The sequence below is a fragment of the Euphorbia lathyris genome, chromosome 6 (genome assembly GCF_963576675.1).
Source record: "Euphorbia lathyris chromosome 6, ddEupLath1.1, whole genome shotgun sequence".
Lineage (NCBI taxonomy): Eukaryota > Viridiplantae > Streptophyta > Magnoliopsida > Malpighiales > Euphorbiaceae > Euphorbia > Euphorbia lathyris.
Genome location: NC_088915.1, coordinates 64,398,608 through 64,470,696, shown reverse-complemented (window position 1 = coordinate 64,470,696; position 72,089 = coordinate 64,398,608). Strand labels below are relative to the sequence as shown.

The 72,089-nt window shown below is 38.0% G+C and overlaps 1 protein-coding gene, 2 long non-coding RNA genes and 1 other non-coding gene across 9 annotated transcripts; 1 reads left to right on the top strand and 3 right to left on the bottom strand.

Annotated features, from left to right (window-relative positions):
• Positions 1-39,671: 39,671 nt before the first annotated feature.
• On the bottom strand, positions 39,672-39,778 carry LOC136234321 (small nucleolar RNA R71). The gene has a single exon (XR_010691210.1). It is a non-coding gene; the product is annotated as a small nucleolar RNA R71 (small nucleolar RNA).
• Positions 39,779-44,915: 5,137 nt separating this feature from the next.
• LOC136232244 (uncharacterized) lies at positions 44,916-46,451 on the bottom strand. The gene is made up of 4 exons (XM_066021299.1): positions 46,300-46,451; positions 45,762-45,864; positions 45,563-45,682; positions 44,916-45,446 (listed from the first exon to the last, which is right to left on the bottom strand). The coding sequence occupies exons 2-4, from the start codon at positions 45,765-45,767 to the stop codon at positions 45,075-45,077; spliced, it is 498 nt and encodes a 165-aa protein (XP_065877371.1). The 5' UTR covers positions 45,768-45,864; positions 46,300-46,451; the 3' UTR covers positions 44,916-45,074.
• Positions 46,452-46,747: 296 nt separating this feature from the next.
• On the bottom strand, positions 46,748-51,561 carry LOC136232768 (uncharacterized). The gene is made up of 3 exons (XR_010690606.1): positions 51,429-51,561; positions 50,030-50,102; positions 46,748-46,759 (listed from the first exon to the last, which is right to left on the bottom strand). It is a non-coding gene; the product is annotated as an uncharacterized lncRNA (long non-coding RNA).
• Positions 51,562-66,196: 14,635 nt separating this feature from the next.
• Positions 66,197-68,683, top strand: LOC136233168 (uncharacterized). Of its 6 annotated transcripts, XR_010690722.1 has the most exons (5): positions 66,197-66,610; positions 67,237-67,367; positions 67,468-67,563; positions 67,657-67,704; positions 67,790-68,683. It is a non-coding gene; the product is annotated as an uncharacterized lncRNA (long non-coding RNA). The 6 variants fall into 6 exon arrangements; XR_010690721.1 differs by having other exon boundaries at positions 67,468-67,704; positions 67,801-68,683; XR_010690718.1 differs by having other exon boundaries at positions 67,468-67,704.
• The last annotated feature ends 3,406 nt before the right edge of the window (positions 68,684-72,089 follow it).

The following is a 72,089-nucleotide window of genomic DNA, read 5'->3' as shown; positions in this document are numbered from 1 at the left end:
GACAGTGGTTAATAAACTAAGCAGTAAACAATTCAATGTATCTTTGCCAGGTGCTTTATTTAAGCTAGACGGTTGCATTTGTAATGAAAACACCCGCATCAATAGACACCCCATCTCAACTGAAATCACCCCAACACCCATAAACCGATCCAAAATCTATGAAAAAAAAGAAAAACTACAAAAAAAAAGACTATTCCTCTCTCTCATGCTCCATGAAGTCTGGTTCCTCTGCTCCTATGTGGTCCTCTCAAGGGTCCAATTTCGACCAAAGCGTCTCTCCTCCATAGCTACTCCCAACGGCAGTATCCCTAGTTTGGCGCACATCAAATCTCACCTCGAGTTGGCAGGGGCATACGCCCGCATCAACTTCTAACCTACACCAAGACGGTAACTTTAATCGGGGGCACGGCCCTACAATCAGATCAACGTCCATCTCACTCCGGAAGCTTCTCCATTAACGAAGGCTTCGGGCATGAACTCATCGTCAAATGATTAGCATAGAAATGGCCCGTGGATATAAACCCCCTGTGCTATCCGGTATCATTCACAATCAAGAAAGAAAGAAAAGGAGAAGAAAAATTGAACAAAAAGGTTGGATTGAAAACCTCAAAAGAGGCGATCCAAGCAAAAAGAGAGATAGAGAAAATTAGTGAGATATAGAAAAGATGAATTGAAAACCCCTAGGGGCAGTTCATGCAAAAGAAGAGATAGAGAATATCGGAGAGATCCCGTTGAGTTGAAAACCCGAAAAGGGCAGCTCAGGCAAAAATTAGGGAAAAAATGAATACGTCAAACTCCGGTTAAAAGCGAGAGCCCCTTTGACACGAGCTCATCAAGACCAAATCCTCATCCTTACAACCCTTGGTTTCAAACTTAACCTCGCCCTCATCCTCGCACTCCTTGGGGACGGCCCGAAACATCATTTCTCGATCTGAAGCTACGAAAATCCTCCAAGCCTATGAAAAGGGAATCCATCCGAGCATCTCATCCACATGTACATAGTTTGCATTCCCACATGTCCATACATCCATATAAAGCAAAACATATAGGCCACACGTATGCACATTCAAACACACGCACGGTGACCTGCATACGCACATATAAGTGTTTACATGCATCCATAGATTAGGCTACATCCGCCCATCTATATGCATCATTACATACCTCCCCTTGACACAAGATCATCAAAACCAAATCCTCATCCTTACAACCCTTGGTTTCAAACTTATCCTCACCCTCATCCTTGCACACCTTGGGGATGGCCCGAAGCATCATTTCTCGATCTGAAGCTACCGAAATTCTCCAGCCTATGAAAAAGGGAACCCATTCGACCATCTCATCCACACGTACATGGTTTGCATACACATGTGTCCATTCATCCATATAAAGAAAAACGCATAGGCCACACGTATGCACATTCAAACACACGCACGGTCACCTGCATACACACACATAAGTGTTTACACGCATCCATAGGTTAGGCTACATCCACCCATCTACATGTATCACTACACCTCATTATTAAGACTAACAAATATCCTCACAAGGGGCATGATTCGTTCGCCCTATTCAGAAAATCTAGGTTATAGGATAGCGCGCCAATCTCTAATCTGCAGTCCATTTCAGCCTACGCTTCAGGGGACGATCACAGACAACAGTCGAAAGTTTACAGAACAGCGGCACCAGTCAAAATGCAGACGGCAGTCAACAGAAAAATAATTGTTAGTTTGAATCATTCCAAACTAAAAAGACGTTCTTATCGAACCATTCAAACCCCCAAGACACTAGCTCTAGTGAGAAAATACAGACAACGGTGTTTTAAAAGAATTCGGAATTGTTAGAAAGAACCTTTTTGCCCTTGAGCCATCTTACCTATGGTTCACGACCGAGGTAGCTTTTTAGCCATCTTACCTACGGTTCACGACCGAGGTAGCTTTTTAGCCATCTTACCTACGGTCCACGACCGAGGTTGCTTTCGAGCCAATTTTACCCACAGTCAACTCAGGCTAGGGTCCGTAAGAAGAACATCCGCCGGCAGCCGATTCAAAGGCAAGGACGGAAAGAATCGAGAACGACGCCCGAACGCGCAGCGCAAAGGTCAGGTATTCTTCCTCCTACTCTTTATGTGTCTCTTACTTTTATATGTTTTACATTGCATGTGTTGCGATAGCAAAAAACGTTTTCAAAACACACACATCACTGTCAAAATAGGAAAGTAGGGGCAACTGTAGACACCGAGTCGGAGAACCTGTGATGAAAACCTGTAAACGATACGGTCGAAGCGGTTGATTCCAGAAGTTTTAAAACAAAAATATTTAATAAGAAAGGAAAAATTAATGGGAGTCGCGGTAGTGAGTTCGACGGCTCGCGAGTGCTCAGCGACGTGGTGCGAATGCCTAGCGGCAGCCGACGCGTGTCCAACGACAGTTGGACGCACGCCCGGCAGCGCGGGGCGCACGCCCGGCAGCGCGGGGCGCACGCCCGACGTCCGTTGGGCGCGCATGCCCGGCAACACGGTGCGCGCATTCGACGACCGTGGGGCGCGTGCGCCCGACAACGCGTGGCGCACGCCCGATGGCCACTGGGCGGGCACGCCCGGTAGCCGCTGGGCGAGCGCCCAGCGACGTTGGGCGGACGCCCAATGATCGTCGGGCGAACGCCCAACGCTAGTTGGGCGCGCGCCCAACTAAGGTTGGGCGTTCGCCCAACCATGTTGGGCGGACGCCCAACCATGTTGGGCGTTCGCCCAACTAATGTTGGGCGTCCGCCCAACAAAAGTTGGGCATCCGCCCAACATGGTTGGGCGTTCGCCCAACCGGCTTTGGGCGACGCCCAATTTTATTCGGGCGTCGCCCAAAGCTCCGGGATCCGATGCCTATTTAAGGCACGGATCCCAATGCAAAAGGGGAGATTTTTGGAGCCTTTCTCACTCTAGACATTTTTAGAGAGAGAAAGTGATTTTTTTTGAGAAAAATATTTTTTTCTCAAAAATTCTGAATTTCCCAAAAGTTAAATTTTTACTAAAAAACACAAAAAACCGGAAAATCACGACTCGTGGAATCAATCGGCTTCGAATGTCAGATACCGAACTTGAGGTATTATCCGAGGACTAGACTCGTTTTATTTTATTTAATTTATTTCTTTTCCTTTATTTATTTTTATGTTATAATTTTATTTATTTAGTTATTTATTTATGGGTAAATTCCAAAAAAAAACCCTGTGATTTGATGTTGTTCCAAATAAACCCTTGTGGTTTGGTTTTACAAAAAAAAAAGGACCGTGGTTTCGCCGTTACCCGAAAAACGGAAATTGACTTAACACCGTTAAAAATGCTGACGTGGCAAGGGGCAGAGTTGGAAATTCGATTTTTTTTATTTTTTTTTCTTTTTCTTTTTCTTTTCCTTTTTCTTTTTCTTTTCCTTTTTCTTTTTCTTTTTCTTTTTCTTTTCCTCTCCCTTCTTCTTCCTTCTCTCCTTCTTCTTCTTCTTCTTCTTCTTCTTCTTCTTTTTTTTTTTAAATTTCTGAAATTTTATTTTTTTTAATTTTTCTTTTTCTATAATTAAATTAACACAAAATTACAAATTAAGAACAAACACCTCCCTCTCTTAAACCTATACACAACGTCTCTTCTTTCGATATCCCAATCGACCCTACACAAAAGCTCTGGTTCCGTCTCTACATTCCGATAACCACAACTTCCGTTACTCCCTACAGCCTCCCACTCATCGTTTACTTCCACGGCGGAGGTTTCTGTTTTCTCACGGCGGATTCGAAGCAGACCGATCAGTATTGCCGACGACTCGCTCGTGAAATCCCCTCTGCTGTGATCTCCATTAATTACCGCCTCGCACCGGAGAATAAGTATCCGTGTCAATACGAGGATGGATTCGACACGTTGAAATTCATCGATGGAATGAATTTCGATAATTTCTCCGCGAAAGTTGATCTCAAATGGTGTTTTGTCGCCGGTGGATGCGTCGGAGGGAAATTTCCAGATTTCATACGGAAATCTAGAAATTTTCGGAAATCTGGAAATTTCCGAAACTTAAAAAAAATAAAGGAAGAAGAAGAGGTATGAAGAAGAAGAAGAATGGAGGAAGGGAGAAAAAGGAAGAAGAAGAAGAAGAAGAAGAAGAAGAAGAAGAAGAAGGGAAGAAAGAGGAGGAGGAGGAGGAGGAGGAGGAGGAGAAGAAGAAGAAGAAGAAGAAGAAGGAAAGGGAAAAGAAAAAGAAAAAGATAAATTAAAAAAAATTAAATTTCAGAAATTTAAAAAAAAAGAAGAAGAAGAAGAAGAAGAAGAGAGAAGGAAGAAGGAGGAGGAGAGAAGGAAGAAGAAGGGAGAAGGGAAAGAAAAAGAAAAAGAAAAAGGAAAAGAAAAAGAAAAAGAAAAAGGAAAAGAAAAAGAAAAAGAAAAAGAAAAAAATTAAAAAAAAAAAAATCGAATTTCCAACTTTGCCCCTTGCCACGTCAGCATTTTTAACGGTGTTAAGTCAATTTCCATTTTTCGGGTAACGGCGAAACCACGGTCCTTTTTTTTTGTAAAACCAAACCACAAGGGTTTATTTGGAACAACATCAAACCACAGAGGTTTTTTTTGGAATTTACCCTTTATTTATTTATCACGTTTTATTTAATTTTTCGTATTTATTTAATTCCCATCTCGTATTAGATAAACGTTCGGTTTTGTTTTAAAGTAAAAACCTCGTTTTGATATCCCAATACGAACCGTGATCCAATTAAAAGGTAGTTTGGGTATTAAAAACGTTGTAATTATAAGTTTTGAAAAAAGATATTTCCGAATAACGTTTTAAAATAAAAAAAAACGTCGTTTTAGGAAACTCCGTTATAGACTATGATCCATTCTTGGTAGTTCGAAGATCCAAAACGATTGAATTAGATTTAATTTAAAGCTTTTGAACAAATCTGTAAAGTTTAGGACTACTGCTGTAATTCTCCATTTTCTATCACTAACAGCAGATTAGCGACGGATTTTCCGTTGGTAATCCGCTGGAATCCGAAAATCCTACTTTTAACCCTCTTTTCTCTTCTTTTTGACATTTCTACTTGTGTATATATGTATATAACTATGTAATATATTTCTAAAAATTATTTTTGGGCCTTATAACTATTAATTATATATTATATAGCTATTTATTTCATATTTGGAATTTAATTCATTTTAACTTAGTTTTGTAAAGTATTATATATAGTTTTGGTATATTTAAGTTATATTAGCTCTTATTTAGGGTGAAAGTTATGTTCTATATATTTAATACTTAAATCTATTTAGAACTAGATGTTATTCTTTACATTTATGAATTTCTTCATTTTTTGTACATAGTTATAATTAGGATGAAAACGTATTTTGTTTAGTATTTTTGTTTCTTTGTTATATCATATAGTATTTCTTACTCATTTTTATCTATAGATGTATCCTTATTTTAGACAAAACTATATATATATATATATATATATATATATATATATATATATATATCTTTCTATCTTATTTTTGGTATATATGTATATGTTTTAAACACATTTGATTGGGTAAATTTGGCCTTGTTTTGTTAATTGTTGTAATTATATTCAAGTAAAGATTAATTGAGTGAAAAAAGGGAAAAATAAAATCACAAAAAGAGAGTTTAATTTGCTTATTTAAATTTAAAGTTTTCTAGATATTCTTAAAGTGTAAATAGTGTTTTCTTGACCTCTTTAAACCATTTCTTAAAATCATCACGTTTTAAAACCTTAATCCGTTCCAACGACGGATTAAGCGAACCTTGTAATTAAAATCGTTTTCATTATGAATTATAGAATTTTGAATTGTTTTCTTAAATGATTTGTACAAAATAAATTGACTTGTATGCCTAACCACATTTTCTTCTTAAAGGCTTTCATCTTAACATTTTCAAACGCTCGAGTCGTTCCAACGGCGATTCGAGTGAACTTCATTAAACGGGGTTTTGAAACGTACCTAAATCGTTCCAACGGCGATTAAAGTACGAACCATGTAAATAAACTCGTTTTGGGAAGTGAGTTTAGTTTAGAATTAGTGTGTAAATACGAAGCATAAATCACATTGTAAACGAATCGATTCTTTCTTCTCCCCTCTCTCTTTCCTATGTATTTTGAACTGATGTAAATGGGTGATTCTTTACTAAAGTGGCTTTCCAATAATATATGCTCAAAACGGTTTTCAAAACAAGAAAGAAAAGGTTTCAAATGAATTTTAAACTTAAAGAAATATACGATTAGTCCGTTATCGCCTAACATGCTGAGTAGGAGGCCGGTGGTTCATAATCGGGCGATGTCGGGGTGCCTAGTAGCCTTTCTCCGGAAAGGAGCTAGCCTTCTCGGCTCGTACCTAAGTTTCCCGAACCCTCACCGGTCTCCCGCAAGGGATCGGTGTTCATTTTCCCATTCGTGGGTGGCGACTCTTCCATATCTCTGAGCTCCGATCCTGCCGAGCAGCTTGATTCCACGATTGGTTGCTTTCGGTGCCAATCACCGCTTACGTCGCCATGAGGTGTCCACCCCCCGGTCCGCCCGGGAGATTAGGCCGCGGAACCTTGTCTAACACCTCCCGTAAAGGAGACTCACTAAGGGATAAGTGTACCCCGTCGTTATCAAGTAATAAATTTCTGGAAAAGTCCAGGTATCGTCCACAGGATTTATTTCTGCAAGTATCAAATTACTTGATCTCAGGTGTTATCTAGGCTTTGGGGGTTTTGAGTTTGGTTTTTCTTAAGTTATTCTACTCCTATGTTGAATTATACTACTCCTAGCTAAGTTATCTAATTCTAACTAAGTTATTCTACGCCTAATTAAGTTACTCTACCCCTAATTAAGTTAAACTACTCTTAGGTGATCTTTTCCCAATGCAATTATCCGAAGGAACATGAAGGGATACGATGATAATGAAAATAGATTGTTTAAGCAATTGAATTAAAACCTAATCTAAGTCACTTGTGTCCGAGGCGATTAACCCTACCTATCCTTCTGAGGTCCCTAGTTCGTGATTCTCTTGTAAGGCCGAAACTAGCTCTAAGGCTCAGCAATTTGGGCATAATCTTCTATAGGGTCGTCAATCCTATAGGCACTGACTAGGTCAGATTCAGCTCGCAATATGTGCCAACTTAATTTTGGGATTATCGAATGAGTTAAACCAATCAGACAAAGCGTAAGACAAAGATTAAAGCAATAAAACAATTGAATAAACAAAACTATAATATATAACAAAGATGAAAGTATTGTCACGAAGATACAATGAGCCTAGGATTCATAACATGGATCAGAGGCTAGATAGAATATAAAAGAAGAAAAATCCCTTTCAGGGAACCTGTCTACCAATGCAGGCGTCTTCCTAGGACTTAAGGATGGAGCTTGAGCAATCCTCGGTGAGCGGAGCTTCGGAGGTGTCTTCAATGGAGGTTTGAAGGATATAGAGGAGGTGGAGAGGATTTCTCAAGGTGAAAAGCTAAGAAAATTACAAAGATAAAAGATGTCTAATTTACATTGGAAGAATCCTAGTTATAGGCGCGACTCGGGCCCTTTTCCTGACCTATTTCGTGTCCTTATGCAGGTAGGAAGTCGTGGGGTCGGTCGTGGAGTCGTGGGGGCGGAATTGGTCTTTTTGACCAATTCCCGCAAGTCTGCTCGGCGAGCAGGCTCCCTGCTCGCCCGAGCAGGCCTCTGAGGGCCTGCTCGGCGAGCAGGCACAGCCTGCTCGGCGAGCTGGCCTACGAAGGCCTGCTCGGCGAGCTGGCATAGCCAGCTCGGTGAGCTGGCCTAAATAGGCCAGTTCGTCAAGCAGTCTTGCCCGGCACGCCTCTGCGCGGTCGCCGAATGCCAAAAGTGTGTTTTTCGCCCGAACTTATCCCTGTGCATGCACAAAAACTCCAGATAGCATTAGTCCAAAGGCTAAATTGACCCGCCAATCGCTTATTTTGAGCAAACGCTTTGTTTGGTGCGACTTTTGACGTATCAATTAGCTTCAAAAGATAACGGAATTATAATATGCATGCCATTTTGGCCGTATTTGCCTAAATTGATCATAAAACGAGCCTAAACAACGAAAAGTAAATAAAACATTTCCAATTGCTAACTAACTCACACAAAAACATTTAAATGCGAGAATTGCTCGCTTATTAACTAAATAACGCTAAAAACCGTCCTAAAACCGCGCCCAAAGATAGGGTTTTTGACCCCTATCAATCATCCTGGCAGAGAGATGACTTCTACAGATATCTGGAGAATGTTGACGGGATTTTGGAGATTCAATCCACGTCTTGCCTACAACAAATCAATTAATTCTAACTCCATGCTGTTTTTGCCAAAATTTCTCTGTCATAGCAAATTTCAATCCACGTCTCGGATACCGATTTGTATGTGCTAGGTGATATTTTCCAAGGTAACACAGTTAATTCCTCAAAGATTTTGATGGAGGGATTAGTTGCCGCTTCCCGTTCGAAGAATCGGACAATAGGGTTTGGGAATATTATATGTGGAATCATTCTGGGTTCCAAGGGATCAGTTTCTGTTCCTTGGACTGATAAGGAACCATTTCCCATAATGAATTACGAGTTTCTGGAAAATGAGGGACTTGTAAAGAGAGTGTTTCGTTCTGGTCCAAAATTTCTTTCTCCTGCAGAAAGACAAATCTTCATTCAAGTGAAGATTGACAGGGCCATTGTACGTCGTATTCCAATTTATAGGGATACTATTTGAGTTTATATTGTTTGTTTGTAAATAGTGTATATATGATTGTTGTTTTTATGCATAGATGTTTTTCTGTATATATGTAATAAGGTATTTAATGTATTTCTCTTCATTATGGTTAATAAAGTGCATTAATTCTTTCATTCATTTCTTTTAATTAAGGAACAACCTTTGGTTTTCCTTCAATTTAATGTTTCAGATTTGTTTATTTCAGTTTCAGGAATTAATACTTAGCATTAATGTCACTTAATTACAAGAGGAGTTGAATTAATCATGTTGATATTGTCAAAATAAGTCCAATTTTTACCCAGAAATTCCAGAATCTCAGTTGAGATTCTGAAATCTCGGTTGAGACAACAAAAGGAGTAAATTTTCAGCGAATTTCAGCCCCCTGCAAGCTTGCTGTCGCGACTGGTATGGCGGGATTTGGACGGATTTTTGCACTCTTTCCTATTTCTACTCTAATTACTTACCTATTCATATATCCTAATCAATACCTACTTCTTACACCTATTTATATCACCTCTATTTACACCAATCAATCATCTTTTACTCTTCCCAACACAAAGATTCACTCACCTTTCCCATAAATCTTTACCCTATTCATCTTCTTCTTCCCTAAATCACCACCATTATCTTTACTCCACAATTTATCTCTTTCAACTTTCTTCATCTCTTTCACCAAGTTCACACACACACAAAAATGCCTAGACAAAAAACCGTTGCTAACAAAACCAAAGCCACTAAAGTCAATAGATTACGGGTTCAATATGGAGCACCGTTTGATATTGCAACGGATGCCGAAGGACGTAAGTTTCGCCACTTTTCACATACCCAAATAGAGTTCGTCGACATGCTTTTTCTCGATACTGACACGGTAAACGTCCTTTCTCTTACCGAACGTATTGATGAATATTTATCCGTTCTTGGTTGGACAAGATTTGCTAGTATGCGTTTTCCTAGTAATAAATCGCATATTAGGGAATTTTTGGTCACTCTAACTTATGATAAGAAAAGAGGTATTATTTCTTTTCGAAATAATGGAGTTCGTTTTAAAGTCGGGTATGCGGCAATGTGCCATTGGTTTGGTTTTCCTACTAACGATTTTTACTCTAACCCAAAGAAGTTTGATGCACACACGGTTTGGCAATCTTTGACCGATCTAGATGTTTTTCGTCCGAAGAACACATCTAGCAAATTAATTAAGGATAATTGTATCTTTTTCTTTCACAAATTTTTATCCTTCTCTTTATTTGGCCGGGTTGAGAGTTCCAAAGTGCAAATCCGTGACTTGTTTGTGCTAGATTGCATTTTTAAGAATTTGACCATTGATAGTATTGGAATGATATTTACTAATTTGGTCCGAGCTTCCGCTTCACATAATAAGCAAGTGCCGATGGGTAATTTAATTACCGGCATTGTTTTGGGTGCTCGGGGTGAATTAGAGGATTATCAAAATATGCCTCATGTTGGTTTGCCTTCCTTGGATATCACGGCACTTCAAAGAGCCAATTTATTGAAGAAATTGGGACCACCCGCATTTATCTCCTATAAAGATCGTACAAGAGGTGTTTTTGCTACTTTGGGTGGTGAAGCTTCAAGTTCTCAAGGTCTAGGTGCCCAAGATGATGATGAAGAAGATAATGAGGAATTTGATGACGAAGAGGAGGAGGAGAATGTTGATGCCAATGCACAAGAGCAAGCAAATGTAGAACCAAATGTTGAACCAAATGTTGACGAACAAGTTGGATGGCAACATGTTTTGACATAAATGAACGAGCATAACCGTCACATGAATTTGCGGTTAGATGAAGTCGTTGCCAACAATACCGAAATGCTTCGAGGATAAACACGGTGGATGCCAATATCACTACTTTGAGACGTGAGCACAAATCTACTCGTCGCCGGTTGCTATCTTTCTTCCGCCGCCAAGGAGTTGAGACTACGCCTTCCCCACCGAGTTCACCTTGATAAGTTTTATCCTTTCTATCTTTCAATCATTTCCGTTATTATGTTTTGTTAAGTTTGTTACAATATTTCTATTTATGTTTGGTACAATTATATTTATTATTATGTTTGAATGTTCTCGTCCCATATTTTTAATTCAAATTCGTATGATTTAATTTCGTACTATTTTTCGTGTTTTATCGCTTTTTGCACCAATGAGGACATGGTCCAAATTAAGTGTGGGGGGAGATATTTCATATTCATTTTAATTTTAAGTACGAATGAATGCAACGAATGAGAATGAATGCTATATATTTAAGTATAAATGCATGTTGTTATTAATGTTTAAGTAAAGTATATAATGCAACATTTTCAAAAAAAGAAATGCAACATTTTTTTTATAAAGTGCAACATTTTGCAAAAATAATGACAATTTTGCATAAACATATATTTTTTTTAAGTATATATATTTCATATGTTTCAAACACTTTAACTTTCAAAATAATGTTAAGTATATTTTAAGGTTATCATTATCGTTAGAAATAATATTTCTATACGGGCCATATTTTTACAAATATTTTTACAAATCTCCGATACGATTTTCTCAAAAACGTCTCGAGTAAATGTATATAAGTAAAATTTCTATAGTTTCAAATCTCTATTTTATATCATGAATTCATGATAAATATAAATCTTATTTTCAATTTTCAATTAGGTTTATAGGCATAAATCAAACTAACAACTTTAGCTTTTTAGCTCGGTATGATTTTCGTCTTACATTAAAAACCAATTGAAGTTTTTAAGGAAACTTTAGCCATAATACATGTTGAATTTCAAGTCAATATAGGATGAATGTGCTATTTTTCTTTTCCCAATTTATAATTTTCATTTTTATAACTCATGTTAATTAAATTAAGTAGTCGTATTCTTAACTTTTGGCCACGATTGAGACCACCCTTATCACAATTGAGGTATGAAAGGGAAGAACATTAAGTACCGTTTACTTTTGGCCACGATTGCGACCATCCTTATCGCGGTCGAGGTATGAAAGAAACGTTAGAAATTAAAGCAAAATTAAACGTGTTTAAAGTTTTAAGTAACGATTGCGTCCACCCATGGCATGGTCGGTACCTCTTAAACGAACACAAAAGCAAATTAATTCATATAAAGTCACGGACGAGACCACCCTTATCACGGGCGTGACTAAGTAAATATATTAAACCTAAGTCCTTAATAAATCTACATTTGTAATAATTTAGGTTTGGGAAAGGAAATTTTGTGCTTTAAATGCCTTGAGACGAAAGATTCAAAAACATGCGTGCTTACACCGTCCCGAATGCTTCAATATAAAAATTGAGATACAAGACGAATGATATACCTCTTTTACACTAGCTAGTTTGATACTTTGCGTATAAATTTACCATGGAAGTTTTTCTTTCGGTTTAACTAATTTGAAAAGGAATATATGGATATATGTTCTATTTATAAAGAGATTGAGTAAAGAATAAATTCAGTGAAATTTTGCTCGGGACTAGCAAAAGCTTAAGTGTGGGAGTTTGTTAAGCCCAAAATATACCTAAAATATCATATATAAATACATTAAATTTACATTGAAATCGTGCTATTATATTCATTTAGAGTACTTTTACGTCTTTATTTACTTCTTTGATGCAAGGTACCTAATTATTTGGTTAAATCCAAATAGGAGCTAAAACGAGGGAAAAACCTAAGTTACGTGCCAAAAATACGTATTAATCAGAGGACCGACTCAAGGAGACGAGAAGCAGCCGAAAGACGGGGAAGATTGCCCATATCGCGACTGAGATTTTTAGAATCTCAGTCGTGACACGCTGATACCAGTCACCGAGAAATCGAAATTTTCAGCCTTCCTCCATGCCCCCTGTCGCGACTGAGATTCTCGGAATCTCATATGAGACAACGAAGAATTCTGCACAGTTTTCACATGTTTAAATCCAAAAAACTCGTCTGTTCGTTTGGATAAAAGTGACCTTTCACCAGCGGACACGACCCTTCAATTACAACCCTTCACCAACTATAAATAAGTGATCCATTTCAGAAATCAATGTTGGCTAAGTTAGAAAAGTTAGAGAAATCATAGAGTTATTATGTTGAGTTTCTGATTCAGAAAGAGTCAGAAAGTTAGATTTCATTTCTGTATAAACAAACTTGATGTACACAAGTTGTTATTAGATTAGTTATAAACACAGTAGTATTAGTTTAGTTTTAAAGGTTGATCAGAGACAAGTTTTCATTATGGTAGAGGACCGACCGGTCTCTATTCCGAAGATTCAGCGAGAAGAACTAACGGCTAAAGCGCAAAAGGGTCTGACAAACCTACGGAGTTTGAGGGAAAGATTGACAAATCGGATCTCAAAGATTTCGTCAAAATGCTATCCATGTTTCTTCCTCTCTGTTAACTTGTGAAGATTAACAATTCACTAATAATATATTTATTTTATTCAATACATTCTTCCTGTTGTTATTTTGATATTGTTCTGACTAAATGATTTTCAAAATGATAAATTGGTGTTTTTATTAAAATGTTTTATACAATCATATTTACAAAGAAACTTTGTTGAACACTTGAAAGAATTAGTTTTACGGATGATATGATCGTGACCGCGGCTTATCGGATATAAAATACTAATTTGATTAAGGTAGGAATCTGCTCCGACCCAGAGAGATTTCTACGGTTCAAAGCAATTTAATTGCATAAATTCTTATGTTATTTCATATTCATAATCTTACCAAAGTTATAGTTGCTTTCTTTGCTTAATGAAAATAAGTTTTATACCTTTGATTTATTCCAAATACGAAAGCATCTGTCTTGTAATCAAAATCTCAAGACATAATTGTTCTCTAAGTTCAATATAATATTCTCATCTAATCCTAATTAATCCAAACCAATACAATCAATTAAACGATTTTCTTAAGTTAAACCTAAAAACGTGAATAAAACTGGATTAAAACAAGTTTTAGTTAAAAAGCGTTCCTTGTGGGTTCGATATCTTTTATTACTACAAGTGTATACCGTGCACTTGCGGAAATCGCTCAACAATGGGCTTAATACACGCCTTCCGGAATCAAATTTCTCGCTTCCCCAGCAGAGTCGCCACTTGTAGGTGTCGCAGCCTCGTCTAGGCGGATCGGGGGGTGGACACCGTTGACGACAGATGCTGTGATTGGCGCCGAAAGCAACCAATCGCGGAATCAAGCTGCTCGGCAGGGCCGGAGCTCGGAGTATGGAAGAGTCGCCAGCCACGAATGGGAAATGAACACCGATCCCTTACGAGAGACCGGTGAGGGTTCAGGAAACTTAGGTACGACCCGAGAAGGCTAGCTCCTTTTCAGAGAAAGTCTACTAGGCACCCCGACATCGCCCGGTTATGAACCACCGGCCTCCTACTTAGCATGTTAGGCGCTAACAGACTAATCGCATATTTCTTTAAGTTTAAAATTCATTTGAAACCTTTTCTTTCTCGTTTTGAAAACCGTTTTGAGCATATATTATTGAAAGCCATATTAGTAAAGAATCACCCATTTACATGAATTTAGAGTATATGGAAGAAAGAGGGAGATAGAAGAAAGAATTAGTTTATTCACAACGTGAATCGTGTCTTAAGCCATACATTCAATCTAAACTAATCTCACTCCCCGAAAAGAAAGTTTATTTACACGGTTTGTACCTTAATCGCCGTTGGAACGATTTAGATACGTTTCAAAACCCCGTGGATTTACATGATGTTCACTCGAATCGTCATTGGAACGATTAGAGCGTTTGAAAACGCGAAATAAGAAGTTTTAACTCGAAAACGTGATTAAGCATACAAGTCAATTTATTTTGTACAAAACCATTTAGATAGAAAAACAATTCAAAACTCTATTATTTAAAAAGAAAACAATTTTAATTACAAGGTTCGCTTAATCCATCGTTGGAACGGATCAAGGTTTTAAAACGTGGGATTTTAGAAAGTCATTTGAAAGGGAAAAGAACTAAAAACCTTTTATTTACATTAAGCACCTCTAGAAACCTTTAGTTTAAATAAGCAAATTGAACTCTCTTTTTTGTGGTCTATTTTCCCTTTTTCACTCAATTAGCCTTTATTTGAATATGATTACAATAATTAATGAATTAAACCCAAATTCACCCAACCAAACACTTTTAAAACATATATATATATATAGGAAATTCAAATGGAGAATAAATATAAATATACATTATGGTGAAAATAATAATAATACTTATAAATCAAAGAAAATAAGATAAGAAAAAAATAATAATATATATACAAGTGTTATTAATAAGTACAAATGGTGATAAATATACTACTAGATATAATATACTTATATTCTAACTTGAAAACATGTAAATATAATGGACAAAGCCCATAAATAAGGAAATTATATTTAACCCCCAAAATAACTTTTATACATAATAAATATTTAGGAAATAACCCCCAAAACAATAATTGATAAGAAATATATATATATATATATATATATATATATATATATAAATAGCTTTACAAAACCAAATTAATGTAAATTATGCCCAAATGTACAAAATAAGTAAATACATAAATAATTATTAGTTAGATACCCCCAAAAATAATTTTAATAAATATACTACATAGTTATATATGTATCTACAAGTCCAAATGTCAAAAAGATGAGAAAAAGGTTTGAAAAAGAGATTTTTTAAGTTCCAGCAGCTTTACCGACGGAAAATCCATCGGTAAACCGCCTTTAGTGACAGAAAACGGCAAATTACAGAATCAGTCCAACAGTTTCCAGATTTATTAAAATACTTTAAATCTAATCTATTCTATCATTTTGGGTCTCCGAACTACCCAAATCGGATCATAGTCTATAACGGAGACTCCTAAAACGATCATTTTAAAACGTTATTTGGAAATATTTTTAAAATCTATATTTACAACTTTTTAATCCTGAACTACCCTTAAATTGGGTCACGGTTTGTGTTGGGACTTTAAAACGAGGTTTTTATTTCAAAACAAAACAAAACGTTTATTTAATACAAGACGGGAATTAAATAAATACGAAAAAATAAATAAAAATATGATACATAAATAACTAAATAAATAAATGAAACTAAAAATAAAATAAATAGACGAAATAAATAAAACGAGTCTAGTCCTCGGATAATACCTCAAGATCGGTATTGACGGCTTGATGTCAGTTGATTCCACGAGTTATGATTTTTGGTGTTTTTTCGTGTTTTGGTAAAATATTCAACTTTTAGGAATTTTCAATTTTTTAGGAATAAAAATGTTTTTCCCAAAAAAAAATCACTTTCTCTCTCTAAAAAATGTTTTAGAGTGAGAAGCTCTAGAAAATCCCCTCCCCCCCTCAAATGCATGGGGATTAGTGCCTTTTATAGGCACGGATCCCAAAGTTGGGCGTGCGCCCAACGGGTGTTGGGCGGACGCCCAACATCAAGTTGGGCGGACACCCAATACACAGTTGGGCGGACGCCAGGGGCGGAACTAGGGGGGTTGGCCGAGGCTCGAGCCCCGGCTCGCCGCCCGAGAATTGAGAAAAAAAAATTTAGTAACGGTGTCTTGTAATATTTTGGAGAGAATTATATTGACTCTATGTAGTATTATTTCAATATATAAAGGTAGATGAAATGGTTAAGTATGCTTGCTTTTATTTAAGAGGTTCTGTGTTTGATTCCCTTCAGTTTTATTTTTTTAAAATTTTTTTTATTTATTTAAATTTTATTTTTCAATAATTATAAAAACATGTTACCATTATTAATTTAAATGAACTCTTTATTTTTATTTTTATTTTCATAACACTTTTGAATTCATTTTTAATATGTCTTAAAAAAAATAAATATATTTAATATTCATTTTTATTATGTCATTACCATTAAAAAAAAGGAAACATATTTAATTTTTTATTAATTCAATGCTAGTTTCTAAAAAAATGATAACATTTTTACAATTTTAATGTGTTGGAGGCTAAAAAATTTTTGTCGAGCCCTAACTGACTGGACTTTAACAATTTACCGTCAATTGCACAGTTAATTTTGATTTTTTTTACGTTTTGAAATTTTTTTTATTGATATGTTTGAGCCCCGGGTCATCCGGGGTTGTAGACACCGAGTCGGAGGACCTGTGACGAAAACCTGTAACAAGACGGTTGAAGCGGTTGGTTCCGGAAGTTTTTAAAGCAAAAATATATAATAAAAAGGGAAGAAGTTAGTGGGAGTCGCGGTCGTCAAGTGGACGGCTTGCAAGTGCTCAGCGACGTGGTGCGAGCGCCTAGCGGCAGCCGACGCGTGTCCGACGACAGTTGGACGCATGCCCAGCAGCGCGGGACGCACGCTCGACGTCCGCTGGACGCGAACGCCCGACAGCGCAGAGCGCGCGCTCGACAACCGATGGGCGTGCGCGCCCGACAGCGCGGGACGCACGCCCGGCGGCCGCTGGGCGAGTGCGCCCGGCAGCCGCTGGGCGAGCGCCCATCGACGTTGGGCAGACGCCCAACGCTCGTTGGGCGCGCGCCCAACCGAGGTTGGGCGTTCGCCCAACTAATGTTGGGCGTTCGCCCAACGAAAGTTGGGCATTCGCCCAACATAAGTTGGGCGTTCGCCCAACTAGGTTGGGCGTTCGCCCAACCGGCTTTGGGCGACGCCCAATTTTATTTGGGCGTCGCCCAAAGACTTCCGGGACCCGTTGCCTATTTAAGGCACGGATCCCCATGCAAGAAAAGAAGGGGGATTTGGGGAGAGCTTTCTCACTCTAGACATTTTTAGAGAGAGAAAGTGAATTTTTTTGAGAAAAATATTTTTTTCTCAAAAAGTCCGAATTTCCCAAAAGTTAAAATTTTTACTAAAAAGACGAAAAACACAAAAAACCGGAAAATGACAACTCGTGGAATCGACCGACTTCGACTGTCAGATACCGATCTTGAGGTATTATCCGAGGACTAGACTCGTTTTATTTTATTTAATTTATTTCCTTTATTCATTCATTTTTATGTTATAATTTTATTTATTTAGTTATTTATTTATTTATCACGTTTTATTTGATTTTTCGTATTTATTTAATTTTCGTCTCGTATTAGATAAACGTTCAGTTTTGTTTTAAAATAAAAACCTCGTTTTAATATCCCAATACGAACCGTGATCCTATTCAAAGGTAGTTCGGGATTAATAAAAACGTTGTAATTATAAGTTTTAAAAATATTTCTAAATAATGTTTTAAAATAAAACATCGTTTTAGGATTCTCCGTTATAGGCTATGATCCAATTTGGGTAGCTCGGAGGTCCAAAACGATAGAATAAATCTAATCTAAAGCTTTTGAATAAATCTGTAAAGTTTGGGGCTGTTTCTATAACTTTGCCATTTCTGTCACTAAAAGCGGTTTACCGACGGATTTTCCGTCGGTAAAGCTGCTGGAATTTTACAAAGTCTATTTTTGGACCTTTTCCTCATCTTTTTGACATTTATTCTTGTATATGTATATGTACAATTATGCAATATGTTTTTTTAAATTATTTTTGAGGTATATAACTAATAATTACTTATTATGTATTTATTTATTTTGTACATTTAGGTATCCTTTTCATTAATTTGATTTTGCAAGGCTATATGTATATATTTTCTTTTAACTCATTTAAACTATATTGGGTATTATTTTAGAGGGTTATTCACTTGGGCATTTTGGGGTAATTAATTAGTAGATGTTTTATATGTATATATCCTTATTTTTAGATGAAAATGTATATATATATATATGTATATATGTATATTCACTTCACTTTTTGACCTTTATATGTATATATTTCCAATTTGTTTTATTTGGTGAATTTTGAGGATTTAAATGGTTCATTCTTGTGAATATATTCAAGTAAAGGTTAATTGAGTGAAAAGGGGAAAGTAAAATCACAAAAAGAGAGTTTAATTTGCTTATTTAAACTTAAAGTTTTCTAGATATTCCTAATGTGTAAATAACGTTTTCTTGACATTTTTAAACCATTTCTTAAAACATCACGTTTTAAAACCTTAATTCGTTCCAACGACGGATTAAGCGAACCTTGTAATTAAAATTGCTTTTAATTGTAAATAATAGAGCTTTTGAATTGTTTTCCTAACTAAATGGTTTTTGAACAAAATAAATTGACTTGTATGTTTAATCACGTTTTCTTGTTAAGGCTTTTATCTCAACATTTTCAAACGTTCGAGTCGTTCCAACGACGATTCGAGTGAACGTCATTAAACGGGGTTTTGAAACGTACCTAAATCGTTCCAACGGCGATTAAGGTACGAACCATGTAAATAAACTCATTTTTGGGAAGTGAGCTTAGTTTAGAGTTAGTGTGTAATACGAAGTATAAATCACATTGTAAACAAATCAATTCTTCTCCCCCCTCTCTCTCCTATGTATTTTGAACTGATGTAAATGGGTGATTCTTTACCAAAATGGCTTTCAATAATATATGCTCAAAACGGTTTTCAAAACGAGAAAGAAAAGGTTTCAAATGAATTTTAAACTTAAAGAAATATGCGATTAGTCCGTTATCGCCTAACACGCTGAGTAGGAGGCCGGTGGTTCATAACCAGACGATGTCGGGGTGCCTAGTAGCCTTTCTCCGGAAAGGAGCTAGCCTTCTCGGCTCGTACCTAAGTTTCCCGAACCGTCACCGGTCTCCCGCAAGGGATCGGTGTTCATTTTCCCATTCGTGGGTGGCGACTCTTCCATACTCCGAGCTCCGGTCCTGCCAAGCAGCTTGATTCCATGATTGGTTGCTCTCGGCGCCAATCACCGCTTATGTCGCCATGAGGTGTCCACCCCCCGGTCCGCCCGGGAGATTAGGTCGTGGCACCTTGTCTAACAAGTGGCGACTCTACTGGGGAAGCGAGAAATTTGATTCCGGAAGGCGTGTATTAAGCCCTTAACGGGGACGGATCGTATTATTTCTTTTCGTATGCATTCATAAGCATTATTGCAAAACTGTTGGGTAATTTCCGCGAAACCTCTAGCGAGAGTCCATTCGTCGCTCGAAAGAGGCTAGTGTAAGTTCCCCCTTACAGTAAGGCGCCAAAGGGTCCCCATCCATTCGTTAGGGGCGAATTTGTGCGGTCTTGTGAGGTCCCGCGATCAGCCGTGTCAGCATATAGTAGCCTTAGAAGTTGCCATAGGATTACCCGTTACTATTTTTGATGTGATGAATGAATCAGTTCGTGTTTTCAAATTGCCATGATACGTGTCTAATCCTAAAATATGTAAAGAAAATGAAACGATACGTTAATATATACTCTTAAACCGATATACAAACTACCCCAAAACATCGAAACGATTCGAACTAAAGACGACTTAGTCATCTCGTATGAATGAACTTGTGCGACCCGCCTGGTCCTTTTCCGTGTCCCGAAGAAGGCACATGTTCAGGAAATACGTTATGACGTAAGCACGTATTAGTATGAATTGGTTTGGTATTAAGGATGGTTATATCTCGATTCAAAAGACTATATTAACGATAGCCGTCATTCACATTCTTTAAATACGCTGGGATAAAGCGAAATCATGACGAAACGAAAACGAAGAACATTTCTATTTTGAATGACCCCATTGTAACGTAAAGAGTTTCGCAAACATGGCCCGTCCCTTCCGAATAAAAGACGAGCTCTTACGTTATGCCTTGCGATGTTCTAAAGAGAAATGGACGTGTCCGTAAAAGTGACTAAGAAAATAAAAGAAAAACAAAAATAAACGACCAAAGTCATTCTGTATCTAGGATGTATATCCATCCCGAGGGTAGTTAAAGAAAATAAACCAATGCCGTTAAATACGTGCCTCGAGCCGGTATGTACGCCGTTTAAAATCATAAAGCCGAATGAAGCTAAACTACATAATTGCGCCATATGGATGAGACTGTGGGTTTGATTAATGGCTCGATCATTTCGACCGTTGCCAAAACTACAAGAAATATGGCCCGATCTGCATGTTTTCTTAACTCGCGCCTAAATGAAAAAGAACGGTAATATCCCTGCTTCGAATAAGCATGCGATTAAACGAAACATTGATTTTCTATAACCACGCTAGGATGATATATCCCGTAAATTGGAAGAAATAAAGAGTTGTTATTATCCAAGAGATTATCGTGCGCTCAAATAAGACTCGCCGTCTTTTTACGTAGCCAAAACAAGCAAACGGATTCTTAACGCTAAAAACAAACACGTTACGCGATGAGTTTGTTCCTTAAAATAAAAAGTGATTTCATCACTAAACAAACACGTGGTTACGTCTCTCGATAGATCCAAAAAGATCCTGTTGTAATCCAAAAATCGAGACACGAACCCATGCGAATAAAAAGGAACGGGTCATTGTCAATAACGAACGATTGAACCAGAAGAATAACTCGTACCGCGTCTAAATCCGAGATACGCTCAAAAGGGAATCAAAACCCGAACTAATGCGTCTCTCGAAATAACAAAAGATGAGTTTTTCAAAAGGGCAATCCATTTGGTCGATATCTTAGTCACTGAACGTTGATACGTCGAAACGAACTGTATTGTCTGATGAATGATTTACTCTTTCGCAATAATCGACGGAATCACGCGTCCCCTGGATCGCAATGTGAGCCCCAAACCAAAATCCTAGGAAAGAGACTTGGACCATCGAGTGTGTGGAGGAATAAGGGTGGAAGAGAGATGTTGTGATACGTGTAATTAGACTGACGTTTGTTCTTCTTGTCTTATATATCCGTAAATAAATAAACGCACACACCACGAATCATGCATATAAAATCATGCATACATACTAATGGATGAACGTTCGCGCAGACTTCATCATTAAGCGGTTGTGGTTTCGCGAGAGTAACCGGTTAGTCAGGCAGTTTGATCAGCTACAGATTGACAGTTCCAAATCGGCAGTTGTGGCTTCCGAATCATCCTCGTCCGAGTATACTCAGTCTTCAGTCAGTATGTCTGCGACCGACGAAAAAGTGGCCGAATTGGAAAACTCTGTGAACAATATCAATTATCAGTTGGCCGAAATTTTGGCCCAGCTAGCTGAGTTGGCGTTGAAGGATAACAAGAGTGGTAGTAAGCGCGCTGAGAATGAGGTGAACAGTGGTCCCCGCTTCGGGAATGAGGATGACTATCAGGACTATATCCGTAAATAGCTTGAGAAAAAGAAGGCTAAGGAAGAGGAGTGGAAGCAGCACATCACTCAAGAGGTGCAGGATCTGCGTGGGGGAAGCTCCGGGAGTCAGGATTTTTACAATTTGAAGAATTGTTTGTCAGCAACTGCTTTGCCTTTGAAGTTTCGACTTCTTGATATGAAAAAGTTTGACGGAACCGGGGATCCTACCACCCACATGAATCAGTATGTCGCAGTAATGAAGCACACGATCCTGACTGAGGATCAAGTCATGGGGCTGTTTAATACTTATCTTGAGGGGGCCGCCCTCACATGGTTCCATGCGTTGTCGATGGTTACGAAAAGAGATTGGAAGGAGTTGGCAAAGTCATTTATCGCTCAGTATAGTTTCAACACTATGCTTGAGGTTACTCTGAAGGAGTTAGAGAGCACTAAGCAGCAGGCCGAGGAATCTTTTTCCGATTTCGTGAGAAGATGGAGGGCTAAGGCCGCGGTTATGAAACAGAAGCCGCTTGAGCAGGATCAGATCCGAATGGTAGTCGGTAACACATTGCCGTATATTAAGAATGAGATGCGGTACATGCCTTTTACCGATTTCAACCAGATGTATAGCTGCGGCTTGACAGTTGAGGGGGACGGAGAACCGAAGAAAGCTTATACCAAGTGGACAAAGTCTGGATATAGTGCCGGAGGGCCAAGTGCGAGTGCAGAATCTGCAGCAGTGAAAGTGCTTGATCTTAATGCTATCGAAAAGAGGCAGTTCGCCAAATTTGATCAGACCTATGCAAAAGTTTTCGAACGATTGTAGAAAAAGGGGTTGTTAAAAGTTCTCACTCCTTATAACAAAGCTCCGCTCACTCAGCAGATACAAGCTAGGGGGTACTGCGAATTCCACAGAAGTTATGGGCATACTATTGAGAACTGTGAGAGGTTGAAGCACGAGATCCAAGATTTGATTGAGGAGAAGAAGATAGCTGATCCTTCGTCAGCGAACCCTTCCACTAGGCGTAATCCATTTCCTAATCACAGGGTGAGCATGATCGGAGTCGGTCTGAAAGAAAGTGTAGTGATGGAATCCTTCGAGGAAAATGAAGAGGAGTTGTTGGACTCCAATGAAAAGAGCAATGTAGGAAATGGTCTATATGTGTCCTTCATTGGCGAGGAACATGAGGGTGAACCGATGGATGAAGGTTTGGAAGGTGGAGCACCGTATGATGAAGATAGTGCCGAAGAGACTGGGGAAGGGCCATCTCGGACTTCGTTAATAGGGGAGCCTTTGGGATGGTTCCACTCGTTGCCCGACTCCTGCAAGCATGATTAGGAGCGGCTGTCAGATTTATTCCTAGAAAAGTACCAGAGAGCTAAGGACAAGACCGCAGAGCGCTTTGCGATGCAGATTGGACCTATCAAGCGTCCGTTACCGAGGGTCAGTAAGTATAATGGCAACAAGGATCCGATGGAACATCTTCACTTCTACTTGTCGGCCATGGGACCTTTGGGTTTTAAGGAAGAAGAGATCACTAGCCTGTTTTGCAATTCACTAATGGGGGAGCCGCTGATGTGGTATATGTCTCTCTCGATGCATATTAAGCGCGATTGGGCCGCGATGACGAAAAAGTTTATCAAAGAGTACACATTATGGATGCTTGCGGAACAAACACCGGACTCGTCCTCCTATGAGACACCTGAAGCGGTGTTAGCAATGCCTAGGTATGGTGGATACCGAGATCCTATTGAGCATGCGAGGATATTCCGCAACCATATGTATGACGCTGGGTTCCCTCAATGTGAATTACATGAACATTTCTCGGAAACCCTCATGGGAGAAGCCTTGTTGTGGCACCAAGGCCTATCAAAGGAGGAAATGGGTCATTGGATACCGCTTAGGGATGCCTTTGTGGCGAGATACGAGATGTATGTTCCATGGACGGGATCCCTGGAAGATCTAGTTAGGATCAGGCAATTCCCCGAGGAATCATTCGTGGATTATATTAGAATGTGGAGGCACCGCTATGAGCAGTGTTGTGAGACGATGAGTGATAAGGTGCAGCTCATGTGCATACAGAGAGGCGCAATTCCGTTGGCGGCAAGGAGGATGAGCAGAGTATCCCTTAGGGATTATGATGATTTGATAGGCTGGGCTTTGTATGGATCAGCGGATCCTTTTTATTTGAATTCAAACGTTCCTCACGTAATGGATCTGATGGTTGTGGACATTTGGGAAAGTTCCTCGGATGAGGAGGATATTGATCGGAGAATTCCTATCAATATTTGGGATGAATCTGATGAAGAGCCAGAAATTGCTGTCATGACAAGATCAGGTCGAGTGGCCGAGGGAAAGGCACTTATGGTTGAGACTGAGATAGGGGAAGGATCGGCTCCCAAGCCAGATGACCAAGTCCTCGAGCAGTTGAAGAAAACACAAGCTAAGTCTATGGTGTGGGAAGTCCTATGCCATTCCAAGTACCACCGTGAAAATCTGATGAAAGAGCTGCAGAATTTGGTTATTTCTACCGATACTGAGCCCGCAGCATTAGTAAGGGCAATTATGGCCCAGAAGAAGACCGAAATCATATTCACTGACGAAGATCTCCCAGAAGAGGGGAAGGCTCACAACAAGCCTTTGTACATCCGAGCTGAAATTAACGGGAAAAAGACTAGCTGTGTGATGGTCGATGATGGATCGGCCATTAATGTTTGCCCGCTGAAGCTCTTGTCTAAGTTGGGAGTAGAAAGAGGAGACCTGACGGCCTCAGAAACTGTGATCAGGGCTTATGATGATAGCCGTAGGCATATCGAAGGAGTTTTTAAGGCCAAGCTGAAAGTGGGGCCGCACGAGGAAGAAACAGAGTTCACAGTGCTGGATATCCCGGTAACCTTTGCCGTATTGTTGGGACGTCCATGGTTCCACAAATTGGGAGGTGTGCCCTCCACTCTCCACCAAATGATTAAATTCCCCTTCGGGGAGGAGATAGTGACGATTAGAGCTGAGAAATTAAGTTCGGTGGCGGCATTGGGAATTGAGCCTCAACTTTTCTCCGGATTCCAAGTTTCTGGGATCTATGAGTCTAGCATGACCACCGATGTGGTGAAGATGATGAAAGGAGGCTTCATCCCTGGTATGGGCTTGGGAGCACACCATCAAGGGTTGCCAGAGTTTCCGGACTTTAAGAGTCAGAAAACCCAGAGGGGTTTAGGATATGAGCTGGGAGGTCCGTCCAACACAGGTGGTGAAGGAAAGGTGGGCCTAAGGAAGTATTTTGTGAATGAGGGGCACGGCAAGGTTTATTCGGGGACTCCCGAGTCATGGACTAGCACCGAGGGAAAGATTCTGTCAGGCTTCGAGATCTTCAATGATGTTACCGACTAGGGCAAAGGAAAGGCAAGCTGTTTCGTCGAGGAGATCATGATGCTAGATTTGAATGCCGAGGAACAAGTCATCACTATTGAGGCCACTATGGGAGCGGTGGATGAACCCGGTACCTCCAAAGCTTATGAGAAACCCGAGAACCCTGATGATGAGAATTGTATTACTGCCTTATTTGAATCCGATGATGTACTCACCAACACTATCAATGAAATGAATTCTGATTTTGCTTACTTGCTTGATGTTGATCGTGATCATTCCATGCATTCTCATTCATATAACATGCCTACATTTGAAATCAATACAATAGAAATGTCAACTTTTAATCTTGGCACGGATGAAAATCCTAAACTTATACAAATTGCTCAAGAATTAACTATTGAAGAGAGGAAAGAATTTGAGAGAATAATTAAAAAATACGAAATAGTGTTTGCTTGGACATACGAAGACATGCCAGGAATTGATCAATCAATCGTAACTCACCGTATTCCAACATACCTCGATGATAAGCCCGTGAAACAGAAACTCCGACGTATGAGGCCGGAATGGGAAGATAAGATCAGAGAGGAAGTGAAGAAACAGTTAGAAGCAGGGTTCATCGAAGTAATCGACTATCCCTCTTGGGTCGCAAATGTAGTGCCCATCGCGAAGAAGGACGGCAAAGTGAGAATGTGCGTCGATTATAGAGATCTTAACAAGGCGTGCCCCAAAGATGAATTCGCATTGCCTCACATCGACGTATTAATCGACAATGCAGCATCGAGCATCTTGCACATGAATGTTGACGGCTTCATGGGCTACATGCAAGTTCAGATGACAGAAAAGCACAAGGCAAATACCTCGTTCACGACTGAGTGGGGAACCTACTGCTATAGAGTAATGCCGTTTGGTTTGAAAAATGCTGGGGCAACTTATCAACGGATGGCTACGGCACTGTTCCATGATATGATACACAAAGAGGTAGAAATTTATGTGGACGACATGATGGTCAAGTCGGATACAAGAGAGGGGCATTTCGCGGCACTTGAAAAGTTTTTGGCCCGAATTGCAGAGTTCAAGCTAAGGTTGAACCCGAAAAAGTGCTTCTTTGGCGTTTCATTGGGGAAGATCTTAGGCTATGTGATCAGTAACAAGGGGATTGAGGTGGATCCCGACAAGGTAAAGGCCATACAGGAAATGCCAGCACCCAAAAATGAGAAAGAAGTGAGAGGATTTCTGGGGCAGGTTCAGTATATCAGTCGGATCATAGCACGACTCACTGCGATCTGCGAGCCGATCTTTAAGCTGCTACGTAAAGATCAACCAACGGTTTAGAATGATAAGTGCCAGCAAGCATTGGAGACTATCCAGAACTATTTGTCTAATCCACCGGTTTTAAGACCGCCTAAACTTGGAAAACCGCTTCTCCTCTATGTAGCGATCGAGGAGCGATCTATTGGGGCAATGCTGGCCCAAGAAGGGGACACCGGTGTGGAGCACGCGGTGTATTATCTGAGTAAGAAGTTCCTGGAATACGAGCTTAAGTATAACATGATCGAAAAGACGTGCGTGGCAGTAGTATGGCTAACAAAGAAACTACGGCACTATTTTCAATCCTACAAGGTGATCATTATTTCTCGGATGGATCCCGTGAAGTATCTGTACCGAACTCCGTCTCTAACAGGGAAGCTAGCCCGATGGTTGTTGCTTTTGTCTGAATTTGACATCGAATATGTAACGAAAAAGGTCATTAAGGGGAGAGCCATAGCGGAATTTTTGGCCAATCAGCCTCTAAATGCGGAAGAGGAAGAGGTAAACTATGATTTCCCCGATGAGCACTTGAACGCGATCGAAGTGATACCGTGGAAAATGTTTTTCGATGGAGCAGTTAATTCGAATGGAGCTGGGGTAGGAGTGCTACTTATCTCACCAGAAGGAGAAAGGATCCCAATGGCAAAGAAGCTATCCTTCCCTCTCACCAATAATATGGCCGAATATGAAGCGTGCATCTATGGGTTGGAGTCATTAGCAGCGCTGGGAGCATCATATGTTGAAATTTGGGGCGACTCAAAATTGATTATCAAACAAGCGCAGGGAAACTGGGAAGTAAGGGAAGAAAGGTTGCGTCCATACCTAGACCAGTTGGAGGGATTGGTGCAGAGATTCAGCGAGTGTCATTTTTATCACATTCCTCGAGCACAGAACCAGGCAGCAGATGCTTTGGCCATTTTGGTGTCAGTATGGGATAACCCTCGGAACCTTGCCTCGAAGCCTTTGGTGCTGAGGAGGTCTCACAAACCATGCTACGAAGACATAATGCGGTTGGGGACAGATGAAAAGCCTTGGTATTTCGACATTGTAAACTTCATGAAAAGTGGGACATACCCGACGGAATCAGAACTTAGGGATCAGGCTGTGATCAGAAGGTTAGCTCAGCAATTCGTCATCCACAATGACTTGCTTTACAAAAGGCACGTCGATGGGTTACAACTGAGATGCTTGAACGAGGGAGAAGCCCGTGAGGCAATGGAGTCAGTACACTCGGGAATTTGTGGAGCCCATATGGGAGGAGCGGTATTGGCAAGGAAAATCATAAGACAAGGCTTATATTGGCTCACCATGGAAAGAGATTGTCACGAGTATGCGAAGAAATGCCATGATTGTCAAATCCATGGAGATTATAATCATTTACCAGCTATGGAACTGCACGTGTTGGCACCCATTTGGCCGTTTGCAGCTTGGGGCATTGATATCATCGGTGAGGTGAGACCTAACGCGTCAAATGGACACAAATTCATCGCAGTTGCCATTGATTACTTCACCAAATGGGTAGAGGCAGAGTCGTTCGGCAAGTTGGGGTCTAAGCAGATGAGGAAGTTCATCGAAAAACACTTAATCACTAGATTCGGAGTGCCTCATCACATAATCACAGATAATGGGGTCCAGTTTCAAGGGGAAGTGAGAAGTCTCTTCCGGGAATATGGTGTTGAACATCACAGGTCTTCTCCATATCACCCGCAAGCTAACGGGGCAGTAGAAGCGGCAAATAAGAACCTTAAAAGGATTCTTGTAAAGACAGTAGAATCGCACCGGAACTGGCACGAACAGCTTCCGCTTGCTTTATGGGCTTATCGCACGACGGTTAGGATGTCAACTGGGGCAACACCGTTCTCCTTAGTGTATGGGGCAGAAGCAGTCCTGCCAATTGAGATTGAAAAACGATCGTTGAGAATCGCGGTAGAAGCAGAGATTCCCGAGATGGAATGGGTGAAGAAGCGATGTGAACAGTTAGCATTGGTGGACGAGAAAATGATGGAAGCCCTTTACCACGTGCAGTTATATCAGAGAAGGATGGCCCGAGCCTTCAACAAAAAGGTCAAGGCCAGCCCTATCAAAGAAGGGGATATGGTGCTAAAGCAGATCCGAGTGACGCACACCGACCCGAGGGGCAAGTTTAGGCCAAACTGGGAAGGGTCGTTCCTCGTGAAGAAGGTACTAAGCAAGGGAGCGGTGAAGTTAACTACTATGGACGGCATGGAGTTCTCCGAACCTACCAATCTGGATAGGCTTAAGAAATACTTTTCGTAAAAAAAAAAAGATAAAAAAAGAAAAAATTCCCGATAGGTTGAAAACCCGCAAAGGGCGGCCTATGCAACAATAAGGGACATCCCAATGGGTGAAAACCTGAAAGGGAGCTCATTTGAAAATTTCGGGATAGTAAAAGGGGAGATGAAAAATCGCTGGGATCTGAAAACCGAAAAGGCGGGTCCTGGTAACAATAGTTATATCTTGAGCAATTATAAAAATAATGTATAAGAGGCTAAGTATTTCTGTTGTTTGTAAATAAATAAAGGCATGAATATATTTGAAGAAAATGATTGGAATCGTTATAATCTACTGAATGCACAGTAATACGAATCATGAGTCATACATTTCTTACCTTTCTTTTCACAATAAAAAGCCTACATACTATCCACCACTCTCCCTATACACAAGCTATACATCGGGGTAATTCTAATAAAAGCTACGAAGCTGTACATGATAAGCCTAATAAGGAGGGAAATTCCAGTGAGCCTCAAAGTCCCTCAGATGAGACGCCCGCTCCGCAGATAGGGTCTCCTCGACGACTCGGAGTCTCTCCTCGGCGGCAAGGCGTCCCGCGGTCTCCTACCGCACCCTCTCCTCGACAGCAAGACGCCCCTCGGTCTCTGCCCGCATCACCATGGATCAATGATCGTTCCTCTCCCTATAGACTTGGCCGACCCTGGCATCGGCCTCCCACAGCGACTCGCTCTGTCTCCGCTCATGTGCATGGAGATCACTCTGTAAAAAAAAAGAGAAAAGACAGATATAAAAAAAAGAAGAAATACAAACAAGAATAGAAGTCATACATACATATGTGCATACATTCCACTACACTAAAATAAAATAAAGATACATACCAGGTGGCTGGCGCAACGTAAGCTGAGTCGATCTCTGAGGTAACCGGATAGCCCCACATAGTCGGTATATGTCTCCCTCGAAGTTTGGAGGGCGTCTGAGGGATCAAACGGTATCCTCGACATGAAAGCAGGAGGAGCCATCTCAACACCGGCATAGGCCACTCCGGACTCCTCATAGCAAACTGTCGAGAAATCCCTCTCAAAGTCGGGGAGGGGTACGCCTAGAGGGGGCCACTCTGGTCGAGCAGCGCCAGAGGACTCGCCGGCATAATGTGTCGGCTCGCTCGTAGATGTCTGAGCCCGGGCACCATCGAAGAAATCTGACATGTGGGCACTCCTCCAGGAACCCTCCTGCAAGCAAAGGCACAATAAATACCATTAACTATCTCGTAAATAAAAATAAATAGGTTGAACCACTCACCGGAACCTCCTCCCGACCGAAGACTGCGGCGACAGCCTCCGCCGAAAACACGTCTGCCACGGGATCCACCTCCATCGCAACCTCAGTGGCGTCCCTCGAGGTCAATAATGTCGATAAGTAGAGAGCGCGGCCCCCGGTATGGTCCCATACTTCTCTAGGGGCAAATCACGGTGACTGTCCGATAGGGGCATGGTCCGCACAGCAAACATGGACACGGGAATCTTGCCAGGTGTCCAGTGCGAGGCGCTAACCCCGGTGATACCCCGATCGCCCAAGTACCATGCCCGCACGCAGGGGCCGGTAAGAACGCACTACTGCCCCTGGATGCGGGTAATGTATGCGTAATCAGGACCGAAGTCAAGGTCATCCCACCTAAATCGCATCTGAAAACAAAAAAAAAAAGAAAAGTCAAGTCTGATCAAACGAAAATCTAGCGTAGTTAGAAGATGTTCACCTCCCCCAAAGTCCGTGAATCGATCCAAGCTAGGAATTGCGCCACCGTCCGCCTCTCCTCAGTGCCTAGACCAAACTCGCTCCACTGAGCCATAAGTGGGGGCCTAACTACCCGCGGTCTGCGCTGACGCTCGCATGGAAGAATCCGCCTCTCATAGGCCCAAACCTGCTTGTAGAAACGAAGGTTATTGACAGAAATCGCGAAGAGGATAAAAAAGGCAAGTTAAGGATGAACCACGTACCAGGAGAGCAAAAGTGTAACCGTCGAAGTCCTTGCGCTTCCGACAAGTCAGATCCAAAAATTTGTACAAGTAAGCCAAGCCCGCTCCTGCCCAATCGTAAGACGACACGACATCCAAATCGCTGAAGGCCTGAATAAGACCCGCGTGTATCGTCCCGCTCTTGGTGCGGAAGATCGTCTCGCCTAAAGCATATAAAAGGAAGCTGCGGACAGCCAGATCAGCGTCGTCTGTCCCACAAAAGTCCCTACGACTCAAAAGCCCAGAAGTAGTGATGAACTTCATCGGGGTGGACTTGACACCCGTGTAGACTCCTGGTCCGATCAGAGCAGCCAACCTGGCGCGGTCAACCCGTGGACGCACCATATCGAAGGAGAAGGGAATCGGAATACTACTCCCCCGCAATCCGGTCAGCAAGGAGAAGTCGCGGGGCGAGATCGTCATCTCCCCGAATGAGAGGTGGAAGGTGTAGGTCGAGTCAACCCATCTCTCGCATAGGGCGCGTAGGCCGAAGCGGTCACACACCCCGTTGGCGTGGGGCAACACTAAAATGAAGGGCTCGAAGCCCAACTCTCGCACGCGGGCTTTCGCCGCTGTGCTAAGCATGGAATACCACACACGAATATCTTCCGTGGTCCTGAAAATGCCAATAATCTGGAAAGAACGGAACAGGTAAGTTGGAATGTTATTCCTAGGCTTGCGTCTAATAAAAGCTCGTTAATCTAGCTATTCTTTCGGTCAAATCCAACCTAGAGACACTTTGTCAATTAGGACCGTCATTTTGTGGAATCTCGTTCTTAGGGTTGTTTGTATATGATTTGATTAATTCATTATTCTTTGATCTACTCTCGCACGCATTGGCAAAGAGATCGATCCAATTTTAACATTTAATTCGTGCGTTATTCACGTTTTTACTATTCACGTGCATTATTCATGTTTTTACTATTCACGTGCACTATCCACGTTTTTACTATTCACATGCACTATCCACGTTTTTACTATTCACGTTTTTACTATTCACGTGCACTATTCACATTTTTACTATTCACGTGCATTATTCATGTTTTTACTATTCACGTTTTTACGCTTCACGTGTGCTATTCACGTTTTCACTATTCACGTGCACTATTCATGTTTTTAATGTTGGCAGGCATGGTTCGTAGTTTTACTATTCACATGCATATAGTTCACATTCTTTCAAAAGACAAATGAAGTGTTACTTGCGGGCAAAGAAATTCATGTTTTCTAGCTAAAGTCTTCTAAAACAACCTAGGGGTTAGCATGCAAATCATGTTCAAAGTAGGGTTACTAAAGCCTAGAAATCTAGTCAAAAGACGAGGAAGTAAGAAAGTACTTACCTGGTTAGAGCGGGTCCAGCTTAGATGTGAGGTAGGATCCTGGAAAGGGGCCACTGTAGTGAGGTTCACAAAACCCGCATCCATGCCCTTCGTGCCATCATGTTTATCCAAATCCATCCCGAGAATAATCCAAATTAGAAGTTAGAGAGAGAGAGAGATAAGAGAGAGGTGTGGGGTTGAAATGAAACCCCACCACCTTATATAAGGAAAAGGAATGGCATTCCCGTAAATAGTGAAAAAGGTAAGATGTGACATAAAGGTAAAAAGTAAATAATTATTTACCAGGTGCACAGACCTCCGATTTGCAGTCCGTTTCAACCTGCGTTTCTTCCAAACAGTGACCAATAATATCAAGATAGGACTCCAAACGACAGCCAAAATTTATAGAACAGTGGCGCCAATCAAAATACAGACGACAGTCAACAGAAAAATAATTGTTAGTTTGAATCACTCAAGACAAAAGGACGTTCCTATCAAACCACTCAAGTACCCGAGACAGTAGCTCCAGTGAAAACACAGACGACAGTGTTTTAGAATTCAGAATTGTTAGAGAGAACCTCTTTGCTTTTGAGCCATTTTACCCGCGGTCGTGGACCAGGGTTGCTTTTGAGCCATTTTACCCGCGATCGTGGACCAGGGTTGCTTTTGAGCCATTTTACCCGCGGTCGTGGACCAGGGTTGCTTTTGAGCCATTTTACCCGCGGTCGTGGACCAGGGTTGCTTTTGAGCCTTTTTACCCGCGGTCGTGGACCAGCGTTGCTTTTGAGCCATTTTACCCACGGTCGTGGACCAGGGTCGCTTTTGAGCCAATTTTTTTCCCACGGTCGTAGACCAGGATTGCTTTTGAGCCGTTTTTACCCACGGTCGTAGACCAGGGTCGCTTTTGAGCCATTTTACTCGCGGTCATGCACTAGGGTTGCTTTTGAGCCATTTTTACCCGCAGTCAGTTTAGGCTAGAGTCCTTAAGAAGAACGTCCGCCAGCAGCTGATTCGAAGGCAAGGACGGAAGGTATTGAAGATAATGCCGGATCGCGCAGCGCAGAGGTCAGGTATTCTTCCTCCTACTCTTTACGTGTCTTTTACTTTAATATATTTACATTGCATGTGTTGCGTTAGCAAAAAACGTTTTCAAAACACACACATCACTGTCAAAATAGGAAAGTAGGGGCAACTGTAGACACCGAGTCGGAGTACCTGTGACGAAAACCTGTAACAAGACGGTTGAAGCGGTTGGTTCCGGAAGTTTTTAAAGCAAAAATATATAATAAAAAGGGAAGAAGTTAGTGGGAGTCGCGGTCATCAAGTGGACGGCTCGCAAGTGCTTAGCGACGTGGTGCGAGCGCCTAGCGGCAGCCGACGCGTGTCCGACGACAGTTGGACGCACGCCCGGCAGCGCGGGGCGCACGCTCGACGTTCGCTGCGCGCGAACGCCCGGCAGCACGGGGCGCACGCTCGACGTCCGTTAGGCGCACACGTCCGGCAGCACGGAGCGCGCGCTCGACAACCGATGGGCACGCGCGCCCGACAGCGCGGGACGCACGCCCGGCGGCCGCTGGGCGAGTGCGCCCGGCAGCCGCTGGGCGAGCGCCCAGCGACGTTGGGCGGACGCCCAACGCTCGTTGGGCGAACACCCAACGTCAGTTGGGCGCGCGCGCCCAACGCTGGTTGGGCGCACGCCCAACCGAGGTTGGGCGTACGCCCAACGATAGTTGGGCGTTCGCCCAACGAAAGTTGGGCGTTCGCCCAACTGGCTTTGGGCGACGCCCAATTTTATTTGGGCGTCGCCCAAAGACTTCCGGGACCCGTTGCCTATTTAAGGCACGGATCCCCATGCAAGAAAAGAAGAGGGATTTGGGGAGAGCTTTCTCACTATAGACATTTTTAGAGAGAGAAAGTGAATTTTTTTGAGAAAAATAATTTTTTCTCAAAAAGTCCGAATTTCCCAAAAGTTAAAATTTTTACTAAAAAGACGAAAAACACAAAAAACCGGAAAATCACAACTCGTGGAATCGACCGACTTCGACTGTCAGATACCGATCTTAAGGTATTATCCGAGGACTACACTCGTTTTATTTTATTTAATTTATTTCCTTTATTCATTCATTTTTATGTTATAATTTTATTTATTTATTTATTTAGTTATTTATTTATTTATTACGTTTTATTTGATTTTTCGTATTTATTTAATTTTCGTCTCGTATTAGATAAACGTTTGGTTTTGTTTTAAAATAAAAACCTCGTTTTAATATCCCAATACGAACCGTGATCCTATTCAAAGGTAGTTCGGGATTAATAAAAACGTTGTAATTATAAGTTTTAAAAATATTTCTAAATAATGTTTTAAAATAAAACATCGTTTTAGGATTCTCCGTTATAGGCTATGATCCAATTTGGGTAGCTCGGAGGTCCAAAACGATAGAATAAATCTAATCTAAAGCTTTTGAATAAATCTGTAAAGTTTGGGGCTGTTTCTCTAACTTTGCCATTTCTGTCACTAAAAGCGGTTTACCGACGGATTTTCCGTCGGTAAAGCTGGTGGAATTTTACAAAGTCTATTTTTGGACCTTTTCCTCATCTTTTTGACATTTATTCTTGTATATGTATATGTACAATTATGCAATATGTTTTTTTAAATTATTTTTGAGGTATATAACTAATAATTACTTATTATGTATTTATTTATTTTGTACATTTGGGTATCCTTTTCATTAATTTGATTTTGCAAGGCTATATGTATATATTTTCTTTTAACTCATTTAAACTATATTGGGTATTATTTTAGAGGGTTATTTACTTGGGCATTTTGGGGTAATTAATTAGTAGATGTTTTGAGGATAATTAGATGTTATTTTGATATGTATATTTGGGAGGGTTATTTCCTATATATTTATTATAATAGTTATTTTGGGATATAAGGTTTATTTTCTTATTCTTAATGAACTTTGTTCATTGCTTTACATGTTTTTAATTAGGATAAAAGTGTATTATACTTAGTATCTTTCATTATCATTATTATACGTATATTTAGTATATTTTACTTATTTTTTTAATCTATAGATATATCCTTATTTTTAGATGAAAATGTATATATATATATATATGTGTATTCACTTCACTTTTTGACCTTTATATGTATATATTTCCAATTTGTTTTATTTGGTGAATTTTGGGGATTTAAATGGTTCATTCTTGTGAATATATTCAAGTAAAGGTTAATTGAGTGAAAAGGGGAAAGTAAAATCACAAAAAGAGAGTTTAATTTGCTTATTTAAACTTAAAGTTTTCTAGATATTCCTAATGTGTAAATAACGTTTTCTTGACATTTTTAAACCATTTCTTAAAACATCACATTTTAAAACCTTAATTCGTTCCAACGACGGATTAAGCGAACCTTGTAATTAAAATTGCTTTTAATTGTAAATAATAGAGCTTTTGAATTGTTTTCCTAACTAAATGGTTTTTGAACAAAATAAATTGACTTGTATGTTTAATCACGTTTTCTTGTTAAGGCTTTTATCTCAACATTTTCAAACGTTCGAGTCATTCCAACGACGATTCGAGTGAACGTCATTAAACAGGGTTTTGAAACGTACCTAAATCGTTCCAACGGCGATTAAGGTACGAACCATGTAAATAAACTCATTTTTGGGAAGTGAGCTTAGTTTAGAGTTAGTGTGTAATACGAAGCATAAATCACATTGTAAACAAATCAATTCTTCTCCCCCCTCTCTCTCCTATGTATTTTGAACTGATGTAAATGGGTGATTCTTTACCAAAATGGCTTTCAATAATATATGCTCAAAACGGTTTTCAAAACGAGAAAGAAAAGGTTTCAAATGAATTTTAAACTTAAAGAAATATGCGATTAGTCCGTTATCGCCTAACACGCTGAGTAGGAGGCCGGTGGTTCATAACCGGGCGATATCGGGGTGCCTAGTAGCCTTTCTCCGGAAAGGAGCTAGCCTTCTCGGCTCGTACCTAAGTTTCCCGAACCCTCACCGGTCTCCCGCAAGGGATCGGTGTTCATTTTCCCATTCGTGGGTGGCGACTCTTCCATGCTCCGAGCTCCGGTCCTGCCGAGCAGTTTGATTCCATGATTGGTTGCTTTCGGCGCTAATCACCGCTTACGTCGCCATGAGGTGTCCACCCCCCGGTCCGCCCGGGAGATTAGGCCGCGGCACCTTGTCTAACAGGGGTCCTGGTTCCGCCACTGGCGGACGCCCAACGCAGGTTGGGCGACGCCCAACCTTGAGTTGGGCGACGCCCAACAGGCGTTGGGCGGATGCCCAACACAGGTTGGGCGTGCACCCCCACAGGCGCTGGGCGGGCGCCCAGCGCAGGTTGGGCGCGCGCCCAACCGTCGTTGGGCGTGCGCCTAACTGCCGTCGGGCGTGTGCCCAACGCTGTTGGGCGCTCGCCCAACGCCGGTAGGCGCTCTCCCAACACCGTTGGACGCCCACGAGCCTCCTATTCGTTGACACGCAATCCCTCAGGATCTCTTCGTGGTTTTTTTTATTTTTTTTATTTATTGGAATCAACCGCTTTAACCGTCTGTTATGGGTTTTCATCACAGGTCCTCCGACTCGGTGTCTACAGATGCCCGAATTGTTATCAAATTTTTGAAACAATTGTTCTCACGCTTTGGAGTACTTAGAGCAGTCATAAGTGACCAGGGCACCCACTTTTGTAACTCACAATTTGAAAGGCTTTTAGGGAAATACGATGTCACCCACAGGATAGCTACTCCCTACCACCCGCAAACAAGCGGACAGGTAGAAATCTCGAAAAGGAAAAGAAAACGTATCCTAGAGAAAACTGTAGGTTGTTCCCGTAGAGAGTGGGAAAACAAGCTGGACAATGCCCTTTGAGCTTATCGAACAGCTTTTAAAACCCCAATAGGCATGTCACCCTATAGGCTTCTCTTTGCAAAAGCATGCCATCTGCCCGTCGAATTAGAACACAAAGCCATGTGGGCTTTGAAATTCTTGAATTTCAACGAACAAGCTACCGGAGACCATAGGAAGCTGTAGTTGAGTGAAATGGAAGAATTCCGCTTGTTCTCATACGAGAACGCCCTCATGTACAAGGAAAAAACCAAACGTTGGCATGACCAACACATTCAAAGTAAAACTTTTGTACCAGGTCAAAGGTATTGCTTTACAATTCCCGTCTCAAGTTGTTCCCCGAAAAACTTAGGTCTAGGTGGTCCGGGCCCTTCACAGTCACTCAAGTGTTCCCTCATGGGGCAATTGAAATCTCCAACGCAGCACAAGAATGGTTCAAAGTAAATGGGCAAAGGCTTAAGCCCTAAAACTTGCTAGAGGCCTAGAGGCCTCTTTAACAAGCAACGTCGCTGGTGTCTGTTAAGCCCAAAATATACCTAAAATATCATATATAAATACATTAAATTTATATTGAAATCGTGCTAATTATATTCATTTAGAGAACTTTTACGTCTTTATTTACTTCTTTGATGCAAGGTACTTAATTATTTGGTTAAATCCAAATAGGAGCTAAAACGGAGGAAAAACCTAAATTACGTGCCAAGAATACGTATCAATCAGGAGACCGACTCAAAGAAGACAAGAAGCAGCCGAGAGACGGGGAAAAAAGCCCCTGTCACGACTGAGATTTTCAGAATCTCAGTCGTGACATACAAACACCAGTCACCGGAAATTCGAAGTTTTCAGCTCGCCCCTTCACCCCCTGTCGCGACTGAGATTCTCGGAATCTCATATGAGACAGCGAAGAATTCTGCACAGATTTCACATGTTTAATTCCAAAAAACGCGTCTGTTCATTTGGATAAAAGCGACCCTTCACCAGCGGACATGACCCTTCATTTACAACCCTTCACCAACTATAAATAAGTGATCCATTTCAAGAAATCAGAGTTGGCTAAGTTAGAAAAGATAGAGAAATCAGAGAGTTATTATGTTGAGTTTCTGATTCAGAAAGAGTCAGAAAGTTAGATTTCATTTATGTATAAACAAACTTGATGTACACAAGTTGTTATTAGATTAGTTATAAACACAGTAGTATTAGTTTAGTTTCAAAGGTTGATCAGAGACAAGTTTTCATTCTGGTAGTGGACTGACCGGTCTCTATTCCGAAGATTCAGCGAGAAGAACTAACGGCTGAAGCGCAAAGAGGTCTGACAAACCTACGGAGTTTGAGGGAAAGATTGACAACCCGGATCTCAAAGTTTTCGTCAAAATGCTATCCATGTTTCTTCCTCTCTGTTAACTTGTGAAGATTCACAATTCACTAATGATATATTTATTTTATTCAATACATTCTTCATGTTGTTATTTTGATATTGTTCTGACAAAATGATTTTGAAAATGATAAATTGGTGTTTTTATTAAAACGTTTTATACAATCATATTTATAAAGAAACTTTGTTGAACACTTGAAAGAATTAGTTTTTATGGAAGATATGATCGTGACCGCGGCTTATCGGATATAAAATACTAATTTGATTAAGGTATAAATCTGCTCCGACCCAGAGAGATTTCTACGGTTCAAAGCCATTTAATTGCATAAATTCTTGTATTATTACATGTTCATAATCTTACCAAAGTTATAGTTGCTTTCTTTGCTTAATGTAAATAAGTTTTATACCTTTGATTTATTCCAAATACGAAAGCGTCTGTCTTATAATCAAAATCTCAAGACAGAATTGTTCTCTAAGTTCAATATAATATTCTTATCTAATCCTAATTTATCCGAACCAATACAATCAATTAAACGATTTTTTTTAGTTAAACCTAAAGACGTGAATAAAACCAAATTGAATAAGTTTTTAGTTAAAAAGCGTTCCCTGTGGGTTCGATATCTTTTATTACTACAAGCGTATACCGTGCACTTACGGAAATCGCTCAACAAGTTTTTGGCGCCGTTGCCGGGGAACGCCAAAATTTGTAACAAAAATTTAGATTTTTCGTGTTTTATTTCGAATTTAGGTTTATACATACTTATTTTAATTTTTGTAATTTATTAATTTTAATTTACTAATTTATTTATTTTTCAAATTCTGTTTTGTAGGTAGTTTCGGTTCGTGCAAGATTTCAGGTTCATGCGCAGTTCTCGAAGTTCAGGCATTGTACCAGACCCTATAGACCCAGAAATTGAAAAAACCATTAGAAAGAACAAGAAAAACAAGAAAAACAAAAATAAGACTCCAGTAAAAACACATACCGAGCCGGAAAAAATGGCAAACCCACCAACACTTATGGATTATGCTAGGCCAGGTGTGGCCGGTGTAATCAATAGTGTAGTTAGACCCAGAATCACCGCAAACCAATTTGAAATTAAGCCAGCTTTAATATGTTGCAAAATAATGTAACATTTTACGGGTTACCTAACGAAAATCCTAACACCCATTTGACAAATTTCCTTGAAATTTGTGACACTTTTAAAATACCAGATGTAACTGCCGAAGCAATCAAACTTTGCCTTTTCCCTTTCACTTTGAAGGATAGAGCCAAAGAGTGGTTAACTTCAATGCCAGCCGCAACTTTTGAAACTTGGGAACAATTAGCCCAAGCTTTTTTTATCAAAATATTTTCCTTTAGCAAAAACCGCAAGAGTCATAAAAGAGTTAACATCTTTTTCTCAAAATGATAATGAGACTCTTTATGAGACTTGGGAACGTTTTAAAGAATTTCAACGTTTATGCCCACACCACCAATTACCCGTTGAACTTTTAATGCAAACATTTTACAATGGACTAAATCCTACAACTAGAGGTTCATTAGATGTCATGTCGGGAGGGCTATTTATGAAGAAAACATCAGCCCAAGCAAGAGAACTTTTGGAGGAAATGGCAATCAACAGCAGTATGTGGCCCGCGGAACGTGGACATATACCGGTGGCGAAACCATCATCCTCAACCACATCATCAGTTAAAGGTATAGTGGAACTTGATCCAGTCGCGATGTTACAAGCTCAATTTTCTGCTTTGTCGCACAAAATTGATAGGTTTATGGCACCGTGCGATACCAATGGTAATCTAATCCAAACGGACGTGGATTATGAAAATATGAGTGAGATCGAACATGTAAATTTTGTCCAAGGGCAAAACCAAACTAATAATCCTTATTCTACTACTTATAATTCTGGATGGAGGAATCATCCTAACTTTAACTGGAAAGATAATAATAATGCAAATGCTAATCAAAATCGTGCCAGTAATTATCAAAATCAGTCAAGAGATACGATTAATACTTTATCTTCTAAAATCGACAAATTCATAGATGCTATTAGTGGAAAAATAAGTAATCACGATGATGGTTTTAAACGGATCGAAAATAAATTCGATCAGCTTATTAAAAACCACTCATCTAGCATCCATAATTTGGAGGTCCAAATTGGTCAACTTGCTAAATCAATTCCATCCCGAAAAGAGGGAAGTCTTCCCAGCCATACGAAAGAAAATCCGAAAGAGCAGGTAAAGGCTATCACTCTTCGTTCAGGGAAAAATTATCTAGGTCCAAAAATGCCCGGAGATGCAACATTACCAGGAACTGATTTACCAAAGCCCAAAGAAGATATCTTAAACACAAAAAGTTCACCAATTGACTCAAGTACAAAAACTTTTGTACCCAAACCACCTTTTCCGCACAAAGTCCGAAATAAGGACTATGACAAACAACTCTTAACGTTTTTAGACAAACTTAAAAATTTGCACATTAATTTGACATTCATGGATTCAATTACGCAAATTCCTAACTATGGTAAGTTCTTAAAGGATTTGATTTCAAAGAAAATCAGTTGGGAAGGAATTTCATCCATTTCGTTAACTGAAGACTGTAGTTCAATTGTGTCAAGTAATTTGCCCACTAAACTCAAAGATCCCGGATGTTTTACTATTCCGTGTAAGTTAGGAGATATCGAATTCCCAAGTTGTCTTTGTGATTTAGGAGCAAGTATAAACTTAATGTCGTTGTCTATTTTTAACAAGTTAGGTTTAGAAGAAGACATCAAACGCACCAATATGGTTTTGCAATTAGCGGATCAAACCACTAAGAGACCATATGGTATAATTGAAGATGTTTTAGTCAAAGTCGATAAATTTATTTTTCCTACCGATTTTGTTATATTAGATTTTGCATATGACGTTAATTGTCCACTAATTTTTGGTAGACCGTTTATGAACACAGGACGTGCTCTAGTTGATGTGTCGGAAGGGAAAGTAGTCTTGAGGATAGGAGCAGATAAAATCGAGTTTAATATGAACAAAGCGATCACTACAAGAAAATCATTTTTTGGCAACGAAAGTTGTCGTTGCCAAAACTATATTTGGCAACGACATTTCATGTTTCCGTTCGTAATGACAGATTCCGTTGCTAAAGATTTCCGCAATGACCTCATCATTGTTGCCAAAAATACGTATTTCGCAACAACATCGTTGTTGCGAAAGATTTGACGTTGCCAAATATGGAACATAGATGCGAAGAACTAGAGTATTCCTTTTGCAACAACAAACGACGTTGCTATATATATTTATATTTAGCAACAAGGGTTATCGTTGCAATAAAATAGTTTTATGTTTACCAACAATATGAAGCGTTGTCATATATTTCCTTTTTCACAACAAGAGTCATCGTTGCCATATTGCATACGTTTAGCAACAACATTAACGTTGCCATATATACAATTGTTTCGCTACAATATCTTGTCGTTACTATAGAGCCTCATTTTTGGCAATTAACTTGTTGTTGCAAAACAAACAAAACACCTGAATATATATATATATAATTTCTTTTTATTTGTAAATATACAAATATATATATAATTCACAATAATTCATGATAAGAAGCTTAATCATTAATAACCATAATTAAATACCAATTCAACATATATTCTTGTAATTTTACATACAGAAAATCCTTATATCTAATTCCATTCAAACTAATCTAATGAATCACCATCACATAGTCCAAAAATTATCAAAGATGGCAAAAAGCTTGAGTGTGAAGTTCACAAAAAATTATAACCACAAGCTAGTTAGCTATACAAAAAAGTGGTATGTTCTCAAGCATAGATCCTCTTTATACTTCAGTTTCAGTCATCATCATTGTCATCATTATGATCATCATCATCAAACTCCAACCTAAATAAGAAAAATAAAACAAAAGATAAGCATATTTATAGGTTAGTGGCCATGATCTAATAAAATATTCATGACTAACATAAGATAAGCATATTTATAGGTTTAAAAAATACACACTTAAATGAAGCTTCAAGTAATTTACCCTATATGATAAAGGAACATAATACTAATTAAATATCCAAAATCAATATATAAGAATATTGTATTAGAGTGATACAGTTCAATCATATATTTTTAGCATTAAATTGAAATGTGTGGCAGGAATATCTCCAAGTAAATTTCAAGTGGTTCTCAAGTATGCCACTAGTTGCTACTGCTATGCCAATTAGCAAGAATAAAAAGTCAAAAACAATGGTTTATATAATTATGATTATCTATTTTCCAATTTCTAACCTAAATTGTCCCATAACTAATCTAAATTGACTTTGCACTGATTAGCCATTAAAACACTAACCACATCAATAAATTTGATGAACAAAAATACAAGTTCAGAAGTGAAATTCCATAGTAGAACTGTACTTGAACTCAAATATTGAGAAAAATCAAGGAAACTGTTTAGCAGTGAACTTTTATCATAACAAACACATGTATACTAAATCCTACATCCACGAAAGGGTGATATATCAATTTACTATATATATTAAACATTAGATAGTGTGTACCAAATTTACTACATATACTAACTAATCTGTGCAAAAAATAAGGGATATGAAGTTATAATTGTACCTAGTCATCTTGTTCCTTGTTATCATTTGCATAATACGCTTCTCCATATGTAACATCCCCAAAACCCTAACATATGAGTCTTCCCACATTCATATATGTTTTCATGATTTAATACATACATTTTAGATTCATCTCATTGTCAGTAGAAGTTTTGTATGCATAATGCGATTATCGTGCGATTAGTAGGCGATTAGTGTGTCGTTAAGATGTAACGATTGGTTAATTGATTTAGGACTTAAATGAATGAATGAATGAATTCATATGTCCTAAATTGATTAACTTACACTTTAGGAGGGCTGAATTTGAGGTTTGTGAGCAAGTATGAGGTGTCACCCCAATATTAAGACACAATACACCTCTTCATTTTACAAAGGATGTGCACACCTCAATCCTTATGATATTCAGCCACAATTTCGACCAAAGCTTCAGAAAACCTTCATGTTTCATGTCCTAACACCTTCCAAAGAAAAATCTTCCAATTTCTTCCATTTTCAAGCCAAACAAGTCAAGTTAGGAAGCATACTAGGTGATAGACACAAGTTGAAGGTTAGTATGTTGTTTTAGCTTGTTTTCTATGAGTTGGAGATTCTGAAATACCTAGGTATGATTATAGGATTTGTTGTAGATGAGTTGTGATTGAGTTTGTTGAGTTTTGGTGTTGTTTAAAGTGGTTATATGCTGTCCAAATGAAAGATATGTATCAAGTGCCCTAAACAGAAATCTAGGGTACTGCTTTCAGTAATTGTGGAGCATGTTTTTCATATTGATATTTTTCGAATTTGAAGATACATAAAGAATAAACTATGTTCCTATATGTGTTATGAAACCCTCTGTAAAATATGGGACTTTAATTCCATATATAGAGGAAGAAAACCTAGATGGATCATGACTGCCTCGAAATGGAATGTCATGTGAGGCAGCCATGTTGATGTAGCATTTTGAGGACCTTAGAGTCATAATTTAGGAAAGTTTATTTATACAAAAGTGTTCCTAACTACTTGAAGTATATGTTTGTAAAAGGATTTGACAATCCATTGTGTTTAGTGTGAGCTAGGTTGAGTGAATTATGGTAGATGCAAATCTGGGTAGTCTGTTTCTTGGCTGGAAATATGACATAATACTTTTGCATGCCATATATTGTGTAAAAGTTATATTAATGTGAATTTTGGATATGTTATACCCATATATGTCTAGTTTCAGTAGGTTCAAGAAACATGACATTTGGATTCATATAGAGAAAGTTATGGCAGAATGTGTGCAAGTAGGTCATGTGATGATCTAAGACAAAAGGATTTTTATGGAGTTAGTGTCTTGTAAATCATAGAGCATTCATTAGTGTATATTGTCATTAAGTTTATGTTAAGGCTAATGGTATAAATGTTATGTGACATTAGGAGGACAAGGTGCAATTGAATGCACACCCGATCGTGTTGAATAGATCGAACCAAGTGCGACGGTAAGCATATTGCTTATATATGTGTATGAATGTATTGTTCCTTGTGACTTGTTGAGTGTGAGATGTGGTTGAATCTGATGTGAATGATGTGAATAATGTTTGAGTGTTTGTGATACGTTATTATTGATAAGAAAGTGATATGATTGAGTATGTTGCAGTGTTATGAGTAAATACGGCATGTTGAGCCTTATGCACATACTGGAACTGAATAATGGTTGGATTATAAATGAATATGAGCTTGCTTAGATGGATATGTGAAATGGTCCAAGTTGAGAGTGCTATCCGAATACTGTGAGCCGGAAGCACATGTGTTGAGATATATGAGTACGTGAGTTGAGTGCAACTCCTCCGTAGCACAGATGATTGTATTCCGAATTTAGTGAGCCGGAATACAGATTGGGCCCAAGGACCATTTTATATATATTGTTTAAGTACAGCAAGGACTTTCTAAGATAAGTATTATTATAATAAGTGAAACAAATGAATAAATTCTAACTTGGTACTAATGATATATTTTGCTTTGTGCTCTTTACATTACTTTTGTATATACATATATGCGTAATATGTTTATTGAGTAGGCAGCTCACCCCTTGCTTAAGGTCGCACCAGCAGTGTCAGTCCATTCTCATCTAGGCATTTTGGAGTCTTGTGATGTACTTTTGTTTTGTAAATCCTCTATGCAGGATAATGACTTAAACGTGTATTGTAAATTTTAAATGCTTTCTCTTGTGTATATCTGCCATAGAGGATGTTTGTTCTGCTTTATATTCTTCCATTTGCTTCTTACTTGCTTCCAGCTCACTTTCTAGACGAGCAATCTGATTTTGACTTCCTTCCAACTCACTTTGTAGATGAGTAATCTGATCTTGTTGTTTGCACATGTTCTGTTGTTGTTCATGTTGCAATTGTGCTTTAGCTGAACCTCCATACCCACTGCCTTTGCCTCGGGTGTAGCCAGATCTTGGGCCAAGTACATGAAGCAACATTTCTTCTTGTGTTTGAGGATGAGTTTCATCTCCTTCAGGTTCTTTATCCTTGTCTTCCACAAGTTGATGGAGTTGTTCCTACAAAGATTTCATTCAACTAAGTTCCAATATTCATTTAACTGTGATGGTAGAAGATTCAATAGCAACAACCATAAGAGAAATATATTAACATAAGCCAAATTCTTTGAACTTACATGTATTTTTTTAGAGCGGTTATCATTGACCCACTCTAGTATTCCTTGACCGTTTGTGCGTGTATGTTCAGCTAGCCATACTACATCCGCAGGAGGAAGCACACCATCATTTTCTTTAGTCTAAATAGAATATTAGCTTGTATTAGTACATGTTCATTTATGTCACACTATTTATTACATTATGCTACTTAGTTCTTACCAACATATGCTCCACCTCAGTAAAAGTCAAGTTCCCTGTGGTGTGTTTATACCACTTCTTTCTAACTTGATCCAAATATATTCCGCTGCTATCGTAACTCAATCTGGATTGAAATTTACATGACAAAGTAGGAGAATTGGTTTGAAAAATTTAAAATACATAACCATGTAATAAGTTTGAAAAAGAAACACAGAACTTTGTACAACCATATATACTAAACAGAACAATATTAGGACTCTGTACACGCAGATTTTGACCAATTCAGTTGTGTGCAAACAGAAAAATAAAACAAAAAAGTAAATACAATATATAGGACTGAGTTGTGTGCAAAGCAAAAGTCAATAATTTCTGAATCTGTTGGACTCTGTACACGCATACATAACTGTGTAGTGAGCAAAGCAAAAAAAGCAGGAATTAAAAACAATGTATAGTTCTATACACACAACGGTTAAGCAAATAATGGCATATATGACGAACTGAGTTATGTACAAATCAGAAAACTAAAACATAAAATAAAAGCAGTAGATAAGAATTTTACCTGGTTCATTTGAAGGCTGCATTGGATCATTGTATCCATTTTCTTCACATGCAGGACTATGAGTATTAGAGCCAATATCATCCATATGAATATTACTTCCCTCAAAGCCTAGAGGCTCATTATGGATAAAGTTTACATAGATTCTTATTCCACCTACAATGTTCCTTACTATCTTAGCTTGACCTTGTCCAACCATGTTTCCATTGCCAATATCACCAATATCAATATTATCTTCCCCACTATGTAAAGGCTCATTATTGGCAGAGTTCACATGATTTTTTTTTTCCACCTTCAACATTCTTCCTCATTATTTTAGCTTGACCTTGTTCCACCATATTCGGGTTGCCAATATTACCTTCCCGAATGCGTTGAAGCTCAGTCTGACAAGGGTTAAAAGACTTTGCAAGTCCACCCCCGATCCTCTTCTTTGATAGATTTTCCTGAGTTTGCACCACCATATCTACATTAAAACAAAAAGACAGAAGTTACCAAACTTTTGAATAAGTTCATCTAGTGCCTTGTCATGATTTACAACAACAATAAATTAAGTAAACCTACCACTATATTTATCTTAGTAAGACAGCGATTAAACAATGAAAACTAAGTACACAGGTGTAAATATTAAATTAAGAACACCCAAAAATTAAACCACAGTTAAGAAAATTGAGATTAAATAACATTCAGAACTAGATTACTTAAAGAAAAATTGAAAAAAAAAGATACATGAGCACATAGCTAAAAAAAAGTCATGAACAGAAAAAGATCAGCATGAAATATAAGATTCATTCTACAACATCATCATCAACAATAAAATCATCGAAATCTTTGCTTTTCTTCCTTTTCTTCTTGTGCTTTGGCTCATTGATATTCTCCAACTCTTTGGTAACCCATTTCACAACATCAGCCCCTCTTTCCACCGCGAATTTATCTGTAGCCAAACAAATAGTATCTACATATACTGATTGTTTTGTGATAGTATTAGAATCTCTACACCTTTCTTGTTGAACTGCTTCAATGTCATTTTGATCTAACTCATTCTCATCACTGTTGATTTCAGGTATCTTATACACGTCTCGAGGCTCTGTCTTTATCACAACAAGCCAATTGGTGTCTCTTGGTGCAGGCACATAAAACACTTGCTCCACTTGCGACTCTAACACAAATGGCTCATATGTTGATAAAGATCGTTCTCTACATAGACTAGTTATTCCATATTCATCCACTTTGTACCCCCTTCCTTGATGTTGAACATCATACCAATCACACTTAAAAACAAACACATGATTTCCACTAGGATATTGTAGCTCATAAACATCTCTAAGGACACCATAATACTCTTTATATAACTCATTGTCCCCTCGAACCATGACACCACTATTCTGAGTTGTTCTATTTTCTTGTCGATCAATTGTGTGAAACCTAAATCCATTCACAATATATCCACTGTAATGCCTAACTGTGCGTAAGGGCCCATAAACTAAATAATACAAGTCCTCATCAATAGACCCTTCTTTATACATAAGCTCCACCTATTCATAGCAAAAAATGATCAAACCATTATTATAGATGAACTAAACAAATTCATGGAATTCAAATAAATTAAAGAGATGTCATACACGATTGCGAACCCATTCTGGAAATTGAGCTTTATGTCTTCTCTCTATGCTCCTAAGGGATGGATTTTCAATGGCAAGTCTTTCTTTGTGTTCCCTAATATATCAATTAATATGACATCATTAAGGAATTAGATATGTTGGCTAAGAAATTACTCTTGGTCTAGAATTAGGTGAACTTACTTTACAAGTTCCACGAGTTCATCACAATTATGGAGGGAATATAAGTAAACTTGTTCAAACTCCTCAGAACTGATATGATAAGGCACTGGCTTTCCAAAAGGACGACCGGTTGGACAAAAAATGTCCAACTTACTTGGGCTGGATAGCTTATCATCACAATCATCATTCCGAAATTGGCGATTAAACTTGGTGGTCATATCATCCATATACCTAGAACAAAAAGTTAAGCACTCATCGGCCAAGTAACCCCTGGCAATTGAACCTTCTCGATACGTTTTATTCCGAACATAAGATTTTAGAGTACGCAAATACCTGATATATGAAAGTTTATAGTTAGGAAATGAAAAAAGAGAGGGTAACAAGTCATTGAATTGCAGAATAAAAATATTGATGGTAATTGCATATACCTTTCTATAGGATACATCCAACGATATCTTACAGGACCCGCAATTTTCGCTTCCGCCACCAAATGAATGACTAAGTGTAACATGACAGAGAAGAAGGATGGTGGAAAAATCATTTCTAATTTACATAATGTGTGAGGAATTTGTTCTTCAAGAGTATCAAGATCCTTCATGGTCAAGTTCTTTGAGCATAAGTTTCGAAAGAACGAGCCTAATTCAATCAATGGCTCGCAAACACATTTTGGAAGGAGTTCACGGATAGCAATTGGAAGAAGTTGCTCCATGAATACATGGTGGTCATGGCTTTTCATACATGATATCTTTCGACCATTATCTTTTACACATGGAGAAATGTTTGAACAATATCCATCAGGAGTCTTTAAATTTTGAAGTACTTCACAAAATGCAGATTTCTCATCATCTTTCAATGTATAACATGCCACAGGTATGCGTACTTTATCTCCATCAACAATTGGATGAAGATATTTTCTTATATCCATTTTTACCAAATCCAACCGAGCTTTTATGGTATCCTTAGTCTTACCCTTTATATCCATCAATGTCCCTATGATGTTCACAGAAACATTCTTTTCCATATACTGTAGCTTTGCAGAAATCCATTCTTCAATATATCAAATCGAACAGCACTTCTAGTTTTCAAATGCACATTCGCACACTTACTACAAGGGCATCTAATTGTTGTTCCAACATTGTTGTCTTCATATGCATTAGAATTTGCGAATGCAAAATCTAAAAACTTGTCTATCCCTTGTACATAATCTGAAGCACCTCGATCTTTTAGTTTCATCCATTCTTTATCCATGGATATATTTTAATCCCCCTTCAACATTAAACTCATATTGGTTAAACGCATCCAGACATAGTTGTTATACATTCATTCTACCATTCAACTGAAACATTTAAAAAATCCATAACAATAATAACAACACAAGTCCAGATCAATAAAATAGTCTCTTATTTTATATTCAATCCCCTTTTTATTATTAGCTTAAATGCCAATAAACTTACTGATACAAGAAAATGTATTAATATTTAAACTAGTAATATTATCATATTATTGCTATTTAAATCAGTAATACACTACTGGTTCAAAAACCAGCAATAATACTGGTTCAAACTAGTAACATACTAGTTTGTAAAAGGTGAATAACCTAAATTTATCATGCTCTGAAAATTCAAATTTTAGTTAGTTATATATATGAAAGATGCAAACTTTAAATTACAGAAACATATATGGAATGAAATCATACCCTCAAATTCTCAAGATGATTAAAAATCACGTGCAAGAGAAATGTTTATTTAAACCAATCAATTAGTTCTAGTACTTAATTGCAATAAGACCAATAAAAGCTTGTTCAAAAAAAAAAAAAACCAATAAAAGCATGTGCCAAGTTCCAGCAAGAGAGAAATAGTTTTCATGTTATCCAATTCATGTTACCAATGAATTTGCCATCTAATTGCAACAAATCAGAAAAAGAAGCAGATCATATGTTGAAATAAGTGTCTGACCTTAATTTTTCCAGTTGAACACAACCAACAAGAATCTACTTTGTCGCCTGAAATCTTCCAAGGTGCGCACTTTCTGCAAACAGAACCAGTGAGAAGTAATAAATGAATAAAAATGAGACATTTATAGAGCTGTGTACTTTATTTATATACTATTATTAAATACATGCAGAAAATTTTAATTCTAAAAATGAGTTACTGTTATTGTTTTGCTACTATTATGGAGCTGTTTACTTTATTCATATACTTATTGTTGCTAGGCAAATAGAATTAATTTCATCAGAAGTGATAAAGTAGCTGCAGCTCAGCTTGGCTTGTTTACAACCATAATCCTTAGGTAAACATAGACTAATTCCAAGTACAGCAGCAGCCGGAGGAAGAAGAACTTCAAAAGATTGTAAAAAGTTTTTTTCTTTAATTTGTGTTGTGTGATTATATATAGTTTATAATAGCTACAACAGAATGAATCATGATATTGAGTTTGTACATGATATCCACGAAGGTTAAGGCTGGTTCAGTAATCCATTAGGAACATTTTTGAACTAGAACGCCTTGACAGCTAGCATAATAGATACAGGCTTGTCTAGTGCGTAAGAAACAACTTGAAGAATTGATCTTAAGGGAACAAAATGTAGGTACCTGATCCTGTGTTATAGACTTTCATATTTTTAACAAAAATTTACAGTTTGTGAATAAAGTCACAATAGAAAATTGAGTCAGTCTTCTAGAGAGATTTATCCTTTCTTGGAATATTATCATTCATTCATATGCCCATATTAGTCAGGCTCTACTGAAACATTTTTTTCTTCTTTTTTTGGATAGGAATCTGAATGTGCCTTTTAAAGGTCAGTATAAACAAGTGGGTTAATTCACAATTGAGGGGTTCTGGGATTTGGATGCACAAAAATGAATAATTAGTTTAAGGTGTAAAAGTTAATGCAATTAATTTTGACTTTGATGGCCAAAATGTACCCACTAAATAATTAGAGTAGCAAGTGTTTGTCTTTAATATACCAAAATACAAACATTGGTTGCCTTTGGTTTTATAATTCGTACTATATATACCACAATAATTCACAAAACCTTAATTTCCACTGGAAATTATACTGACCTAATACTTTTTGGTTTGGAAGGAACAAGTTCAAGCAGATGTTTTCTTACTTAATTCTTTGATTAAGTTAAACCACCATCTACAACAAATTATCTATTAAAATATCTCAAAAAATGCATAATACTTCAAATTTATATCAAAAGATTTCAAGTGCTAACATCATGGTTTGTGTATCTTCTTAGATTACTTGGGTAATTAGATAGTTTACTTGGTTTGAATTTTTTATGGTTTTGTACATTTGAGAAAACTAAGCAGCTTTTTTAACTTAAATCATAGTATGAGTTATGGTACCTGTTGTGTGCTTATTTCAACAATGACTGCTTCTGAAATCGCCGGTTTAAATAAAGAGGAGGAAAGCGCCACCAGAGATGAGTAGAGGAGAAGAGCATGAGAAGAGAAGAAGCTAGGTCAACGCCGGGATCAGTGTGGCCATGGAAAGCGCCGGCGTCGAGGTGGGGCTGAAATCGGCGTCGGAAGGGAATTGCAGGGTTTGGGAATCGCAGTGCCGAAAGGTAAAGTGTGGTAGGTGAAAAGTTTCTGAATAAATTAAAGTGGGGATTATTAAATATATTAATATTAATACTTTTCTTTTTATTTTTAATGGGTTAAAGTGCAAAAATACACCTTACGTTTTGGGTTAGGAGCAATTTTACCCCTAACGTCTAAAATAGTGCAATTTTACCCCTAACGTTGGAAGCTAAGAGCAATTATACCCCTAACGTTAATAAATTGGGTCAATTTCAGACACTATTATAAAAACACATATATTTTTGTTCCTTATTATGAACAAATTGCATAACAATTCGTTCTAAAAAAAGATTTCATATTTTTTATAATTTAATAATAGAATTTGAGATTAATATTTATAAATTCGGTGAATTTTTGAATTTTTTTTTTGTCTAATTCGTACAAAAAGAAACTATATTTCTCAAATTGACCCAATTTATTAACGTTAGGGATAAAATTGCTTATGGCTTCCAACATTAGGGGTAAAATTGCACCATTTTAGACGTTAATGGTAAAATTGCTCCTGACCTAAAACGTTAGGAGTATTGTTTTACAACTACTCAATTGTAGCCAAACAAGTATTTTTGGAGGGAATTTCAACAACGTTTTGCAATGATCCCCTTATTGCTAAAATTGACCAATATTTCCTATAATCCCGCCAAACGAAATTTTTGGAGGGAATTTCAACAATGTTTTGCAACGACTAAAATCTTCGTATCTAAATTTAATGTTTTGCAACAACAATTTTTGTGGCTATATGTATTAATGAACTTATATTTTAAACAATCTAACTAATATTTTAAGTAATGACATAACGTCGTTGCTATAAATTGTTCCAACTACCGCAACAAGACAAAGTCGTTGCTCTAAGTACATCCATTTATCACAACAAGATCTAGTCGTTGTTGTACATACTTCTATTTACAGCGACGACATATAATCGTTGTTGTATATACTTTTGTTTATCGCAACAACTGTCTCGTTGCCAAACACGTTACCTTTTTTACACATATACACCCCGCCAATTTTTTGAGAGGGAGATTCTAGCAGTATTTACGGCTACGGCCTTTGGTAACGACCAAAGAATTTGTGTTGCGAAAGAAATGTTTTTCGCAACGAGATTTGATGTCGTGGCCAAAACTTGTTGCCAAAAAGGGATTTTCTTGTAGTGGATGAAATATCCTTTGGAGGAATTCGCCTATATGAAACTTGATTTAGTTGAACAATGTGTCAATGATGTTATTCAAAATGACGAAATAATAGAACCTATAATGGGTGAGGAATTAGAAAATAAGGACCCAGAGCCTTTGATTCGAGAAGATGGACCAGTTCCGCCTTCGATTGTAATACCCCCTAAATTAGAACTTAAAGGATTACCCAGTCATTTGAGGTACGCTTTCTTAGGCGAAGGCGATTCTCTACCTATAATTATCTCTAACAAATTAACAAATGATCAAGAAGAAAAATTCAAAGAGGTTGTTAGAAATAGGATAGGAAGTATGGGATGGCAAATTTCAGACTTAAAAGGAATTAATCCTAGTATCGTAATGCATAGAATTCACTTAGAAGAAGATAAGCCACCTAAAGCGGATAGGCAAAGACGCTTAAATCCGAACATGAAAGAAGTAGTAAAAAATGAGATTACTAAACTTCTTGACAATGGAATCATTTATCCGATCTCGGATAGTGAATAGGTTAGTCCAATCCATTGTGTGCCTAAAAAGGGAGGCATAATTGTTGTAAGGAATGACAAAGGTGAATTAATACCTACGCGAACCACCACCGGTTGGAGGGTTTGTATAGACTATAGGAACCTAAACAAAGCAACTAGGAAAGATCATTTTCCTCTACCTTTCATTGATCAAATGATCAAAAGGATAGCCGGTCATGCATTTTATTGTTTCCTAGACGGTTATTCCTTATTCTTTCAAATTTACATTTACCCAGATGACCAAGACAAAACAACCTTCACGTGTCCTTATGGAACATTTGCATATAGGAGAATGCCCTTTGGTCTATGTAATGCACTAGCAACATTTCAACGTTGTATGACAGCAATATTTAATGATTTCATTGAAGATATAATGGAAGTTTTCATGGATGATTTTTCAGTTTATGGAGATTCTTTCGATGCATGTTTATTGTCTAGATGTGAAGAAACGAATTTAGTATTAAATTGGGAAAAATGTCATTTCATGGTAGACGAAGGAATTGTTTTAGGTCATAAGATATCTGAAAAAGGTTTAGAAGTGGATCGAGCAAAGACTTCAGTTATAGAAAAATTACCCCCACCAACTACTGTTAAGGGAGTAAGATCATTTTTAGGTCATGCAGGTTTTTACAAAAGGTTTATAAAGAACTTTTCTGTAATCTCCAAACCACTTACTAATTTGCTTATGAAAGATTCAACTTTTGATTTTAATGAGGATTGTTTACAAGTTTTCAATACATTGAAAACAGCTTTAGTCAGTACACCTATAATATCGAAACCCGATTGGAATTTACCTTTCGAAATTATGTGCGATGCAAGTGATTTAGCTGTAGGATGTGTATTAGGTCAAAGGAAGGATAAGAAACTTCATGTTATATATGATGTGAGTCACACATTGTCCGGTGCACAGTTAAATTACACCACAACTGAAAAAAAAATGCTAGCGGTAGTTTTTGCATGTGATAAGTTTAGATCATACCTATTAGGATCTAAAGTCATCATTTATACAGATCATGCAACTTTAAGATATTTATTTGCTAAGAAAGATGCAAAACTGCGTCTTATTAGATGAGTCTTATTATTACAAGAATTTGACATAGAAATTAAAGATAAAAAGGGAATTGAAAACCTTGTCGCCGATCATCTATCAAGACTTGAAGATGAAAACGGTCCCATCGGTGAAACATTAGGCATTCGAGATGATTTCCCCGATGAATATCTCATGCAAGTAAAAAGTGTCATAGCACCATGGTATGCGGATATAGCCAATTACTTAGCTGCACATGTTGTGCGAGATGGATTAAATTCTCAGCAAAAGAAGAAATTCTTTTCGGAAGTTAAGAAATATTTTTGGGAAGATCCATTTTTGTTCAAAACATGCGGCGATGGAATGCTTAGGAGATGTGTTAGTGAGTTTGAATATGACTCTATAATGTTGGAATGTCATGCAAGCACTTATGGAGGTCATAACAGCATAAGGAAAACAGTAGCTAGAATATTAGAATACGGTTTCTTTTGGCCTACCCTGTTTAAAGACGTCCGTTCATTTATTATCCGTTGTGATAAGTGTCAAAGAACCGGGAATTTAGGAAGGAAATATGAGATGCCTCTCACAAACATGTTGGAAGTTGAAACCTTCGATGTGTGGGGAATCGATTTCATGGGTCCTTTTCCTACTTCTTTTGGCAAAAATTATATATTAGTAGCCGTAGACTATGTTTCAAAGTGGGTTGAATCAATTGCAACCCCGACAAATGATTCTAAGGTAGTTGTTAAGTTTTTGAATGAAATATTCTGTCGATTTGGAATCCCTAGAGTTATAGTAAGCGATGGAGGTACTCACTTCGTCAATAGAAGCTTTGAGTCGCTTATGAGAAAATACGGAGTACACCACCGTGTATCTACGCCATACCATCCTCAAACGAATGGTCAAGCGGAAATATCAAATAGAGAACTCAAATGGATACTTGAGAAAACAGTTTCGTCTTCTAGAAGAGACTGAGCACATAAACTTAACGATGCGTTATGGGCATACCTTACTGCATTTAAAACACCTATAGGAATGACACCTTATAGATTAGTCTATGGTAAAGCTTGTCATTTACCAGTAGAGTTAGAACATAAAGCATATTGCGCTATAAAAACCCTTAATTATGATTTGCAAAGCGCAGGAAAGAAGCGTTTGTTCGACTTAAACGAGTTTGATGAATTACGCTATTTGTCCTTCGAAAATGCAAGAGTTTATAAGGAAAAAGTTAAAAAATGGCATGATGCCAGAATCAAAATTAAAAGCTTTAATGTTGGGGATAAAGTTTTACTTTTTAATTCCAGATTGAAGTTATTTCCAGGTAAGCTCAAGTCTAGATAGAATGGACCGTTCTTGGTTGTTAAAACATTTGATTATGGAGCTTTAGAGCTAGAAAATTCCAATGGCGATCGATTTAAGGTTAATGGTAATCGATGCAAAATTTATTACGAATGAGCTCCAATTCAAGCAATTGAATTCGTGGACGAATTCTATGAAAATTAATTTATTTAGTTTTCATATTTTTAATTTTTAGTTTTTCTTATTATATGTTCATAATTTTTTATTTTCTTTCTTTTTAATTTAATTTATTTTTATTTTAATTTGTTTGGTTCATTTATTTTTGTTTTTATTTGTATTTACTTTTATTTTTGAATTTGTGTACAAATAAGGTTTTGTAAAATAAAAATCAAATCTAGTCATGTTTTTAAAATTTTCATTAAGTGTTAAGTGTTTTTGAAAACAATATATATCCAGCAATCTCAGTTGAGATTCTCCATGTTTCAGGATTCGGAAAATCTCAGTTGAGATTCCGAAAACCTCAGTTGAGATTTTTAGTATTTTAAACATTTTGATGTAACTGTAAGAGATTACAGATATCACATTTCAAAAATTCAGTCAGTTAAATCCAAGAGGTATCACTTTGACATCTTTTATTTTTTAACAGACACAACCTTTCACTTATATCACCTATATATTCCTGTAGGTTTAGAATTCCTTCATTACATTTTCATCAATTTCAGAATTTTGAATTTCTTTCTTCAATTCTAAATCCTACAGACACCATCTTATCTCACAAACATGACCAAATCTCTGAAAAATGTTAAGAACACTTCTGCTCGAAGCAAGAGAGTTGATATCTCTTCTCGCTATGGAGCATGGTTTCCAATATACAATCATGACGAAGGGAAACGTTATTTGCAGTTTAGATATGCACAATTCTGTGGCATGCTGTATCTGGATGAGTTCCTGAAGGAAGAACTCGGGATAAGCGATGACATGAATCGCTATCTGACAAATTTGGGATGGACCAAGTTTGCTTCCATGAAGTTTCCTATAATTGGGAATTGGGTTCTAGAGTTTCTATCTACCGTTCGGTTCGTCAATAAGAGGCGTGTTCGTCTCAGTTTTCATTGTGAAGGGAAGATATTCACTTTTGGATATCCTGAACTTCATAATTGGTTTGGTTTTCCACCACGGGACACCACTCCACATCATCCTGACAGAGATATGACTTCTACAGATATCTGGAGAATGTTGACGGGATTTTGGAGATTCAATCCACGTCTTTCCTACAACAAATCAATAACTTCTAACTCCATGCTGTTTTTGCACAAATTTCTCTGTCATAGCCTATTTGGTCGAGTCCGAAGCAGTGTCGTCCAGGATACCGATTTGTATGTGCTAGGTGATATTTTCCAAGGTAACACAGTTAATTCCTCAAAGATTTTGATGGAGGGATTAGTTGCCGCTTCCCGTTCGAAGAATCGGACAATTGGGTTTGGGAATATTATATGTGGAATAATCCTAGGAACCAAGGGATCAGTTTCTGTTCCTTGGACTGATAAGGAACCATTTCCCATAATGAATTACGAGTTTCTGGAAAATGAGGGACTTGTAAAGAGAGAGTTTCGTTCTGGTCCAAAATTTCTTCCTCCTACAGAAAGGGAAATCTTCATTCAAGCGAAGATTGACCGGGCCACTGTTCGTCGTATTCCAATTCATCGGGATACTATTTGAGTTTATGTTGTTTGTTTATAAATAGTGTATATATGTTTGTTGTTTTTATGCATAGATGTTTTTATGTATATATGTAATAAGGTATTTTATTGTATTTCTTTTCATTATGATTAATAAAGTGCATTAATTATTTAATTCATTTCTTTTATTTAAGGAACAACCTTTTGTTTTCCTTTAACTTAATGTTTCAGTTTTGTTTATCTCAGTTTCAGGAATTAAAATTAGCATTAATGTCACTTAATTACAAGTGGAGTTGAATAAGTCATGTTAAAATTGTCCAAAACAGTCCAATTTTTTCCCAGAAATTCCAGATTCTCAGTTGAGACAACAAACGAGCAATTTTCAGGAAAAATCCGCCCCCTGGCAAGCTTGCTGTCGTGACTGCTATGACGGGATTTGTATGGTTTTTTGCCTTTATTCCTTTTCCTACTCTAATTCAATACCTATTACTCTATCCTAATCAATACCTACTACTTACACCTATTTATATCACCTCTATTTTCACCAATCACTCATCTTTTACTATTCCAAACACAAAGATTCACTCACCTTCCCCATAAATCTTTACCCTATTCATCTTCTTCTTCCCTAAATCACCACCATTATCTTTCCTCTACATTCATCTCTTTCAAATTTCTTCATCTCTTTCACCAAATTTCACAACAAAAAATGCCTAGACAAAAGACAGTTGCTAACAAAACCAAGGCCTCCAAGGTCACTAGATTACGCGTTCAATATGGAGCACCGTTCGATATTGCGAAGGAGGCCGAAGGACGAAAATTTCACCGCTTTTCTAATAGCCAAGTTGAGTTCGTCGACATGCCTTTCCTTGACACCGAAATGGTAAACATATTTTCTTTTACCGACCGTATTGATGAATATCTATCCGTTCTTGGTTGGACAAGATTTGCTAGTATGCGTTTTCCTAGTAATAAATCGCATATTTTGGAATTTTTGGTCACTCTAACGTATGATAAGAAGAAAGATATTATCTCTTTTCGAAATAATGGGATTCGTTTTGAAGTCGGGTATGCGGCCATGAACCGATGGTTTGGTTTTCCTACTCGGAATTTTTATTCCAAACCAAAGACTTTTAATGCACACACGGTTTGGCACACTTTAACCGGCTTAGATGTTTTTCATCCGAAGAACACTTCTAGTAAGTTACTTAAGGATAATTGTATCTTTTTCTTTCACAAGTTTTTATCCTTTTCTTTATTTGGTCGGGTTGAAAGTTCAAAGGTGCAAGTCCGTGATTTGTTTGTGTTGGATAGTATTTTTAAGAATTTGACCGTTGATAGTATTGAGATGATATTTACTAATTTAGTTCGAGCTTCCAAGTCACGTAATAAGCAAGTGCCAATGGGTAATGTAATTACCGACATTGTTTTGGGTGCTCGGGGTGAATTAGCGGATTATCAAAATATGCCTCATGTTGGTTTACCTTCCTTGGATATCACGACACTTCAAAGAGCCAATTTATTGAAGAAATTGGGACCACCCGCCTTTATCTCCTATGAAGATCGTACGAGACGTGTTTTTGCTACCTTGGGTGGTGAAGCTTCAAGTTCTCAAGGTTTAGGTGCCCAAGATGATGATGAAGAAGATGATGAGGGATTTGATGATGAAGAGGAGGAGGACAATGTTGATGTTAATACCAATGAGCAAGCAAATGTGGAACCAAATGTTGAAGAACAAGTTGGATGGCAACGTGTTTTGACACAAATGAACGAGCATAACCGTCACATGAATTTGCGGTTAGATGAAGTCGTTGCCAACAATACCGAAATGAGTTCGAGGATAAACACGGTGGATGCCAATATCACTACTTTGAGACGTGAGCACAAATCTACTCGTCGCCGGTTGATATCTTTCTTCCGACGCCAAGGAGTTGAGACTACGCCTTCACCTTGATAGGTTTTATCCTTTCTATCTTTAACTCATTTTTGTTATTATTATTATGTTTTGTTCAAGTTTGGTACAATATTTCTCTTTATGTTTGGTACAATTATCTTTATTATTATGTTTGAATGTTATCGTACCATATTTTTAATTCAAATTCGTATGGTTTATTTCGTACTATTTTTCGTGTTTTATCGCTTTTTGCATTAATGAGGACATTGTCCAAATTAAGTGTGGGAGGAGATATTTCATATTCGTTTTAATTTTAAGTACGAATGAATGCAACGAATGAGAATGAATGCTATTTATTTAAGTATAAATGCATGTTGTTATTCAAGTTTAAGCAAAGTATATAATGCAACATTTTTCAAAAACAATTGCAACATTTTTATATTAAGTGCAACATTTTTCAAAAATAATAGCAATTTTTCATAAACGTAAAATTTTTATTAACTATATATTTCATATGTTTAACTTTCAAAATAATGTTAAGCATATTTTAAGGTTATCATTATCGTTAGAAATAATATTTCTATACGGGGCAATATTTTTACACATATTTTTACAAATCTCCGATACGATTTTATCAAAAACGTCTCGAGTAAATGTATATAAGTAAAATTTCTTTAGTTTCAAATCTCTATTTTATATCATGAATTCATGATAAATATAAATCTTATTTTCAATTTTCAATTAGGTTTATAGGCATAATACATGTTGAATTTCAAGTCAATATAGGATGAATGTGCTATTTTTCTTTTCCCAATTTTTAATTTTTCATCTTTTATAACTCGTGTTAATTCAATCAAGTAGTCATATTCTTAACTTTTGGCCACGATTGAGACCAACCTTATCACAATCGAGGTATGAAAGGGAAGAACATTAAGTACCGTTTACTTTTGGCCACGATTGCGACCACCCTTATCACAATCGAGGTATGAAAGGAACGTTAGAAATTAAAGCAAAATTAAACGTGTTTAAAGTTTTAAGTAACGATTGCGTCCACCCATGACATGGTCGGTACCTCTTAAACGAACACAAAAGCAAATTAATTCATATAAAGTCACGGACGAGACCACCCTTATCACGGGCGTGACTAAGTAAATATATTAAACCTAAGTCCTTAATAAATATATATTTGTAATAGTTTAGGTTTCGGAAAGGAAATTTTGTGCTTTGAAATGCCTTGAGACGAAAGATTCAAAAACATGCGTGCTTACACCGTCCCGAATACTTCAATATAAAAATTGAGATACAAGACAAATGATATATCTCTTTTACACTAGCTAGTTTGATACTTTGCGTATAAATTTACCATGAAAGTTTTTCTTTCGGTTTAACTAATTTAAAGAGGAATATATGGATATATGTTCTATTTATAAAGAGCTTGATTAAAGAATAAATTCAGTGAAATTTTGCTCGGGACTAGCAAAAGCTTAAGTGTGGGAGTTTGTTAAGCCCAAAATATACCAAAAATATCTGTTGGCCCAAAATAAAATAAATTTTATTTTTATGTATATAGAAAGCTTATGTTTAATTTAGGGTATAGTTTCTATTTTTGTCTAGAAAATAATGAAAAATACACTTGTAAACTAACCGCCAACCGATGAGAAAGTCCGGCACTACGCAGGACGTGTCTTCCAATACGCGGGGCGTAGATCAAGCAACCAGAGAAGGTCTGCTTCAAAAGCTCCAATACGCGGGACGTAACTTCAGAGACGCCACGCGTAAAACTTGGCAACAAGGCGTTTCGAGATCAGAAGCTCCAACACGCAGGGCGTCCATTCTCATACGCACGGCGTCCTTCTCTGCGCGGGACTTAACATCAGGAACGTCACGCGTAAATATCATCAACAAAACGCACAGGTTCAGAAGCGACACCACGTAGGGCATAGCCGGACATACGCGGGGCGTAACCTCTCTTCCGGCAGCAGTTGGAAGCAGTCAATGGAAGTTAATGGTAGTTAGTGGAAGTTGAGGTAGTGGGGTGATGTGGCATGGAGGTAGTTGAGTTAGTTGGTGAATAATTATCAAAATACCACTGAATAATTACCAAAATACCACTCCAAAATACTATAAATAGACCCCCTCCCCTTCATAAAAAAACACTCAACTCAACACAACAAAACCCCTTCCTAAGGTCCCTTCCAATGCTCTCTAGTTCTTAGTTTTAAGTTCTTAGTTCTTAAGTCCCTTAGTTCTTAGTTCTTCAAAGTTCTTCCTTTCGTTCTTCGTTTTTCTTAGCTTCGATTCCTCTTTTAGCTCTTCTTCAGCTTTAATCCAAGTTTCAATAGCCTCTTTTCAAGTCCTTTCCAATTCAATTTAGCATTCCAAGCCTTCAATTTGCTCAATTCTTAGCTATAATTCTGTTTTCAAAATCAATTTTCCAGATTCGTCCAACTACTTTCAAAGCCCGATTCCGTCTGTTTAAAGTCATTTTTTGCTTTCAATCCCTTCGACAAAGTTGTTCCTAACGTCCTGAAGTTCGATCTAGTATATTTATTTGCCCAATTCCGTGCCCAGAAACTCTAGTTACAAGCCGATCTTTCCAGCCCAAATTCTTTTAGACATTATGTTTCCAGAATTTTCCAGATTCGTCCAGTTATTTTCAACCCCCAATTTCGTCTATTAAAAGTCCGTTTTGGCCCTCGATCCCTTATAGAAGTTTGTTCCTCACTTCCTGAAGTTAAATTTAGCCTATTTAATCGTCCAATTCCGTATTCATAAGCATCCAAACGAGCCTCCCGAAGTTAAAGTTTAAATCTGCCCCATTTGCCTACCAACGTTTTGCCATTGCCAAGATCATATACCGTACGGGCCCGACCGGTTGCAGCTCTCCGAGGACCTCGCACCTACACCAAAATTCAACTTCAATCCGAGATAGCTATTGTGGCTCCGAGTTTGTTGTTGAATTTCAATTTATTTTATCGCATTTCAATTCTTTGTATTGATTTGTTTGTTCCAAATCTATTGATTACCTATATGTTTAATATAGAGATTTCTCAATTGTAATTTAATTCATTTCCAATTTCATATTTCAAACACTTATTCATCAATAAAATACCAATTTTCACCAAATCTTGTGTCAATTTCGCATCTTTCAATTTCTTTATTTTTCACGTCTTCAATTTATTCGCATTAGCTTAAATAAAACAATTTATCTAACAAAGTTTTTATAACGGCGCTAGAGACCCAAGAGGGACTTTTTCAATCCTTGCGTCCCTCGCCAATCGTTTCATTTAGAATTTAAGTTTTGGCGTGCAAATCCATAAACTTAACCAACTTTAATAATTGAGAAATAATTTCTCTGGCACGCCCGCACCCTAACCACACGTGACAAGGTTGAAAATTAGCATATTCGTAAAATATCGCTAACAATATCATATATAAATACATTAAATTTACATTGAAATCGTGCTAATTATATTCATTTAGAGAACTTTTACGTCTTTATTTACTTCTTTGATGCAAGGTACTTAATTATTTGGTTAAATCCAAATAGGAGCTAAAACGGAGCTAAAACGGAGGAAAAACCTAAATTACGTGCCAAGAATACGTATCAATCAGGAGACCGACTCAAAGAAGACAAGAAGCAGCCGAGAGACGGGGAAGAAAGCCCCTGTCACGATGGAGATTTTCAGAATCTCAGTCACGACATACGAACACCAGTCACCGAAAATTCGAAGTTTTCAGCTCGCCCCTTCACCCCCTGTCGCGACTGAGATTCTCGGAATCTCATATCAGACAACGAAGAATTCTGCACAGATTTCACATGTTTAATTCCAAAAAACACGTCTGTTCGTTTGGATAAAAGCGACCCTTCACCAGCGGACATGACCCTTCATTTACAACCCTTCACCAACTATAAATAAGTGATCCATTTCAAGAAATCAGAGTTGGCTAAGTTAGAAAAGATAGAGAAATCAGAGAGTTATTATGTTGAGTTTCTGATTCAGAAAGAGTCAGAAAGTTAGATTTCATTTCTGTATAAACAAACTTGATGTACACAAGTTGTTATTAGATTAGCTATAAACACAGTAGTATTAGTTTAGTTTCAAAGGTTGATCAGAGACAAGTTTTCATTCAGGTAGTGGACTGACCGGTTTTTATTCCGAAGATTCAGCGAGAAGAACTAACGGCTGAAGCACAAAGAGGTCTGACAAACCTACGGAGTTTGAGGGAAAGATTGACAACCCGGATCTCAAAGTTTTCGTCAAAATGCTATCCATGTTTCTTCCTCTCTGTTAACTTGTGAAGATTCACAATTCACTAATGATATATTTATTTTATTCAATACATTCTTCCTGTTGTTATTTTGATATTGTTCTGACAAAATGATTTTTCAAAATGATAAATTGGTGTTTTTATTAAAACGTTTTATACAATCATATTTATAAAGAAACTTTGTTGAACACTTGAAAGAATTAGTTTTTACAGAAGATATGATCGTGACCGCGACTTATCGGATATAAAATACTAATTTGATTAAGGTAGAAATCTGCTCCGACCCAGAGAGATTTCTATGGTTCAAAGCCATTTAATTGCATAAATTCTTGTATTATTACATGTTCATAATCTTACCAAAGTTATAGTTGCTTTCTTTGCTTAATGTAAAGAAGTTTTATACCTTTGATTTATTCCAAATACGAAAGCATCTGTCTTATAATCAAAATCTCAAGACAGAATTGTTCTCTAAGTTCAATGTAATATTCTTATCTAATCCTAATTTATCTGAACCAATACAATCAATTAAACGATTTTCTTTAGTTAAACCTAAAGACGTGAATAAAATCGAATTGAATAAGTTTTTAGTTAAAAAGCGTTCCCTGTGGGTTCGATATCTTTTATTACTACAAGCGTATACCGTGCACTTGCGGAAATCGCTCAACAGTGTCCTCTCCAAACACCAATTGGAGAACAACGTGTCCGTTTGTGTTTTGTTATGTTAGTATTTTTTTTTCTTTTATTTTTATTTTCGTTGTGCTAACAATAAATGAAGATATCGTGTGCAGAGTAGCCAACTGACATGCAGGTGATACAAAGACCGTTTTGCCCTCCAAAAATCGGAAAAGAACCAATCAATGCAAGGGGCAAGGAGGACAAAGAGAGCCGGAACAATTATGACAGAAACTGCCCACTCCCCTCTTTCTTCACGGAACATTTCGACTTCCACTCCACCTACCCATTAAATACCCACACTTCCGGTACTCCATCGCCACATTTTCAAAAACTACCATTTTCTTATCTCCAGAAATTTCCCCCCCATTCCTCACTCTGGAAATGCCGAGGAGCACAAGAACTGGTCCAGTGAAGAAAGAGAAGGCTACCCCCTCCGACACTAGCCTCTCCTCTAATCAAGGCGAACGCCTGCAAAACCGTTTGGCCAGCTTCATAAACCCTAAGGAAAAGACGAGGTATGAGCTGTTCAAAACCATGGAATTTCAAGCCGCTAGAACAATTTGTTGGAAGAGCCTTCGCACCCTGGGACTGGAGGAAGATGTTCGTGAGTTGTTGGATGGAGCTGGGCTACTCAAGTTCAGTAGCATAAATGAGCACGCATATAAAGAACTGACTCTCGAGTTCATGACAACGTTCTCGGTGGACACAAAAATCACCGACCCTGATGACAAGATGCGGTACAAGTTCCGTCTTATGGGTGTGGATATGTTCACATCACTAAACATTTTTAACCTCTACCTGGGAGCAGTCACGGAAGAAGAGATGATGAGTGAGGACTACAAGAACAGCCTCATTGCAATGCCACCGGAGTTTGTTGTAGAAGACTTTTGGCTTGAGCTCACAGGAAACACCTCCTACAACCCTAGTGATTCGAAAGCCTCACAGCTGCCAACACACCCTCTACGTTACCTTCAAAAGTACATTGCATCAACCTTATTCGGCAGGGCCAACCAGAGCAACATCCCCAGTATCGATTTGTTTGTTCTTTGGTGTATGGTCAATGCCAAGAGGATCAATGTGGGGCATTGGGTTGGAATGCATCTAGCTGGTATCAAAGGAACAACTAGTAAGTGCCTGTTATGCGGCCCTTTCATCACCAGATAGCAAAAACTGTGGGACTGTTTAATCCCCTCCAGCAGTCCCTCACTCTAGCTAAAACCATGGATCCATTCGACTGCAAGGATATGAATAAGCTCTCCATTTGTCACAAAGTGGCTCGAAACTGGGTCCTGGTAGCCGAGGAACCACCTGCCGAACAATCGGTAAAGAGAAAGGCCTCTGGGGAGCCGCACTATGTCGAACCCATCTAGATGGCATTCCTGGAGAACAAACGCAGGATGCTTGACAGTGGAGAAGGGCCAATTAATGCAGGGGATGTTTCCATGAGGCAGATGATGAGTTACGTGGGACAGCTGTTCGAGCACAACAGGCACCTGTGTGAACAGGTTAAGGCTCACGATGGGGAGATAGCTGAGTTACAGCTGCGGGTTAAATAACTGCAGAACATGCCCACTAGTGGAAAAATGACCATTTGCATCGACGCATTTGCATCGGCCCTTACAAAGCGCGATGCAAAAGGTTCATTTGCATCGGCCCTTTATTTGGGGCCGATGCAAAAGGTTCATTTGCATCGGCCCTTATTAAGGACCGATGCAAATGAACGTATTATTTGCATCGGTCCTTTTAAAAGGACCGATGCAAATAATTGAACTATTATTTGCATCGGCCCCTTAAATAGGAGCGATGCAAATAACTGTATTATTTGCATTGGCCCTTTATAAGAGACCGATACAATTAGTGTTAGTATAAATTTTAAAAAATTAATAAATTAGAAAGAGGGTATTTTGTAATTAATTGGGGTGAATTTATAAATAATAAAAAGTTAAGTATAAATTTGGATTTTAGGGTTAAGGGTTGTCATCTGTGCCGCCTCCCATCTTCTTTTTCTCCTTCTCAGAAGAACGAAACCCTTCCATGGCTTCGTTTTCCAGCTTTGATTACTTCGTTCTCTTATCGGTTCTCCTTTTCGGCTTCAATATCTCATGTCACCGCGATCCGAATCTGACACATAGCTCACCGAAGCATTTCCTCTAGACTCGAGTTTCATCTGAGATCGGAATGAAAACGACTAGGATCAAATGGGAATTCTTAGAGAGTGTCGAAATTATATATCTCAGCTTCCTCTTCACTAATTTCCCTCGGCCGTTGTCTGCTTCTCTTCTCACTTCTCACTGTCCATCCGACTTCGCGGTTGTCTGTCTTGATGAATTCTGATGTGCTCTCTCCTCTCGTTTTCATGAATTCTAAAACGATAATGGTTTTGTATCTTCTTCCTCTAATATATTTCAGGTATTCCTTTTTTCAATTTGAAGAATTTGTTTTGATCCGATTCAATTCAGAATTCACTCTCTCTGATAATGATTTCTGTCATGCGCGTTGATTTTGATTTTACTATCTTCAACTTTTTTCTGAAGTTCAAACTTCAAATTTCTGGACAATTTTGATTTTAATATAAGTATTTTCCCGGAAGCAAACATGGGATAAAGTATCGATTAAAACCTACCCTACCCTGGTTTTCAATTATTCTATTCTACAGATAAAATTTCCCAAGAAAGGAAAAGAAATTTGTGAAAGTGCTCAAGTATATTATGGGTCTTCTGAGTTTTTACATCATATTAGAGTATGTATATGGCTTGATTAGATTCTAGTTTGATTAAGGGAAGGAATTTCTAAGTTATGGAATCCAAGAAACTTTATGAATGGTCCTCAAGTATATATCATGATGAAAAACTATATATATTATATATGTTCAAATATATATCATGAAGCATCACTTTAGAAGTTGCCTTGCCTGTGGATTTGTTTCCAATAGAAATTCTGGGCATTGGTTTATCATAGTAAAACTTGATGCTTTCATTTAATTAGATTTGCTTTCGATTGTACAATGAAAAATTCATCTTCATTCCTTCCTACAGATCTTCTTGGCTAGTTGATGGCTTCACCAGCATGGGACAGGCTATTCAGGGATGCTTGGGAAGGATGTGGTGCAGATGTGCACATTGTTACTGAGCGAAAATCATATATTCAAGCTCATTCTAACATTTTGGTGAGTTAATTTAACTTCCAATATATTTGCTATATTAGAGTGTTGCTTTTTGGTTATTGGGTTTGTTTAAGGCTTATTTATTTAAACTTTGTATATGCAGAGTATGGCATCACCGTTTCTCCATACTCTTCTGGAGAAATCAAAAGTTAAGAAAGGAATAAAAATCATCCAAATGCTTGGAGTACCTCATGAAGCGGTTAATTTATTCATTCGATTTTTATACACATCCTGGTATATGTTGGCTCATATCTCATCTTTCTCTTCATTATATATTTCTTGTGTTTCTTAGAGAGTGTCGATCTAAGCCTCGGAAGCTCCGGAGTTGAAAATAGAGACGGTAATTTGCTGGAACACCTCTCTTTCTCTCTCTTTCTTATTTTGATTTGTTATCTTGTTTTGATTTTCCTTAAATCGCAATTAAGTTCTGTTTCAGTCAAAAAAGAAGAAAATGAACTCGCATAGCATTCACATATCCAAAGGCAAAGACTAAGTGCAGGAGCAGGAGAATGGCTAGCTGTGCAGTGAAAGGAGGTTGTCCCACCGATTACATAGCTATTTCCTTATCCAGTCTCCATGATTTTGTGCGTTTAACCTTTTGTTATTACTATTTTCAAATTCAACTTTACTCTTCTTTCCTTCTTTTGATTTAGCTGAATTATATATGTATGCCTTCTGCTGTGTGTTTGATAGTTAAATGGGTATGTATTGATTTGACCTAGATTAAGCCTACTTTGATTATGCTCTTTTACCAAGAATGTTGAGATCATGTTGTGTTTCTTTTTTTTATATAATTACATGTTTGACAATATGCCTCAATGAACAAGAGGTTTCTTTTTGTAGTTGCTAGTTTGTTCAAATTACAGTTTACGGTGGACTGTCACTCTTTTTTCTCCATAAATGAATAATCGAATGACTTGAAGATGTTGTGATGGAAATCCAGAGCAGAGATAAGAGTGCAATTCAGACATGTGCCAGGTAATTTATACAAATGGAGCTTTGGTATGGATCCGATGAAGCTATATATTTGAAGATCAACAACAAAGTTCATGGTCTTGGAATGAGATTAGATCGTAGTGACCTGAATTTGCTATACTGAGCAACGTAAGTTAATGGAAAAGATGATTGAATATTGTTCAACTTCATTGTAATGATCTTATTAAGTTGTAATTCCAGAGCTTTATCCTTATGGTAGCAGAGGCCCTGTTGGTTCTCATTATCTTGCTGCAAAACACAACGTTCGCTGGGGAGATGTTAATGAATAGCATATGCTCTAAATTTTTCATCTTACAAATTAAATAAATATTATCTATTTATTATTGAGCTAAACAATTTATTTCTCCGTGTTATTAAAGTTTGTAAATTATGCAAGGTGCTTGAAAATTCTCCATTTAATATATATGAATCAAAGCTATTTGCTATATTATAGAGTTCCATTCAATCCAAATTATTATTTTTTTATTTTTTTAAATGACATTTGCATCGGCCGTTTAAAAGGACCGATGCAAATGAGACTACATTTGCATCGGCCCTTTAAAAAATGTGATGCAAATGCTACATCATTTGCATCGGCCCTTTTAAAAATGTGATGCAAATGCTACATCATTTGCATTGGCCTTTTTAAAAGGGCCGATGCAAATTTGCATCGGCCCTTTTAAAGGGCCGACGCAAATGATGTAGCATTTGCATCGGCCAGCGGCCGATGCAAATGTGATGCAAACACATTTGCATCGAGGGCTTTTGCATCGGCCAACGGCCGATGCAAATGGCCGATGCAAATGGCCATTTTTCCACTAGTGACGTACCTTCCAAAGAACAAGCAAGCAGCACTCCTGCAGCACCATCCCCATCCAAGAACTTGTTCCCCGAGCCTACAGATGGTAAGAACAATGCTGGTGAGACCCCGATGCAAAAGGGAGAGGACGAAGTCTCCTCTCCTATCACCGAAGCTTAATTCTTCTCTCGCCGTGTGGATTCTTTTATATGGTAAGGTGTTTTTATTTCTGTTTTCTTTGCATATCACAGACGACTGAGTATACCTTCGTCCCATATCTGTTCTTGCATTGAGGACAATGCAACGTTTTGTGTAGGGGGAAGGTTAATTGGGAACTAAATATGCTGGTATTTTAATTGTTCTAATATTATGCACTACCACCATTCATGATTGTTTTGGGGGTAACCATTGCACGATTAAAACACCCCCCAAGTTATTGTGTTTTTTAGAGAAGCTACCCCTTTGAATTATCACCGGAAGCCATAATGAAGGATAGGTTAGCTTGAATAATTGCATAAAGGAGTTAATAGAGGTCAAAAGAACTAAACTCATAAAGACTGACTGTTCGTAATTTAGATTAAATCCGAAATTCAACATTTTTGAGGAAACGACCCTTAGATCTAAGAGTCCAACACACCAATCAAGTGAGGAATTGAGCCAACACAATCGGTAACTATTTCTTTTTGAGAGGACCATCTTGAACAAGGAGTCCAGAACTTGTTTTGGATGCCTGTTCGGACCTTAGGAAAGGAACTAAATACCAGCATGATTTGGGCATTAGGATACCCCCCAACAAACACTTTAGACCACCCTTTTCTCCACAACATTAGAACAACCACTTAAGCTCAAATACTTTACTTCGCTAAACCATCTTAAACTCCACCAAACCATTCCCAATTTCAAAAGAACCCCAAAAGGACCGTCGAATCCATAAAGAAAGCTTGAGCCAAGAAAATCATCATTTAAAAGTTTGTTCTGTTAAAAACTAAAATGAAACGACAAGCCAATAACGATAGAAATAATTAGCTCGTGTCCGAGCATTCAACAGAACACAAGAACAATCATGGAAATTGCACATCTCTGTTCTGGCTTAAAAACTAACGTAAATAAGCTTGACAGTCCTCAGTAGCCAAAAATTGCCTTCACTACACACCCAATCACCTTAGCCCTGTTACAACCCGCAAGAAGTCCCAATGAGGGTATAAGTTCCTTTTCGAAGTATCAAAACGGACCGATTCTCAAGTTCAAGGGACAAACCTCTTCCTGCATTGGTTGCATGAGGGAAACAAGCAATACCCAAACACATCACCCTAGACTTGGTGATCGGACTGCAAGTCAAACATATTGAAATTTAAGATTTAATTATAGAAGCGAACATGGACAGTTGGAAACGGTAAGGTTCTTTTTTATTACATAATATTATCTCCTGTTATTGCAAATATTCCTAGCTGTTCTAACCTCCGTGAAAGTTAGTGGTGATATGAAAAGAAGGAACAATCTCTATAAAGACAATTGCTTGAGGACAAGCAACACATTGTTTTGGGGGTATTTTGATGAGTGTAAAATGTGTATAATATTTGGTAACAATTTTGGGCATAAATGAACAATAATGCAACATATCGCTCTCATAATACATTGTTTTTGCAGATTGTTTGTGATAATGCAGCTGCTTGTTCGGTAGCAGAATCCACACGGTGAACAAGCAGGAAAGGAGTGCGGACAAGCGAAGAACAAGAACTCATGGGAACAATTTGTACCCTAAGGACTTGAATCAATCATCCTTAAATCATTGGCGACCTTTCCGGAAGAAGAATTAATGCTGGAGGCAGAACAACCATCCCTTACAGAAGAAATCATCAAGCATGGGCGGACTGCTGTGCTGCAGACTGTTCCTGACTGTCAGAACAGTTTGTGAGACCATATCTTCTTTATTTTATTATATCCTGAACAATGATTTCTGAACAATTTTCGGGCTATTTAAGGAGCCCTCATTTTGTATGTGACTCGTTCAGATTTTCGGATCTGAAGCCTTGTGTGAAACTTTGTTTTATGTGTTTTAATATATTGTTGTTTTCTTCATTGTTATTTTGTTTTATCTCATTCAATCATGAGTGAGTAACTCACTAAGCAGGTATGCAGCAGAGCAGAAATAGGTAAACAGGGCAGGTTAATTCCTCTCTAAACTCATTAAGTGTGTATGGCTTGGCTGTTCAATGAGTAATTAAAGATAAATAGGAGTAGCTAACCTGTTTTTAAGCCGAGCAATCACGAGGAGGCTCTTTTTGCAAAGATGAACTTTCATTGAGCATATTTAATTATGACACGAAGACGTAATTAATTAAATGTTAAGGGTTTTAGTTGTTCTAACTATATGCTTTCATGTTCTTAAAGCTTAAGAATATATTAATCTCAAGGAGAATTATTTTGATTGTTTTTAAAGAGCGTTGGGAACAAGGAAGACCCGACTCAACCGATTTTCGTGAAAGATACCTTAAGCCAAAGTTGTTCCCACCTAATGAACAAGGAAAGGAATACCTGTTCTGAAACCGTTTTGTGTATGCTGTATACCTGTTGCTTTCCCATCTAAATTTCAATTAAACTCTTTGATTGTTTTACATTCCATATTGCAATAAACCACCCTCAAATCAACTTAAGCTTTTGGTTACTTTGTAAACTTGGCTATACATACTTTTAAGGGAGTAAGAGTGTGGCTCGTGGAAACAATATCTACTTATCACTTTAATACTTGGACCTAGTGCACTTGCTAGGGTAACAAATCATAAGGGTCAGTGACTTTGGAAATTTTAATATTTTTTAGTTCCTTTGGTATCAGTAGGATTCTAAGTTATTGGATTTTCAAATTGAATGTGTCTTTGAAAATTATGGTATGTACTGTGTATGTATGGTAATTAACAAGTAGATTAATATATATATATATATATATATATATA

Coding starts and splice junctions, on each gene's coding strand:
- LOC136232244 (XM_066021299.1), bottom strand. Junction 45,447..45,562: donor ACCGCTCTAAAAAAATACAT/GTAAGTTCAAAG, acceptor AAATCTTTGTAG/GAACAACTCCATCAACTTGT.